The sequence below is a fragment of the Bidens hawaiensis genome, unplaced genomic scaffold (assembly GCF_021521415.1).
Source record: "Bidens hawaiensis isolate Kalapana, Puna unplaced genomic scaffold, B.hawaiensis_p1.1 tig00005663_1, whole genome shotgun sequence".
Lineage (NCBI taxonomy): Eukaryota > Viridiplantae > Streptophyta > Magnoliopsida > Asterales > Asteraceae > Bidens > Bidens hawaiensis.
In genome coordinates this window covers 1492686-1564774 of record NW_027491369.1, presented here as the reverse complement: position 1 = coordinate 1564774, position 72089 = coordinate 1492686, and the positions used below count along the sequence as shown (strand labels likewise).

At 37.7% G+C, this 72089-nt stretch overlaps 2 non-coding genes and 1 pseudogene across 3 annotated transcripts; all 3 read left to right on the top strand.

Moving 5' to 3' along the window:
* The first annotated feature begins 19388 nt into the window (after positions 1-19388).
* LOC143630468 (U-box domain-containing protein 45-like) lies at positions 19389-23512 on the top strand (annotated as a pseudogene). The gene is made up of 5 exons (XR_013153170.1): positions 19389-19622; positions 19786-19971; positions 20050-20157; positions 20419-21509; positions 22033-23512. The product of XR_013153170.1 is annotated as a U-box domain-containing protein 45-like (transcript).
* Positions 23513-38290: 14778 nt separating this feature from the next.
* TRNAK-CUU (transfer RNA lysine (anticodon CUU)) lies at positions 38291-38363 on the top strand. Its single transcript has one exon. It is a non-coding gene; the product is annotated as a tRNA-Lys (tRNA).
* Positions 38364-47385: 9022 nt separating this feature from the next.
* On the top strand, positions 47386-47454 carry TRNAK-CUU (transfer RNA lysine (anticodon CUU)). Its single transcript has one exon. It is a non-coding gene; the product is annotated as a tRNA-Lys (tRNA).
* Positions 47455-72089: the final 24635 nt, after the last annotated feature.

Genomic DNA, 72089 nt, shown 5'->3' with positions numbered 1-72089 from the left:
AGTGGGAGCAACTAAAAACAAAACTTGCCCTTATATAGATGACATTCTTCTGGCAATTATATGTTACATGAGTCAAAGCATTTTTCACACATACTTTGATATTATATATCTCAGAGATATTCCTTACACATGTAACAAACAGTATTGCTCTACTTTAGAGGATAATAAGATCACATAGATTATTTCCTTATGATTCATCAAGTAGAAGCCTTATATAAGTTCAAGTCTATACTCGTTTAGATATTACTCAAATTGAAACACACTAGATATATCTAGATTAATGTGAAACATTTAAAAGAGTATTGAAATATCTTTAAAAGAAACGAAAGACTATAATTTAGAAGAAGTGAGAAGTCAAACCGGTTGATTACTATAAAACTTTGCTATATTCAAATATAACATAATGTAATTTTCGGGATATATTCTTATGTCAACAGATAAATCTATCTCATGGAGGAGTCATAATGAACTGATAACAACAATCTAAATTTAATGGCATAATATGTTGGTTAAATCACAACGCAATTGTCAATAAATTTTGTTGAAAATTTATCATTGGACTCACAAGTTTTTAACTCCATATAAATTATATATTGAAGACTTATTGTGATAAAGTCAGCTACCCTGTTTTCTCAAACAGTAACAGTTCGAGAGGTGCTGCATTAAATTTCGATTTGAAATACATTAATCGTTTATAAACGAATTAAGGAAACTACATTTTCATATCAAATACATTCATGATATGCTTAAGGATCCTATAATCAAAGGTCTGTCACCCATAAGTCTTATGAAAGCGCTTATAATAAAGACGGGATTATTAATGACCATGTAACGGTATATCGTTAAATGAATGACTAATTATTAACTTTCCTCATCAATTTTGATTTTGTATGTCTCTTAATACGTTCTGCATGCGTAATGACATATAGACAAATTAGTATACAAATCAAATATTTGAAGGGCTTACTTATTAAATTTTGATCATAACTACTTAGGTTTTAAATAAGGACTGCAGTATGATTAATGGGGGTCTTGAGCTGATGTTCAATTCAATGACTGTATTTCTCTGCTCCAGTTTAAGTTTAAAGCTTAAATGAGTGTTAAAATCTGCAGACTAATCTAATGCTCATAATAAATGATTACTCAGCCAAGTGGGAGAATGTAAGAATAAATATATGGATATGTATATTTATATATGGCCATTATTATCATTTATATAATAATTAGATCAAAATATAAAATTATACCTTATAATTATATTAGCTAGGTAATTGTTGATGGACCAAATTACCCTTTCTTGCTAATCAAGGGTTTCCCCTTGGGTGTATATAAATATATGGAGAGAATAATTAACATCATATGACATAACCCTTAACCTAACACAAAATTCGTCACCCTCCCTCCCTCTATATTATTCGGTTTCTCAAGAACCCTAATCCCCATCACTAATATACATCCTAAAGGGGAACTCGACCAAGCTGACAATCTTGTCGTCTGGATCTGACTCATCAGCCATGGCTACTCTCTCTGTTGTAACAGGTATGTTTTTAGTCATAGGTTTATCATAATATTCATGTTTTCCATTACCGACACGAAGAACTGATCAACAATATTTATTTACTAACTGTCATATTTTTATGTGTTTCAAGTTATGCTAATAAAACATATAAAAGTATTGTATAACTTCATCATAAATTGGACACCACAATCAATCTTCGAGTACTCTATATGCATATAATTGTTCCGGTCGAAGTACTTTAGGCGAGTTTTTTTTTAATTGTGCTTTAGGCGAGTTAAGTAATGTTTGTTTCCCTAAAATATTATTGATAATTTAAATATCCGTGTATTTGTCGGTGCCTTTTATTATGTAAATATCTATAATCATTTTCACAATTTTGTAGTTGACCCTACAAATAAATAATAAATCTCTTCAATTAATAAGCGAACACAAAGGACAATGTTTTTAGATGAAGGAGAAACAACAATCAACAACAAAATAGCAAAAGTACATCAAAACATTTTGGTGTTTAATAAGACACCTACAAAAACTACAATAAAACATATAAACACACATCACCAACAATGTGTATAAGTATTTGATTCTTTCTTTTAGATATTATGTGTATATTACAATCTTTAAATTTGTCCACCCGTGACACCCCACGGGTCAATAACCTAGTAATTAAATAAATAAATAAATTATAACTCAAAATTTAATAAAAAAATGAAAAAAGTAAAAAAACAAAAAATGTCTTCACCGTCTTTCTCGTTCTCATAAAAAACAATGGTAAGTGAAAAAAGTCGTGTCCTTTTGTTTATTATTGTGTTTTGTGTTTATTTTCGTCATAGAATGTGTCTTTTATTCTTTATATTGTGTAATATTACTCAACATTTATTGTTCGGCATTGTGTTATATTTTGCGACTGGTCCTTGGCATCACAACATGGTGGTTGTGTGGTGGGCTTGGCGTCTATTGGTGATGATCATGCTAGTTGTTGGCGTCCTATTCTACCTCCACTATAGACAAACTAAGTGTTAACACTCAGATTGTGGGTATCGCTCGTGGGAGATGACGTGGCGCCAGCAACACCACCCCTCGCTAATTTTGATTGACTTGATATCCTCATGGGTATCTCCATTCAACGATGAGGGTTCAATTAAAAAATATTTATTATTGTCATTGTTCAACGAATTTTTGTAAATAATAATAATTATTGTTAATCCTAATTAACCCTATATGGAAAATACTCTATGCTATTTCACTAGTTTCACCCTAAAAAAAATCATATATTTAATCTTCTCATACACTCTCCTTGATCCGAACCAACCTGAAAACTTGCTTCAAGGCGAAGGGTACCGACTGCAATTCAAACTTCTGATTTGGATGCAAGTCTCACCATTTCAATATGTACGACTACCTGATTTGCAACCATTAGCAAAATGAACTTCTTCAGTAAGGTTCTAGTGATATTGAATGTGGTGGTGGCGGTGGTTGGAGGAGGATGGTGGGGTGGGTTCATTATTATTGTTATTGTTATTATTATTATTACTATTAAGGATAGTTTGGTTATTTTATAGAGACTTAATTACTGGAAAATTTGATGATGCTAATGGGTAAGGACCACTATAGTTACAAGATTCATATCTTGACCAGCTTAGTAATAAGTTTGCAATTATTAGAATCAAGTTTGTACTTAGTTAGGTTTGTGGATCAACATGCAATATTTGCAACCGCGAGGACCAATCATGCCTTTAACTCTGAAAGAAATGAAGGTTTTTTTTTAAATAAAAAGGATTAAAATTTGATATAACTTGTTGAGATGAAGGCTTACGGAGATTTGGAGCTCTTTGCTTTAAAGATTCTCTAATCCCACCAGTTTAACATTAAAAAGCTAAAATTGTCTCTAGTAAACCGTAAACGACGTTCTCAAAAGACCCTAACTGAATATTTAAGAAGATATGGTATACAAAACCAAAATCAGTTGTCGTGAAAGCGACCAATTGTTTTGTTCTATGTGTTTAATATCCTAAGAAGGCACATGCATGCACATGCGTAACATGTGACATGTCATTCACTGAATTTGCCAAAATTGGAATCTAAGCCAGATGCCTTCACTCGCCACAAGTAATAATGAACTTATTAACTCGTATTGTTTTATTCTGCAATGCCAATTTTATATGCATAAATTATGTTAACTAACTACATGATGAGCCTACATTTACTGTAATCATTCAACTATGCTTCATCATGTTAAACAATATGGATTCTGTTTTGAAAATTAAGTCTTGTAAATTAGTGTTCATTTGTTTAAATCTATTATAATCACAAGCTAACATTTTGACCCATAAAGTTGATATCCAATACCATTTGTACACTTTATGTTTGAAGCCAATCCACCAAATCAAGGGCTCAAGCCATCGTCACATGACCGCAATAGGTTAGCGACTCGATTTCTTTATCGGTATTTTAATTTGGGTTGATTGCATTAATGTTATCATTCAAGAATATTGTTCGAATAAATCATCCAATTATTGACCGGTCATTTATAACCAATCATTTTCAACATATATATGACATATTTTGACCAGTATTTTAACATTGTTTGTTAGGATTGTGAAGACATTAAAGCCGGATTTTGGTAGGATTTAGAAGACAAATAGGGACGATCCGTTTAATTAAGGATGAAGGCCCGTATATTGCTTTCTTGGTCACTATTAAATATAATTGTAACTCTATGTATTGTAGATTTTGTAATCTTTGTATGCCCATTGCGTTGGTGCTATAATCGATACCTTAACATTATTGACATATTTTGAGGTTTGTTGTTAAATATTTGAGGAAAATACTGGAAACAAAATGCTCCCGGGGTTTCATGGCAAACTAGATGGAATGCAAGTGTTTCAAAAAAAATTAATATTTTGTTTGAAGACTTTTTCTTAACAGACTTCCTACTCAGATAAAACTCTCAAATAATGGGTTAATGTGCGAGGGACATTGAAACCATGCACCACACTTTTACCTTTGGATCGTTACTATAAAAAAAAAAAAAAAAAATCAAACTTTCTTGGATCGAGTGGTTTCAAAACCTACTTCTCTTCATATAATTTTTTCTTTGATGTTTGGTTAGTTTTCTCTAACCATCTTCTTTATATAAAAATCTTTTTGCAGTCAAAAAAACATATTGAAAAAAAAAGGTTTGAATTCGTTATTGAAATTCCTATATTTTACTTTCTTTTGGACAACAATATTTCTAATGCGGATTTGTATATAACTACCAAGAGATCAAGTCAAAACCATTTCCATTTAGAAGGTCATAAATTTCTAATCCGTGGAATATTTTATAAAATTATTTAGAAAATTGTTGGAGGTTTAGCAACACCAGAAGATCTTGTGGATGTGCGAGGCTGGAATACCTCATGGGGTTCACACGTGCAAATGTATCATGGTTCGCATCATCATTGTGTTGTCTTAATTGTTTTTCAACTCATGTTTCCCCTGACCCAACATTAAACGTGCCCTCGTTATTTCGATTTTAGCAACTTTTATTTTATTATCTAACTTATCTTATATAATTTATTTCTTAAAAAAATGGAGTATAATGTAAATGTCTTTGGATTATCGTAATATAACCATATCATGGCTTGATAAATTTTTGGAATAATGAATACTCAATTATTGTGTTTTTTTTATCTTTTGCATTCAATAGTAATTGTGGTTGATCACTAGATCATAAGTTCTTCCCCTTTCCATTACTCATCCCCAAATAATTCAGGCTTTAATTGAAGTGACATGATGCACTTGTCTTGTGGAACCCATGGTTTAGCACTAACGACAAAGGTCTTTGCTCTGTAAAATTTTTTACATAGGTTATTAATACTCATACTTAGAGCATTCCTAACCCATTCTCTATATTATTATGAGGAGAGTTTGTAAATTATTGGGTGAGTTTCGAGTGGTTGTGAGTGTAAATTATAGGGTGGAGAGAGAAAATGTAGTGATTTTTTATAAATTTGGGGAAACTTTGTTTGTCCCTATTTATTTTTTAATATTTGTTGAATTGGTTGTGAGTAGAGGAGAGAGAAAACCGTAATGATAAATGTATAAAAGAATATTATTTAATTGAACAAGAAAGAGAAATGTAGTGTTTTGTAGTGTAATTATAAAGATGGGATGAAATTCCGGATGAGAATGCTCTTATTGGCTGATAATAATCCATAACATGATGCTTATAACTTTCAGTTTAGTTGCCAACGCAATGATTTGCACTTGAGTTACCCTAGATTTTGATTGTACGTTTCTACATTTCGTTCATAATTAACATTGTGAAAGAAATCGAGTAACAATTAAGTATAAATCTATGATGATTATGCTATTGATAACAAATTAAATTGAAAGTTGCGAGTATCATTAATCAAACTGTAAGTATGAATTAATATCGGTAATGAGTCATAGTTCATATTGTTAAAATCTGATTTACCTATAATTTATGATCGTTTTGCATAGAAAAAATATAAATGAAATTTACATATATATTCTCGTAACTGCTATCCCAAGTCTAAAATTATCATCACATCCTTTATGTTGCATTACCTTGGAAGAAAGTATTGCAAAAATGTTTATTACACGTGTTATTGTTCCTCATATTGCTAAGAGAATAAAACAAGGGAAAATATAGTGTCGGGTTTTTGAATGGTGTGGCCTCCTTGCTTTCAATTGTGCTTTTTTCGTTATGGAGGTTCTATTGTTCTCTCAAAACCTTCATAAATCAAAGGACTACAAAGACAAAATTCAATCAATCATTTTAACTTTCTTATCACACACTTGGTTGGTTCGCAGCGGGTTAGTTTCCAACAACAAGCACAACTTGATCTCGATAACATTGGACAATAAAGCTGAACACGTTTAATTGTCCTAGCTTCTTGCTAGTGTGCTTTGTTTTTGAAGAGATATGTACCCGCCTCAACACCGAGCAAGGCGGGTCAACCCACAAGATAAAGACATTATAAAGGCACAAAGCCAAAACCTATGCGCATGGCGCATACAAAACATGCTCAGGCATCATATGCCCAGGCACCACACATGCTCAGGCATCATATGCCCAGGCACACATATGCTCGCGCATCACATATGCGCGCGGCGCATCAGCGCGCGGCGCATATCACATGCTCGTGCATATCACATCTGCGCATGAAACATCTGCGCGTGAGAATAAAGAGAAGACCTCGCGCATCCTCAGGATTGGCGCATATCACACATGCACATAATCGACCTCGTCCTTATCCAAATCAGGATTAGGGCAACCTTGATTGTGCACGTCAGACAACCTTCCAGAAGGTATCTTTTTAAGGAGTAAGAATATGCTGATGTTGACAGCTGCCAAATGAAAGGTCGACAACTCAGCATGACACATGTGCTACCACGTGATTACAACCAACGAGAAAGCGCCAGGTGTCCCAGAGGACACGTGGCGCAGTGCGATTGGAGGAGGCCAACAAGGCTGAGCCCAATCAGTGGAAACCCTAGCACTATAAATACAGCATCAACTCCACTTTGATGGACACATTCATACTCAATCATTGACAGTTACAGGCAGTGATATCACATTCAATCATATTGAATTACATTCACTCACAGTCAGTTACATACAAACACACAGTCACACAATCATACAGTATTCAGCTATTAAGCAATACTCTCCAGATTCCCTTACTCTCACATTATTATCTTCTCCTACACATACTTATTCTCACGCCGGAGGGTTACCCCAAAGAGGACCCCTCTGTCCCTTTCTGAGGGGTAAGTTAACGGCGTTGTTCATTTTGTAGGCGGAAGAACACGGATCCAGAAGAACCATCGGTGAAATAGTACAATCAAAACCCGAGGAAAGTAGATCTGCTACCAGTGAGTAGATCCACGTTTCTTCATTGGCGCCATCCACTGTTACAAACGGCAATCAGATCTCATCAGATCTACATAAAAAAAATCAATCACCATGGTTTCTGGCGTTCGTAACGCTGATCAAGCTCTGGAGGATATTGAACGTGAGGGTGTCAATGAGGGACAGCAGTTTCTGAGGGTTCCGCGTGATTCTACGCGCGCCACCAGTAACCGTCCCTTCATCACAACCCCTCACGGCCAGACTGAAACTCCTCCAGACGATCTCACGTTACAAAATCTTGCCGGCGCGAACTGAAAGGACCAATGGGTCCAGAAGAAGAAAGAAATGATCCGAATGAATGGCTCATAAACGAGCAGCGGCGTCTAATGGAAAAGTACAATGAAATGGTCAAACAGAAAAAGCTAGCCGACCAAACACAAAGGCAAGCGTTTGATAAGCAGACTACAAAAAGGCCGCGCGCGCCGGAAGACGGACATTCTGTTCACACTGCACACACTGAGTTCAGTGATGAAGAAGTGCATAGCATGAGGAAGACGCGAGATACTCATGCAGGAGGCTCACAACTCCGCGCGCCTGTGAACATGGCGCCTGGAGCCAGAGCAGATCTGGATCTGCACATGCCGTACAGCCCGCCAGTGAGGGGGCAAGTGGACGTAACCACGCCGTACAGGCCGGCCATCTTAGTGAAGCACTCAAAATTTACTGAGCGCATCGCTAAGGCCCCCATCCAGCACAAGACCAAGATGCCAAGTGGTCTGGGCAAATATGATGGCACAACAGATCCAGATGACTTTTTGCAAGGTTTCTATAACACGGGAAACCTAGAGAGCTGGACGATGCCAACATGGTGTCACATGTTCGCCCGCTGCCTTACGGGCGCGGCGCGTGTCTGGTTCGAGAGCTTGCCGACTGGCCAAATTGATGGGTTCGAGGAACTATTGGAAAAGTTCCAAGCCCACTTCGTACAGCAGCGCAGACACACGCGCGATCCTGATGACATCATGCACTGCGTGCGCAGGAATGATGAAACGATTGAGGACTACATCACTCGTTTCAATCAGGAGTCTCTGGCAATCGGGGGTATAACTGAGCAACTCCTGCGCGTGGCTTTTATACAAGGCGCGCGCAGTGATCAACTCCGCCGAGCTCTCGTAAGCAGAGATGGCATGCCCACCACTTGGGCAAAACTAATGGAAGCATCGCGAGTCTTCGCGAGAAATGAAAAACAGATTGCCCAAGATAGGGCAAGAGAAAGAGCGCATCAGGCTGAATCACCGCGCAGCAAAGAGAAGAGGGCCAAACAGAACTCTGTATGGTCCAGGTTGCAACCAACAAGTTTTTCTTCCGCAGAAAAGCAAACGCAACCAAGCTCACCCCAGCCCCAAAAAGATGTTCGTAATCGCGGGGAGGGTGACAAGAGGGAGGGCGGCAGAGATCCTAGCAGACCTCTGCCAAGAATATGGACTCCCCTCACTAAAACACATTCACAGGTGTTAAGTACTGAGAATGTCCAATTCAAGCCCCCCAAGCAACTACACTACAAGGGACCGCAAAACAGTGGCAAATATTGTGAATTTCATAGGTCCCCGGGCCACAACACCGACGCATGCCATCATTTAAAGGATGCGATCGAGAAGGATGTAAAAGCAGGCAGGCTGGCTCACTTGGTGAAAAACCCAAGAATAGAAGATGAGCAACCGGAAGGAGCCTCTGCCAGCAAGAAATACAAAAGAATCTGTGTGGCTGAGGGGGGACGACAAGGGCAGACGTCAAAAAAGAGAAGCGCGCAAATCAGCGGAGATTGGGGCGAGCAGCAAGTTATCTTCCCAAGAATCAGGGGAGGCCCTTCAATCAGCAGCCCTCTCATCATCACCACACACATTGCTCATTACGAAGTGTCAAAAGTCCTGGTGGACACTGGAAGTGAATCTGACATTATGTATGAGCAGTGTTTCAGAAAGTTAGACCCGGCAGACCAAGCGCGGCTCGAAATTGTGAACGCACCAATCTGTGGTGTTTCAAATGAAATCATCCATCCCCTTGGTCAGATTCAGTTTGAACTAACTATGGGGGATGATGAGCACAAGCGAGCCGAAGTTGTCAACTTCTTGGTCTTGCCCACCACGTCATGCCACAATATGATCCTAGGTAGGGGAACGATTGCCCAATTTAATGCTGTACCGTCGCCAGCGCACGGCGCATTGGGGTTCCCTACACCTACAGGCGTAACATTTGTTTACCGCGATCATTTGTGCGCAGTGACAAGGGCGCCGCGGGAAGGGAGAATGAAACTTCCAATGGCGGACAATGCGCCAGAGAAGTGGATTTTAAACCCAAAATTCCCAGAGCAAACGGTCACAATTGGCGCTACCATTTCAGACGAAACGAGATTGAGAATGAAAAGGTTGCTCACAAAATACACGTCGGTCTTCGCGTGGCAACACTCCGATATGACTGGGGTCCCGCGAGACTTGGCGCAACATTCTCTTAACACGTTCAAGTCGGTGGAGCCAATTGCTCAGAAAAAGAGAATCATGGGGGATGAAAAGGCGAAGGCCATGAATGAGCAAGTCGAGGACCTGTTGTGCGCAAACATCATCCGCCCGATCCGATACCAGACGTGGGTAGCCAATCCTGTGATGGTAAAGAAAAGCAACGGGTCATGGAGGATGTGTATTGACTTCAAGGACCTCAACAAAGCATGTCCGAAAGACTGTTACCCCCTCCCAAACATCGACGCAAAGGTGGAATCCGTGGCGCCATTCAAGCTCAAATGTTTCCTGGATGCCTACAAAGGCTATCACCAGATTCAAATGGCACCACAAGACGAAGACAAGACTGCTTTCAGAACCGACAAGGGTGTTTTTTGTTACACAAAAATGCCCTTTGGTTTAAAGAATGCGGGCGCCACTTATCAGAGACTTATGGATTCGGTTTTCAGTGAACAAATCGGAAGAAATCTAGAGGTCTACGTTGATAATTTGGTGATCAAGAGCAGGGAGGAGAGACAAATGCTCAAAGACATCGAGGAAACTCTTCAGCGCTTAACGGAAGTCAACATGAAGCTCAACCCGAGCAAATGTACTTTCGGCGCGGAAGAGGGGAAATTTCTTGGTGTAATGGTCACTAAGGATGGTTTCAAGGTGAACCCTGAAAAGGTGGAAGCCATCCTTGACATGCCTTCACCATCCACCATGAAAGAGGTTCAGAAGCTGAATGGTAGATTGGTGTCAATCAACAGGTTCCTAGCGAACCACGCCAGCAAATCTACTCCATTCGTTAACACTTTGAGGAACTGCTTGAAGAAGAGCCAATTCAGGTGGACGCCTGAGGCTGAGCAAGCTTTCAGTGAGATAAAAGAATGTCTCATAAAGCTGCCCGCGCTCACAGCTCCACTTCCTGGCGAAACCCTTACATTGTACTTGTCAGCTGGAGACCGCGCCATCGGCGCAGTATTATTGGTGGATCGCAAGGGGATCCAAACGCCAATATACTATGTGAGTCGGGTGCTGACAGACCCTGAGACGCGCTATTCCATCATGGAAAAGTTAGTTTTGTCACTAACACACGCGTCGCGAAAGCTTCATAGATACTTCAATGGTCATCCTATTGAAGTTCTGACAGGTTACAACATCCAGCAAGTCTTGCAACGCCCCGCGCTCTCCGGAAGGCTGACAAAGTGGGCGCTGGAATTAGGTGAACACACGATCACCTATAAGCCCCGTCCAGCAATAAAGGGTCAAGTTTTAGCGGATTTCATCACGGAAATCCCAGAGGGAAAGATTGAAGAAGCTCAGCGCGAGGTAGACCCTCCGCGAGCAAATGATGAAGAAGATGTTTGGAGGCTATTCATTGATGGAGCCTCCAACAGCGAAGGGTCCGGCGCAGGCCTCAAATTGGTGGACCCTGATAATCATGAATATACTTATGCTATTAGGTTGGACTTCAAGAGTACCAACAATGAGGCTGAGTATGAAGCCCTGCTGGCTGGTCTGCGCATTGCGCGCAAGTTTGGAGTTAGAAGGCTAGAGGCCCATGTTGATTCTTACTTGGTAGCTGCACAGGTCAATGGCCTTTATGATGCCAAGGAGAACACCATGCCTCTATATCTAGAGCAGGCGAAAAAGCTCGTTGAGCAGTTTGACTTCTTCAAAATCATACACATCTCGCGCAGCGAAAACAAGGCCGCTGACGCGTTGAGTAAGATGGCATCAACTAATTTTGATCACTTCGGCAAAGATGTCAGGGTGGAAGTGATGAGCAACCCGTCAGTGCAAACGCAATCTGTCCTTGTAATTCATACAACCCCTTCATCCTGGATAACTCCAATAATGGAATTCCTGAAGGAGGGGAAGTTACCGGACGATCGCGCACAGGCGAGAAAGATAAGACACAAGGCGCAGAACTATGAACTACTTGATGGTACATTATATCGACGCTCTTATCTTGGACCGCTCATGAAATGCCTGGATGCTGAAGAAGCAAGCTATGTGATTAGGGAGATTCACGAAGGAATCTGCGGAATACACGCTGGCCCGCGCATGGTGGTTGCCAAGGCAATGAGCTCAGGCTACTATTGGCCAGGCATGTACTTGGATGCGCTAAAAGAAATCCAAAAATGCAGGGCATGTCAGAGCTACGCGCCAAACACCATGCGGCCAAAGAACAACCTGATTCCAGTGACCTCCGCATGGCCTTTCCACAAATGGGCCATTGATATTGTGGGGCCCCTGCCGCAAGCGCAAGGGCGAGTGAAATTTTTGGTAGTGGCGGTAGACTATTTCACAAAATGGGTTGAGGCCAAGCCACTAGCAAAAATCACAGCTGAGGCGATGAAGCAATTTATCTGGAGCCACATCATTTGCCGTTTTGGCCTTCCTATGGAAATTGTGAGCGACAATGGCAAACAATTCACTGACAGGAAGATATCCAGCTGGCTCAAAGAATTGCACATCAACCAAATCTTCACTTCGGTCTACCACCCTCAGGGGAATGGCCAAGTGGAGCGCGCGAATCAAAGTTTGTTAAATGGGCTGAAGAAAAGGTTGGAGGGAGAATCCCATTCTTGGGTCGAAGAGTTACCTAATGTCCTGTGGGCGCACAGGACATTAAGCAAAACTAGCAATGGCGAATCCCCGTTCAGCCTAACCTATGGGACAGAGGCTATGATCCCAGCAGAAATTGGATGCCCATCCCATAGGGTACTCATGATGAGCAAGACTGATAACGAGCGCGAAAGAAGATTGGACCTCAACTTGCTTGAAGGGCGCAGAGAAGCGGCTATCATCAATGAAGCCAAATACAAGAAAAAGCTGGAAAAATATTATAATCAGCGCGTTAAAGAATGCCACTTCAAGAAAAATGATTTTGTCCTTCGAAACAATGAAGCTAGCCGCGCAATACCCCCAGGAAAAATGTCCCCCAATTGGGAAGGACCTTATCAAATCTCAGAAGAATTGGGGAAAGGCGCGTACACTTTAAAAGATTTGAATGGAAAAAAGATACCGCGCGCGTGGAACGCAGCACAGCTTAGAAAATGCTTCATGTAAAAATTCAAATATGTAATCAAGGCTTTTAAGCCATCATGAATGATGATTCGCGCTATCTTTCAATATTTGTTCTATTACCTTTGCATACATGTTTCACACTTCCTTTATTAATTTGGAGCAATATGACAACACTATATTGACTTCAAAACAAAATAAAACGAAGTAAAACATACATGCGCGAGCCTTAGCTCAAACGCGTTAACGAGTCTTAACTCTAAAACGTCAGGGCCTTAGCCCAAACCTACGAGCCTTAGCTCAAACACGTTAACGAGTCTTAACTCTAAAAACGTCAGGGCCTTAGCCCAAAACAAAGAGCCTTAGCTCAAAACATTCACAAACATCCATCTTACATCCCGCGCAGCCTGATCATAAAAATCCCTAAACACAACTAAGGCAAAGTACATGCCAAATCATAGTTGTTAAGGTTTCAGGTCGAGGTCGCGCGCGGAATCATAATGGATATCTGAGTAACACATGCTGACATGTAATGGCTAAAACTCATAATTCCATATAAAAAACGCGCGACAACGACGCGCAAAAAAGGAATAGTGAAAAGTCATCGCGCGTGTCAGCATAAACAAGATACTGCGAAACCACTTACAAAATAGGACTATGGTTAAGTAAATAATTTCCTTACAACCTTGTTCTTATTTTAACGTGCAAGCATATCTTATATCTATACAAGCAAACATGAAGAGATGAATGGAAATGCGCAAGATGTGAAAAAGGGAAAACAAATTTCATTCCATAGCATTGAAATTTACAAGTGTGATGAGTTACAAATTACAAGCATAACAAAAAACAAAAAAAAATTAGAAAGATGAAGGGCTTCTCAAGTCTCCACGTCGACGTCAGCCACTTCATCACCCTCATCATCTCCCGCAGCATCTGGCGCGGCCCGCTCCTCATCTCCAAACTGACCATAGTCAAGTTCTTCCTCCTCAATGGAGTCTTCTATCACGACGGTGTCAGGAGCAGATTCTTTCGCCACGCCAGAGCCGCTGGCAGGGGCAACATCCCCCGCGCCACCATCATCGCCACCAGCCCCCTCGCATTCATCGAGCAACTTCTTTAGCGCGCCGAGGTCGGGCTGGTCAGCAAGCACAGCTATCTGCAAATCATTAGAAAAGTATTGAGTACAAAACACTTGGAAAATTAATCAAGAAAAACTCATCAAGGTCAAGGTACCTGCACAAGGATGGGGATGGGAGTATTCATATACTTCTCCCCCACCGCGGCCATGTCCGCGCAGGCCGCGTCGCTCTTGTAAGGGTACTCGGATGGGTTCTTCTTTAACATGCCATATTCATAGCCATCCGTGAACCCTTCAGCTCGACCCACCAGGCGCGCGGCAGCATTGCAGTCCATCACAAGGGCCTGAAACTCGCCAGAATATTTCATCGCCAAAGCGCAACGAGTCATGCCCTGTGACACCAGCCATTGGCGATCCTGCGCGAGGCCAGCAACAGACGTCTCGAGGGCAGGAACCTGGGAGTTTAATAACTCAACAGTTTCCTTGGTCTTTTTAGCTCCTCCTTATCAGACGCTGCTGCCGCCAAAAATTTTTCTTTCTCCGCCTGCGCAGCAACAAGTGCTTCCTGGCTAGACGCTGCCGTCGCCAGGGCCTCATCTCTATCGGCCTGCGCGGCCGCCAAATACTTCTTCAGGCGCGCAACCTCGCTCTCCAGTGATGATTTCTCAGTGATATTCTGGACGATAGCTTGGTCACGCGCCTCTGCCTCCAGTTCCAAGTCACGCACTCTCCGCGCGTACTTGGCAACTTCGGCCTCCGCCACCTGCTGCTTCTCCCGCGCAGCTTGGAGCTCATGCCCGCGCTTAATAAAGGCGGTGTTGGCACTTGCTCGGTTTTCACTGAGCTCCGCCTGGAGTTTCTCAGCTCGTGCGCGAGCATCAGAAAGGTTCCAGGCAGCCACCTTAGCCTCTTGCTGGGCTTCCACAAGAGTATCGTGTACTTTAATATAATCACGATGAAGCTCTTGGGAGGCAGCAAAGAAAGCCGACCCAGCGAAAATGTGATCGTTGAGCAAGTCAGCGCGGGTGCGCCCCTCCTGATACCTCCTTTCAGTAGGAGGCACGGCATGAGCCCAGAAGTCCTCGCATACACCCATGGATTGGAAGGAACTGTCTTCGTTAATATTCCATCTCGGGCGGTAAACGCGGTCACCTTCCTGCAAAACACAAGAAATGTTCTAAGTCATAAAAACATACTTATATGGAAGTACGCGCAGCGGAGCAATAAATTAAAACATACCTGCGGGGATGAAGCAGAAAAGTCAGCGCCAGCCCCACCAGAAGTATGCGCTGCGAAGTCTTGTGGCATCGCAGGGCTGGCACGGACTCCGAAGGAGTCTTCAGCTTGAGCACCCTCATCCTCCTCATCTTCTTCAATCGGCCTCTTCTCCTGCGACCTGGAGGGCCCCAAACCAGCCTCGCGGAGAGGGCTGCGCGTAGGAGGAGGCGAGGGAGGTCTCGACGCCGCCAGTTCGGCGCGTAATACGGCTTCCTGCTCCTTTGTAATCCCAATAAGGGGAGACTCAGCACTAGCAGGAGCAGGAGCAGAACCAGCGGCGCCGACAACGCCGCCAGGAGTGTCACCAGCAGCTGGTACGCCAGCTACAACTCCTATGAACAAATCAACAACAAAAAATGGTTTATGATTTGATCAAAACAAAAAATTCAGAAGACAATGGCGCAAAACATACCTTCGCGCAATTCTGTTCGCGCGGCGAACATTGCCATAAAGTTCATTCTACCCTTTTCTGAGGGTAGAACAGGGGACTTCGAAGCAGCCCCCGGCGCAGCCTCAGCACCTTGTTGCGCCTGCGGCTGATCTGCTACCGTCGCCGGTCCTGCAAACATTCAAAGGCGAAAAGATTTAATAATAATTCAATCAGAATCGCCCTCATTGAACCATTATGGGTAACCAAAGTATACCTTTCGCAGGCGCGACACTGCTTCTCTCTTCAGCCGCGCGAAGGGAGGAGGTCACGCCACCATACCTCAAGTTGATAGGAGGTCTGCCCACTTTCACAGGCAGGGAAGCTAAAGAAACCTTGGTGGTAAACACCTGGGTTTCCTCAGGTCCCTTCGTTTGAGCATGGGGATGAGCGACAGGGGTGTCATCTTTCTTCTGTCTCTTACTGCCCCCTGCGCCAGATTTCCCCTTAGCTTTGCGCTTTAGTAGGGGCGCCTCCTCCTCCTCCTCTTCCGCGAGCTCCAGCTCGTAGTTCTCCAGCGCATCTACAATACATGCAACACAAGTGTTAGCAAAATTTGGTATTCTAAAGGAATAAGCATAAGTGCGAAGGCTTACCAGGCGCGTCGCTTTCAAAGTCAAATTCCAGATCCACAGGGATGAACATGTCATCGAAGCGATCTGGGAAGCCCACCTCCCCAGCGCCCAGCGGGACGGAGCCACCCTCCACTTGATCGTCGTATGCGGCGTGGACAAACTCCTTGGTTACTGCGCAAAAACAAGACAAATAATATCAGCAAAGGAAAATTTTATTAGCGCGGAAATAAAGCAATGCGATAACTTACGCAAGCCGTCCACTTGGATGACAGGCTCCGCCGCGCTGTCGGCCCACAGCTTACTCATGCCGACCCCCACCAGCGCCTCCTCGCGAATTTTCTTGGCGGGGGATGGTTCGGCGGTCAGTTTCTTAACCCAGGCGCCGGTTGGGTTCTTAATAACATCCGCATCCGCGGGCGCAGAATCGACCGCGCGCATCGTCATGCGGATGGGGATTACACCAGCCCTGATGTAGAAGAACCTCTCAGACCAGTCATGAAGGCTCTTGAATGACACGGTGCTGCACTTAACCTTCTGACTGCGAGGAATAAAGGAGATCCAAGAATCTTGGATCTTGGGCTTGTAAAAAAATTGAAAGCGACGAGGGGTGGGCTCCTCGCGCTGTGATTTGCACATGAACTCGAAATGAGTCATGCGCACAAGTCCAAACGGATGGACTTGGGATATATGTATCCCAAAAAACCGTAACACCGCGCCTACAAACCTTGTCATCGGAAGACGAAGGTTGCAGTGGGTGAAAAAATGGGTGTACAGTGAAATATAGCCGGGAGGCGGGTCCGCCGCCGTTTGCCCGGCCACAGGCAACATGCAGCCAAACACAGGGAGAAAACCCTGTGACGAGATGAGGCTGTCGAGATCGGCCTGCCTTAGTTTGCAGGGGATTTCATTCCACCTTTTCGTGGCCTTGGTCCTCACTACTTCCTCCGATGTGGTCTCAACAACCCTCTTCCCCTTGCCCTTTTGCTTCAATGTCGACATCACCACAGATTTCACACGACGTCTTCGAGAGGCAATAGAGGTGATTGAGGGGTTAGAGGAGTCTGAGCTATCAGACATACAATAATAACAGCAACAGATAACAGGGTATTCGGAAGCAATAACCAGAAAATCTGAATGATAGAAGCTTTGGAGTACACAACAATGAAGATGAAGAAAAAATTTTTCCTAAGGGCCGGCTTTTATAGGCCCAGGAGAGAGAAAAGTGGCAACTGATCGGATTTCACGCGCCCCCACTCGCAGGTGTAAGCCAACGAGGGCGCGGCACGTGTCCCTAACACTGTTGAGGGGACATAAAAACGTAACGGAACTGCCACGGAGCAGACACGCGCCCCCACTCGCAGGTGCAAACCAATGCGAGCGCGACACGTGTTCCAGACAGCTGTGCGAGGGGACATGAAAGGCAACTGTAGCACCTCGAGCACACGAAACGTCTGACACGTTTACGGCGCACGTCACCACCAACCAACCACGTGTTTGGACCCTTCGTTTCAACCAAATGGATAGAACTTCGCGCAACGATGGAAACAACCAAGAAAACGACAAAACCCCATTAAAAAGACCAAATCAGTAAGTCTAATATCTATCTTAACGCGCTAGCGCGAGATAAGACACACATTAGACTGGGGGGGCTTGAAGAGATATGTACCCGCCTCAACACCGAGCAAGGCGGGTCAACCCACAAGATAAAGACATTATAAAGGCACAAAGCCAAAACCTATGCGCATGGCGCATACAAAACATGCTCAGGCATCATATGCCCAGGCACCACACATGCTCAGGCATCATATGCCCAGGCACACATATGCTCGCGCATCACATATGCGCGCGGCGCATATCACATGCTCGTGCATATCACATCTGCGCATGAAACATCTGCGCATGAGAATAAAGAGAAGACCTCGCGCATCCTCAGGATTGGCGCATATCACACATGCACATAATCGACCTCGTCCTTATCCAAATCAGGATTAGGGCAACCTTGATTGTGCACGTCAGACAACCTTCCAGAAGGTATCTTTTTAAGGAGTAAGAATATGCTGATGTTGACAGCTGCCAAATGAAAGGTCGACAACTCAGCATGACACATGTGCTACCACGTGATTACAACCAACGAGAAAGCGCCAGGTGTCCCAGAGGACACGTGGCGCAGTGCGATTGGAGGAGGCCAACAAGGCTGAGCCCAATCAGTGGAAACCCTAGCACTATAAATACAGCATCAACTCCACTTTGATGGACACATTCATACTCAATCATTGACAGTTACAGGCAGTGATATCACATTCAATCATATTGAATTACATTCACTCACAGTCAGTTACATACAAACACACAGTCACACAATCATACAGTATTCAGCTATTAAGCAATACTCTCCAGATTCCCTTACTCTCACATTATTATCTTCTCCTACACATACTTATTCTCACGCCGGAGGGTTACCCCAAAGAGGACCCCTCTGTCCCTTTCTGAGGGGTAAGTTAACGGCGTTGTTCATTTTGTAGGCGGAAGAACACGGATCCAGAAGAACCATCGGTGAAATAGTACAATCAAAACCCGAGGAAAGTAGATCTGCTACCAGTGAGTAGATCCACGTTTCTTCAGTTTTCAATACAATTTCCATTTAAATGAAAGAGAAGAAAACAAGAAAAGTGAAACTACCTAATACTTGTTTTACATGTTATGCTCTTTTTTTTATTATTTTTATTATTTTCTTTTACTTGTGACATAACATGAAAGTATGGTGGGTACGTACATTTGTTATGTACGGTTAGGGGAAGCCTCTTTTGAGTTGAGAAGTCATGTAAAAGAAAACAAAATGATTGGAAATGTTCCACCGGAGAATAATAATAATAATAATAAGTCCAAACATAGAGTGGTAACTTTGACTTTTCTGGTTCAATCATTCATTTATATTTAAGTTTATGTTGACAGATAATTAATTAGTCTAGCCAGCCGACACATTTTGAGGTCGGCAGCTGTCGGCCGGTGACCGGGGAGTTGAAACCGGGAAATCCCAATCCATAATAAGATAGAAATACATGTGGTACTCTTCATATATAATATAAACTAACAATAATATAAAAATAATAGTATCATTTAATAATATAATAATAACAATAACAATAATCACACCGGTTTCATTATTACACCATACCATATCTTGTCTTCTTCAATCTCATTTCAGTTTTCATTTCCAACTATTTTGGCCTTTATCTCCTTTTCATCCAAATATGCTACAAGATAATGAATTCACATGATTTTGCAATTATCTTCTAGTTAATGTAAATCATGGACCAAACAGAGATTGAAGAGCATTTGTTTACACTTGGTGAACCAAAGGTTTGTGGTACTTCTGTACTTGCACTTCATATCACATGGATATTAATAATTATGATAAATTCCTAGTTTGGTATATACAAAATATGTTACAAGATTTCCATTATTAGAAATATTTCATGTTTCATTAATGTGACCTTTTTTATGGTTCTGTTGCTAATTGTAGTTACATGGAGGAATGTGTACATCTCTTTGTTTGATCTATGCCAAAGTGTTAACTGTTTTTCCTGATCTAGAAGCCGCTAGGCCTCGGAGTACTTCGGGTATTCAGGCTTTATGTTCTTTGCATATAGCATTAGAAAAGACTAAAACTCTTCTTCAACATTGTGCAGAGTGTAGTAAACTTTACCTGGTATGTTTTATCTTTTAATCTTGTATAATGTAAATGCACAATATTGGGCATTTGTTGATATATATGAATCCTTTGCAGGCTATAACAGGCGATTCTGTTGTTCTTAAATTTGAAAAGGCAAAATCTGCTCTGGAAGATAGTCTTGTACGGGTTGAAGATATAGTCCCACAAAGTATCGGTTCTCAGGTAATAAAATAAATCATAATAACAAACGAATCGGATCTAATCTAAATTATTACCTAGTCAGGTCCAGCAGGTCATGCATAATAATGTTATATGACCCCAAATCCATGAATGTAGTTTTCAAAAGACTTAAGTCTTTTTTTTATTCAAAAAGGGCTAACGGCGCAGCCTGTCGCCTGAATGCATGTTTGCCTTCTATCTCAATGTGAAAGTTGATATTTTCGAACTAGATTCTGAACTAAATTTTAACTACCTTTTTTTCAGATTGCTGATATTTTAGTTGAACTCAAGGGTATAGAATTTGCACTAGATCCATTAGAAAAACAAGTAGGAGATGAGATAATCGGATTATTACAAGAAGGAAGAAATTTCAACAGCAGCTGCGAAAACAGTGAGTTAGAAACTTTCCACCAAGCTGCATCTAAACTCGGTATCACTTCTTCGCGTGGAGCTCTTCGAGAACGAAGAGCCTTAAAAAAACTCATAGAAAAATCTAGAGCGAGATGATAAAAGAAAAGAATCCATTGTGGCTTATCTTCTACATTTAATGAAAAAATATTCAAAATTATTCAGAAGTGATTTCTCAGATGACAATGATTCACAAGGTGGCTCAACCCCTTGTTCACCAACAGTTCATGGATCTTTTGAAAATGGGCTGGCCCATGTGTTTGACCGTCAGCTTTCGAAGATGAGTTCTTTTAACTTCAAACCGAACTTTAGAAGATCCGGGCAGATGTCGGTCCCACCAGAAGAGCTTAGGTGCCCGATACTGTTACAACTAATGTATGATCCAGTCATCATTGCATCCGGGCAGACGTATGAAAGGGTTTGTATTGAGAAATGGTTCGAAAACGGGCATAACACGTGCCCGAAGACACATCAAACCTTGGGTCATCTTGGTTTGACTCCTAATTACTCTGTAAGGGTTTAATTGCTAATTGGTGTGAGCAAAATGGAATCTTGGTTCCTGATGGTCCACCGGATGACAACTACTGGAACATATCTTTGACCGAGAACGTGTCAACTGTATCTAGATTTGCTGAAAGTGTTGGTTCTTGCAAGTATGAGAAAGAAAGTGATGAACTTGAGGTTGTGCATGCTGATGAAGGTAACATGTTTGAAACATATGAGGATTTGTTGACTAGTTTGACCATGGAAAATGAGAGGAGGATTAAAGCTGTGGAGAAAATTCGGCTTTTGTCAAAGGATGATGAAGAGGCCCGGATATTTATGGGCGCAAATGGTTTCGTTGAAGCATTGTTGCAGTTTTTTGAGTCCACTGTGCATGAAAGAAACCTTGTTGCTCAAGAAAGTGTAGCCATGGCTCTTTTCAACCTCTCTGTTAATAATAACAGGTATGTTATATATGTTCATGTTTTACTTGTTATATTTTATCAGTTTGAGCGAGTGACAGGTCATTAAAGTTGGCTAAACAGTAAACAAGTCGAAAGTTGCCCAAAATGTAATTTTAATCAATAAAACCTCTTAAATAACTTTATTCAACAAAATGGAAAATTAAACAAATAATGTTATGTCAGCCCATTCACTTATGAATGACTCAATTCAGATATGATCTATCTTTAACTGGTACAAAATCTAGCTTAAAAGGAATTGGGTCAAGCGGGCCTAACGTTTGCTCAAAATGCATTCTAATGCATGAAACCCTCCAAAATCAGTTTATCAAAGTATAGTTTTTTGTAATTTTGGAACACTAAATTTTTATACAACATATTGAGAAAAAAGTGTTTTGGACACTAAAGTACCTGTTTTGACCCGAACCCTTTATATCCCGTTGCTTGATCGTGCATTTTGCGACACATAGTTATATTGTATTTGATAGGGGCATTTTTCATGTTTTTGACCCGAATCCGTTTCCAGGAACAAAGAAACAATGTTAGCAGCGGGAGTACTTCCTTTGCTTGAGGAAATGATCAGAAACATGGGTTCACCGGGGGCAGTTGCAGCCCTCTACCTATATCTTTCCTGTTTAGAACAAGCCAAGCCCGTTATTGGTTCAAGTGAGGCGGTCCCTTTCTTGATCCGGGTTCTCAATGATACCGTGGACCCCACATGTAAATCGGATGCACTTATAACACTCTACCATCTTTCATCTTTACATTCTAACATCCCTCAGCTCGTGTCATTTAACATCCTCGATGCCCTTCAGTCACTCATAGAGGATGACACGTGGACCGAGAAAGTGTTGGCCATCTTGACCAACATGGCTAACTTAGCCCGAGACAAGATCATATCGACTCATGGTTTGGTGAGCGGGCTTGCATCCGCTCTAGGTATTAATGAGCCTTCGGTTCAGGAGCAAGCTGCAGCTTGCTTGTTGACTTTATGCACAGGAAATGAAAAGTGCATTCAGATGGTTCTTCAAGAAGGGGTTATACCTTCTCTAGTGTCGGTCTCGGCTAATGGGACGGTTAGAGGGAAACAAAAGGCTCAGAAGTTATTGTTGTTTAGAGAGCAACGGCATCAGGACCCACCTGCGGTTCAGGATAGTGGTCCACAGGAATATGAGAATAGTGACACTGGTGTCGGTCCGGTTAATGAAGAAGTGAGGACTTTAACCAAACAGGTCTCCAAGAGAAAATTGGGGAGGGGTTGGAGTTCTTTGTGGAGAAACAAGAGTTTCTTGGTGCGCCAGTGTTGACACGTTGAGTCTAATGGTTAGGTGAATCGGTGCACCACTTGATGACTTTGGCTTTTGTATAGGTTTAGTGGTGGTTTCAGGCTTTCAGCATTTGGTATAAATTGTTGTAAGTTGTAAATTCTTTTGATCTATGTCACCTTATTTTTATCTTCTGCTAATTTTGTTTTGTGTTAGTTATCAAGTCAAGTAGCAATATAATTTGAGCTAATGTGGCTACCTACTTAAAGCTTAATATCATGTATACCTGTATGCATGTTATTTTAAGTTAATTTTTGTTAACATGAATATATTACTTTTCTTGGAGTATTTGGTTTATGAAATTTCTTGTGAATTGATTTGTAACTGTCAAAATTTTTGGCATTCTGGGTAAGTCAAAAGAAATGTACATTGATGGGATGGTAACATGTTATGGAATTGTAACCATCCATACATTTAGTTAATATAATAATGTTCAGTTTGTAAATTTGTTAAAGAGATTGGGATGATGGTGATACCGCGATGGTGACACTCTGGTTGGTGCTATTAGGGTGGTGTCTACATCGACGGTAATGGCGACGAGGATGGTGGTCATGATGATGGTGAGGGAATGGAGGATTATAATTCCTTTTGATGGACAGCAAGTCAACAAGAAATGTTCAAATAACTTATTTTAATTCAGTTACAACTAAACATGAATTTGAAAGAAATTAAATGTGAATTTTGAAAATACTAGATGATGATTTTTTTTACATTAATTAGTGATAAAAAATATTTAAAATAAACCAAAAACTGTATCATATAAAAACTTTTAGCAGTTCATTTTGTCAAACTAAGTGACTGCTAACTATAGGGAAAGTCAAACTCATATCCTCTCAAGGTTCAACAGGTCACTCTTCATATCAAAAGGCCTTCGGATGTTTTTATGGGTTGATAACTAAAAATACTTGGTAAAACTAGAGTGCAAATTCCTGTTGCGACACCAATGCGACATGACAAAAATAATTAGGTTTTAGATTATCATGTCTATCCCGTTTAATATATAGCTTTTGTGAGTGGTAAACCTAGAAAATGTTTTCACTTGTGTCATAATTTTTCGGTATAGGTTGTTTGTTTATATAGAGATACTTTTACCGGTCCAATCAGCGAAAAGGGTCATCTTTAGATAATTTGATTTGTATTGGTTTTGAAAATGATTTAAACTTAAGGCTAAAGTTAACAAGTAACATGCATTATACTCTTATATGTTATAAACTAATAATCACACAATTATTCATATAAGTATTCAATACGTGACCTCTCACCAATGCCTCAAGCACATATGATATATATGCCAGTAACGCTTTCTTTATCCGTATTTTTGTTGTTATTATTATTATAAATAGTATGCTGTTATGATTCAATGAATTATTTTGGATAGTCTTGCAAGTAAAAGGCATGTGGATGCACACATATTTCAAACCAACTATACGTACATGTCTGCATTGTAGTATTATAAATATGCATGTGTGTAAGGAGTAAAAGATCATCCCTGCAATAAAATTTCTTTACTCTCTTTCTAATTATTTTCTATATTAATGTTAATCTTGTTATGATTTAGTGGAAGTATTATAACACGTTATCAGCACGAGCCGCTTATATCCTAACCAAGAAAGGTAATAGACACAAAGGTATCTACATAAGCATCATAAACACTTCTTTAATTATGTACATTAGATATATATCTATGCATATACATATACTAACTAATATACTGAGTAATAGCAATAATGTGTATAAACATTGTTATTAAAATTTGATAACTATTCTAACTTTTATTTATATATGCACACTAATATCTCATTTAGAAGTTAGATTTATTTACACTAACAATTCTATTCTTATTATTGTGCATACTAATTATATATATTTTATAAAATAAACTGTATTTAATATCTTATTTATTATCTTACTTTAAAATAATTAATATTATATATTATATATATACACACAAACGGTAATGTTACCGTTATAAACGGTAATATAACCGTTGTAAAAGGTTTTAAATTTTCACTATAAATAACCAATCATTAACCCCATTTCATTTACAACAAACATTCTTCTTATTAAATTTATCCAAGATAAAATTCTCAAAATGATTCACCCGGTTTTACTGTTGGTCACTATAATGCTTATACTACTTCTCATTCTAATTTTTAATCTCCCATCTGAAGATTTCGGCATTTTCTTTTTCTTTTATATGTTTATAGCTCTACCAATGTATTGTATCTCATTGTTGATTGATATATATCGATTCTAATATTTATCTTATTATGTTTAGCAACAAAATGTCAAATATAGCAAAAATCGAATTCCCTGCACTCAACATTTCTGGAGAAAATTATATGTCTTGGACAGCAAATGTCAAAAGACATTTAAAATCTATGGATGTGTTAGACGCAATCCAAGAATACAATGATTGCTCTGACCAGGATAAAGCAAGAGCTGATGTTTTCATCCATAAACATATTGATGAATTACTACAGCATGAGTATTTTAATTATGATAACCCATATATGATATGGGAAGATTTGAAAAGCAGATTCGGTCATCTAAAGGAAGTTTTACTTCCTACTTCTAGAGATGAATGGAACAGTCTTAGGTTCCAAGATTTTAAGAGGGTAAATGATTACACCTCTGCTTTATACCGAATTTGTTCAAAGCTAGAATTTTGTGGGTATCCCGTAACAAGGAAGAAAAGTTAGAGAAAACTTTCTCCACGTTTCATGCATCAAATATAAACTTGCAAACACATTATCGTTTGCAGAATTTTAAGAGATACTCTGATCTAAATGCATTACTCCTTGTAGCAGAGAAAAATAATGAATTACTGATGAAAAATCATCAATCTCGTCCACGGGTTCATTAGCAATACCAGAAGCACATGTTGCTCACAAAAGTTCTCATAAAAATTCTGATCATAAATGGGAACAAAGTCGAGGACGAGGCCGTGGACGTGGACGTGGTCATTTTGACAAAAGGCATTTTAATGATCGTAAGCATCCATTCAAATGGAACAATAACTCTTACGGTCGTGGTCGTGGCCGTGGTCGTGGTCGTAACCAGAGAGCCAATAATTATCATGTCCCACACAATACCAATTCCAACCACCAAAATAAATGGAATGAAGCTGGTAGGTCCGAAAACAATGGCACTTCATGTTTTAGATGTGGAAGTACAAACCACTGGGTAAAGGCTTGTCACACAGCTCCACATCTGTGTGAACTATACCAAGCCTCTCTAAAAGGAAAAGAGAAAGAAGTGAACCATGTTGATAACTTTAATAATATCAATGCTGAGCTGAGCGTTGAAGACTTTGGGGTAGAACTTTGAAACAAAGTTGCTTGACTACTATAATTAGATGCAGTTATTAAGTGTGTTCTCATTATCTTTAATTATGTAGTTCCTCTATCATGTACTACTTGTGTTTCAATTAAATAAAGTTCTTATAAAAATATCACATGTCTTCATTATACACTTATTTTTTTTCTTAATATTTTTCAAGATTTAAAATGAAAATCACCGGAGCACAAGATCAAACAAATAAAGAAGATATATGTATAGCGGATAGTGGAGCCACGCATACTATACTTAGATCTAAAAAATATTTTTATAAACTGAAACCAACAAAAGGGATCATCAATACAATATCAAGTCCTACAAACTTGATAGAAGGAGTGGGAAAAGCTAATTTAGCATTACCAAATGGTACAAAGCTCAAAATAGAAAATTCTTTATTTTCCCCAAAATCAACAAGAAATTTGTTGAGTTTCAGAAACATATATCATAATGGATATGATACTCAGTCAAGGACTGTTAGTAATGAAAAATATTTGCATATCTTAAGCAAAGATCAAATATTGGAAAAATTGCCAATGCTCCATTCTGGTTTGCATTATACATATATAAATGTGCCTTAAGCACATATGGCAGTCAAAGAAAATTGTTGCGATTCTGGTATCATAAACTTATGGCATGACAGATTAGGCCATCCAGGATCCACAATGATGAAAAGGATCATTGAAAGTACACATGGGCATCCACTGAAAGGTCAAAAGATCCACAAAATAGATAAAATGCCTCAATGTACATCTTGTTCTCTTGGAAAATTAATTACAAGGCCTTCGCCATTAAAAGTCGATAAAGAAACACCAATGTTTCTTGAAAGAATTCAAGGTGACATATGTGGACCAATTCATCCACCATGTGAACCATTTAGATACTTCATGGTCTTAATAGACGCATCCAGCAGATGGTCTAATATCTCTTTATTATCGACTCGTAATGTTGCTTTTGCAAAATTTCTTGCTCAAATTATCAAATTACGTGCACATTTTCCAGATTATACCATTAAAAGAGTAAGGCTTGATAATGCGGGAGAATTTACATCACATGCTTTTGATGATTATTGCATGTCTGTGGGGATTTTTGTAGAACACCCTGTTGCTCATGTACACACACAAAATGGCTTAGCCGAGTCGTTGATCAAACGCCTACAGCTAATAGCTAGACCATTAATAATGAGGACAAAACTCCCTGTTTCTATTTGGGGTCATGCAATTATGCATGCTGGATCATTAATCCGCGTAAGACCAAGTGCAAATCATAAATACTCTCCCACACAACTTGTTTCTGGAAATGAGCCAAATATCTCTCATCTTATAATTTTTGGTTGTGCTGTGTATGTTCTTATTGCACCACCACAACGCACAAAAATGGGTCCCCAAAGAAGGTTGGGAATATATGTTGGATATGAAACATCTTCCATCATAAGATACCTTGAACCTTTAACAGGTGATGTATTTACAGCACGTTTTGCTGATTGTCATTTTAACGAGACAATGTTCCCGACATTAGGGGGAGAAATGAAAAAGCAAGAAAGAGATATATCATGGTGTGTGCCATCATTGTTACACCTAGACTCAAGATCAAAACATAGTGAGACAGAGGTTCAAAAAATAATACATCTACAAGAAATTGCAAATCAGTTACCTGATGCATTTACTGATATAAACAGGGTCACTAAATCTCATATACCAGCTGCTAATGCTCCAGCTCGAGTTGAGATTCCAAGCAAGCAAAACCATAATAATGCACCTCATGAATCTCTAAAACGTTTAAAACGTGGAAGGCCAATCGGTTCAAAGGATAAAAATCCTCGAAAAAGAAAGGGTTCTGAGAAGGATACTGACCATAAGGAAGGAATGATTGACAAAACCTTCCCTCAGGAAAGAATAAATGATATAACATTTCCTCAGGAAGAAATAAATGATTCCAATAAAGAATTGTCAATAAACTATGGTAAATCACATATAATGTGGGATCGAGATGAAATGGAAAATATTGATGATATATTTTCTTATTCTGTGGCAAGCGATATCATGGAAGAAAATGATGACCCTGAACCAAAATCTGTAGATGATTGTAAAAATCGACAAGATTGGAACAAATAGAAAGATGCTATGCAAGCTGAATTAAACTCACTAAACAATCGAAAGGTTTTTGGACCTATTGTCATTACACCAAAGTCAATGAAACCTGTAGGATATAAATGGGTTTTTGTGAGAAAACGAAATGAGAAAAATGAAGTTACAAGATATAAAGCAAGACTTGTAGCTCAAGGTTTTTCTCAGAGGCCAGGAATTGACTATGAAGAAACGTATTCTCCTGTCATGGATGCTATTACGTTTAGATATTTAATCAGCTTAGCAGTCTCTAAAAATTTAGAGATGCGCCTTATGGATGTTGTCACAGCTTACTTGTATGGATCACTAGATAGTGTCATCTATATGAAAATTCCCGAAGGATTTAAACTCCCCGATGCAATAAGCTCAAAGCCTAAGGAAATGTATTCCATCAAATTACAAAGATCCTTGTATGGACTGAAACAATCTGGAAGGATGTGGTACAATCGTTTGAGTGATTATTTGATAAGCAAAGGATACACAAATAATCTTATTTGTCCATGTGTCTTCATCAAGAAGACAACATCAGGATATGTGATCATAGCTGTGTATGTTGACGATCTAAATTTAATTGGGACACAAAAAGAAATTAATGAAGCAATTGCTCTTTTAAAGAAAGAATTCGAAATGAAAGATCTTGGAAAAACCAAATATTGTCTTGGTTTACAAATTGAGCATTTGCATAATGGGATACTTGTGCATCAGTCAACTTATACTGAGAAACTTTTAAAACGTTTCAATGTGGACAAAACAAATCCTTTAAGCACACTGATGGTTGTTAGATCACTCAATGTTGACAATGATCCATTTCGTCCTTGCGAAGATAATGAAGAGATTCTTGGTCCCGAAGTACCATACCTCAGTGCAATTGGAGCACTTATGTATCTTACTAACTGTACAAGACCTGACATTTCTTTTGCAGTTAATTTATTGGCAAGATTCAGTTCATCCCCTACTAAAAGACATTGGAATGGCATTAAACATATTTTTCGGTATTTAAAAGGAACTGTTGATTTAGGTTTATTTTATCCTAACGATTCAAAAGAAGGGTTAGTTGGTTATGCAGATGCAGGTTATTTATCTGATCCCCATAAAGCAAAATCTCAAACTGGATATGTATTTAAGAATGGAGGAACTGCGATTTCATGGCGTTCTCAGAAACAAACACTCATTGCAACATCTTCAAATCATGCTGAAGTCATTGCATTGCATGAAGCTTCAAGAGAATGTGTATGGTTAAGATCTATGTCACGACACATATTGATTTCTTGTGGACTAGAGAAAGATCGAATTCCAACTCCTATCTATGAAGATAATGCAGCTTGTGTCTCGCAAATGAAGGAAGGATATATCAAAAGTGACAGAACAAAGCATATACCACCAAGATACTTTGAGTATACTCGAGACCTTATTAAAGACAATCAGGTTGAAATGAGATATGTCCAGTTCAGCAACAACTCAGCTGATCTTTTCACAAAAGCACTTCCCACAGCAACATTCAGGAAACATGTTCATGATATTGGCATGCGCCATGTACGAACAATGTAACGACCTGCAATTTGAGGGGGAGCTATATACTGCACTCTTTTTCCCTTAGCTAAAGTTTTTTCCCATTGGGTTTTCCTTTAGCAAGGTTTTTAATGAGGCAGTACTTCAAAACCCCGAAGTTTGAAAAGTGTCATCCAAGGGGGAGTGTTATGATTCAATGAATTATTTTGGATAGTCTTGCAAGTAAAAGGCATGTGGATGCACACATATTTCAAACCAACTATACGTACATGTCTGCATTGTAGTATTATAAATATGCATGTGTGTAAGGAGTAAAAGATCATCCCTGCAATAAAATTTCTTTACTCTCTTTCTAATTATTTTCTATATTAATGTTAATCTTGTTATGATTTAGTGGAAGTATTATAACATATGCTACATTTATGTTTCTTTTTAAATAATATAAGCTACAAGGGTAAAAGTAGAAAATAACTTAGTGTTTAAACTTAAAGTAATGAATATTTGTAGATTTACACTTTATGGATGGTATATTTGCGCCCAATGTTGTAAATCATAGAGAGAGAAATGAAGCATAATGTGAAATAGAGGTGTACAACTCAAACCGAACCGGTTTAGTCAACGGCTGGTCAAAACCGGTTTGACTCAAACCGGTTCGATTAATAAACCGGTTTAGAAACAAGATAGGCCGGCCCGGTCACGTCTGTTCAGTTCGGTTTATAAACCGGTTTTAAACCGGTTTTTCTCAAACCGGTTCGGTTTTAAAACCGGTTTGATATATCTAAAGGGTAACCAGTCTTGAAACAAGCGGTTTGGGTCGGTTTAGGAACCGGTTTGAGTGAAACCGGTTTTTTTTACACCTCTAATGTGAAATGGTGAACCTATTTTATGAAAGGTTAAGTTCCAACATTGGGCTATTGTAAACGAGTAGGCCCAAACATAAAATAAAGCCCAAAAAGAAAATAAATAAAAAAGGTCATTTAATAATTAAACGAAAAGCTCAATTACCGGTGAACCAAAGTGTCATTCTTAGAGCATCCACAACAACACTCTTTTACAAACCACCACATTAGCGCCATTTCATATTCCAAACTTTTCTTAAAAACCTCATTTTTTTTCCACAACAACAAACTTCCACATCATCTTCCTTTACTAGTTTATATTTAATTAGATTACTTTTTATAACAAATTTAGTTTTTATGTTTTGTATATATTTAATTGATACATTGAACATTTAAAATTTTTTTTATGCCAACGAATCCTCTAAACGGGCTATTGGCTAAATTCATTATATCGGGATACACTTGCCTTTCGATCAAGGGAAAACCCTCACATAATGCCAACGCTCATGAACACTCACTCGAATGCACGATAGTGCGTTGAGATAAAACATGTTCAGTTCAGTGATCCAACTAGTGAACATCACTTATTCGTCTAGTCTTTCACAAGCTCATTGGCTAACATTTAAAAAAAATGTAACTTTTGAAAAGAAAAACATTTTAAAAGAATATTTTTTAAAATAAATCAATTAAACAATAAAATACATTAACCAAAAAATAAATTATTAAATTCAAATGTTTCGATATTTTTAATACATTTTTTTTTCAATATGCCCCTAGGTTTATAAGTGGAGGGCCCACATGTTTCGTTTGTTGCAAGGTTGTGAATGCAACCTTTGAAATACAATCTATACCTCCACATCAATGGATTTGCTTCATTTGAGGTTCGTGAGTTGCTAACTAGATTTGGACACTGGGCTTTGAAGCCCGATGTGGTTGCTCTTATGTTTTCTTTGCGCAAATAATTTAGCCGCTTGATCAATTTGAAAAAGAAAGACTGGGTTTCTATAATATGTTCTAAAAGTGCGGCTCTATGTGAAATTTTAAAAGTAGTGTCGCTTAACATCATTCAATAAAAGTAGTTTTGTCTCTGGCTTGTGTTAAGTTGACATGCGCAATTAAAGTATCATGTTCAAGTTCGCATGTTTCACTCGTTTATACAGACACGTCCCATTGACTTGTCTAATTTAGACTAAAAGTAAAGAAAAGTTTTATTTCGTAAAGCTAATGTAAATACGACTTGTTTAACATATTTATTACATATAACTAGTTTACCATATTTATTAAAATATGACTGGTTTAATATATTTATTAGATACGACCGGTTTAACATATTCATCTGCTTACACATTTACAAACCACATCCATATACAAATGATCTAGTGTTTATTGAAAACTAATCCTGAAATGGTTCATCAAGAGAGTTGTCGGGTCGGTTTTGATAGTAAGTGAAAGTTGAAGTGTATTTCAAAAGAGTTTAATTTATTAGGATTCAATTAATAGTTTGAAAGTTTAAAATGATCTATTTAGTTTTGAAAATTTGGATTTAATAATCCCAACTTTCTTTAATCTCACCTGAAAATATTCTTGTCACCACTCCCACATTTTATACTATCTTTTCTCATTAAGCCTCCGTTAAAAAAATAAAAATAAAACAAATCAACTATGTTAAGTTTAATCCGAATTTCAAAGTAATGTTTAGGGCTTTTGAATTTTGATTGGAATGAGAATATGAAAAAGATTGATGTAAAACTTACGTCGAAACGAAAATACTTGTATGGTCTATTGTGCTAATTATCTTTATTTTTAACATTTTCTATTAATTTTATTGTTTATATGTTATCTTTTCCTAAAACTCGTGCAGTACACTAATAAAAACAACAAATATAGTAACTTATTGGTGTAATATCTATTTAGTTGTTTTAAACAATATTATACTACGTATCTCTCTTAACAATAACCATGTATGATAAATTTATTACTCTTCGAATTTTGTTTAATTATTAAATATAACTTTTTATCAATTAGCTGTGTAACATATAGATCTCAAGCTAGTATATTATATAGATAGACACCAGCTAATAGTTGATATATGTAGTAATATGATGATGCAATGACAACAAAACTAAATTATGATGATCGCTAAATTATTGTCTTTTCTCACGATTCATAATTAGGTTTACCTGCAGCCCATTTATTTCGCTGACCCATTTTGGTTTGCCAATGTTTCAAGTCAGACCCTTCAACAAATTGTTATCCACATTAATTGGTCCTTACAGTTTCATTGTTTTACGAATTCTCAAAAAACTTTATGCACCTATTTATTTAAAAAAAAAAAATTAAAAAGTTTTTGCACCATGTCAACGTGGGATGAGAGAACCTAGTGTTGGTGCTTCTTTATCTGATCACTTCATTAACGCAACTTAACCACATCTTGCACGACGTGCCGACATTGGTGCAAGATGATTGATCGATGACTATTTTTCTAAAAACTAAAGAAAGTGAAAGGTTAGATTGTCAATAAAGTCAATCAAAATGGTGAAATTGATTATTTCTGTTTTGAAAATTACGCTTTTAGTCTTTAATTTTTCATTTGATTTTAACATATATGGCCCTTAAATTGGCCAAATGTTTTGTTGATGATACCTGGCATTTTATCCTCCGCTTAGAATATATAAAAGGACTATAAATTACGGAAAGAAAAAAAAATCCAACACACCCTTTTTTTACCAGCTATATCCCTGCCACCAAGATACGCCTTTTTGCTAGCAGATTCGTCCAAAGTTATATCATCTTCTTGTATCATCTCTAACTTAACGTTCGTTTTAAAACCATTCTATTGATTGAATTTTATTAAATTAGTTAATCAACTCTAAAGAATTGTTTAGGATACAAATGAAAATATTAAACACGCCTCTAAAACAATAAAATGTTGATTTGTACAATTAACCAACCAACCATTCTCTTGTCAAAGATTATAAAGGTAGTTAACACCTCCAACAAAAGTGAAATATATGTCAAGAGGGTGTTGTGTAACTAGTAACAAGTCTAGGGTGCTGTTTGTATTGAAAGATTCAAATTCCTTTTAAGTAGCTGTGCTACTAAACTATCCAAATTCTGTTGCCATCTGAGAAGAGTTAATGCACTTTGGTATCACCATAAAAGTCATTCTGTTCAAAGACACACACAACACACCCACCTTATATATATATGGAGAGGGAGAGAGAGATTCATAAGTATACATGACTATACATACGTAGGGTTGTTCACTAGCCCTATCAAACCGTGTGAGGATTTCCTCGTGTTTGGCTTGTTTGCAAATTTAATCAACTTGATCAACCCGAGGCAGACTTGAACTACCATTTTCGAGCATTGCTAGGCAGTATAGGCTTGCTTTAAAACCAAGCCAAAATCAAATGAGCATTCTCAATCCAACATCAATTAGCGAGTTTTGGAGCGTTTTTGATCTATTTTTTCACTTTAAAAAACTATATAAGAAAAAAGTTTGAAATTGGATATAATTAATGTACTTAAAAACAAATTAGTAGTTTTTGGATCAGCGTAACTTGTTGTCCGTTTGCCTTCTATTTCGATGCAAAAGAATATGTAATCATTATAACTTGGCTTTTGAACAAACTTCTAGAAGCTTGCAAATTTTATAAGAAACAAACTTGAAGTTGGATATAATGTAATAGCCTTTAAAGTGACCAAATGAAAGTATGAAAGTGACATATAGAAGGAAATTTTCAAATGGTTTATAAAATTGTGTGTAACATAATATATAAAAACAAATTGGGCGGGATCTGGTTCAAAAAAAATTAGCGTACTAAACATACATATAAGATACTAGAGTATTTGCAGCTTTGAACTAGTATAATAATAATTACTCTAATTAATGTTAACATAATTACTCTAGCTAGTTATTTGTATATTTCTCATGATAAAATTAAGTTATTTGTCTTTAATCTAAACCCTAAAAATATAATTTGTGCACCAAACCAAGCCGATCGGCTCATTTACAAACCAGTTCAAAATCAAACGAGCAATTTTTGAGCAATCATCAAGCGTCGAATAGTTTGGACAGCCTTACACATACGTATGCATGTATGTGTGTGTGTGTATATATATAGAGAGAGAGAGAGAGTAAGAGAGAGAGAGAGATGTTGATGTATCAGGGAGAGTAAATTGCAATCCTTAACATGCAGCAGCTGGTACTCAATTTAATGTGGTTGAATTCTCTGAGATGTATACAACACCTTCTGTCCTTTCCCTCCATACTTAAAATTTTTAACTTCTCTCTCTCTCTCTTTCCACATCTCTTTCAATGAGGATCAAGAAGATGGTGATGTTGGTTATAATATTGATAGTTGTACTCATAGATACAGCTTCAACTGCAGAGGGTACTAGAAAGAAGCTCATGGGAAGATCATCATCATCATCACTCAACAATATCAACCACACCACCAATGCCATTGCAAAAATCATCAACTTCTTCAAGTTTAATGATCAAGATAGAGTTGTACCTACTGGCCCTAATCCCTTGCATAATAGGTAGTACAATTTTCATTAATTAATTCTAGATAATTTATATCTTATCATCCACCATGCATGAATATCATTATTGTTTATATTTAAGAGTACTTATGAATCAGTGTTCTTTTGAGTTTTCAGTAACTCGGTTCCTACGTATATATATTTTTCTTTCTTGTCAATCAAGTGTTTGTTAACAGCTTTAGGTCCATAACATTAAAATTATAAATTTATATAATGCTAACTTAGATGTTGCATTACCTTGTGAAGTGGAATTTAAGTGTTTTTAGTTTTTACTATGTCACTTGAAATATGTGATGAGTTGAGTAAATAGAACTATATAATGTAATTTAGAAACAAATATACATAAAATTAAAAAAATAAGTAGTCAATGAACAAAACATGGTATATATTATATATACCACCAATTTGAGTTACTGGAATATGATTTTGGTGTTTTTATTTATATTTTCTATACCAATTCACATCACACATTACACACTCTTCAACACATGTGATGTTTTTAATTTCAACTTCTAAATAGCTATACGAGTTCAGTTGAGATAAATTAATTTTATATCTAGCATGCAAACGAATGATAAAGGAAAAGGCTAAATTCGTCCTAAATTTGTTTTCAAGCTTGAATTTTATAAAACTAATGTACTAAAATATAGTAGATCAACTGATCAAGTATATTGTTCTTATAATATATGTTTTTTTAACGGCTAATATTCTTTGGGTCAGGCTAAACGTACCCCCCATCCCTTGCTATTCATACACCTCCTGAACTTTCATTTCCCCTTAACATTTGTAATTACATGTTAGTCCCTCTTATTTTATTTTATATTTATCTCAAAATATCAAACAAAAAACTATTAAGTTTTTATTGTACAGTTTTTTATATATTTTTGTTATTAATTTTATTATTTTATTATTTAAGATCTTATTAAAGTTTCTTTATTTTTTTACATGTATTAAAAAGTTTTGTGTGTTTTCTCTAGCTAGTTTATTTTTTATTCTTTTTTATAAAATGTATTCAAAACAATTTTGTTAGGTTTGGATACATGCGATTAATGTTATATGAGAAAATAGTCACTTTTTTGTATCAAGTTGTATGTTATTTAACTTTTTTGTTTATAAAAAATAATACGATTTTATATAAAAGAATGTAAACTATCTCTTAATTAAAAAAAAAGGCTCTCCAAAAAGATTAAAACAAGTATAGGAACCAAAACACATTTTTAAAACAAGAAAAACAATGTTTTTTAGATAAGAAAAAAAAACATTTTCTAAGTAAGAAAAAATACATTTTTATTAAAGGTTTTTATACATAAAAATATAAATAGAAAAAAAATTGTTAAATAAAAATAGAAAAAAAATGCTTTTATAAAAATAACAATGATAATAAAAGATAACAAAATGATAAAAGAAACAAATAAAAGGTCTAAATTATGTTAATGTAAAACTTAAAGAAGAGAGCATGCTTAGTAAAAATGAATGAGAGGGGGATACGTTTATTCTCTCTCTCAACTAAAAATAGAACCCGTAAATTCTAGATTTCTATAATATACATATTTTATCAAAATTAAAAAACCATTAATTGTCTAACCCCAAACCATGTTTTCCTTATTAAATTATTACCTATCATCTCATTTATGTGACGCTTAGCAATAAATTCTATCAAATAAATAAGGCAAATAAGGCAAATGAATAAACTTAAATTCCTTATAAAAGTGAATGAATTTATGCAAATATATCAAATAAAGCAAACGAATAAATTCAATTTCCTTTATAAAAGTGAATGAAAATTCATTGCGAGCACACTCGTTTTTTAGATATATAAAGAGAATTCTTAAAATTGAGGCTTTTCTCATTAAAAAACATTTGTTTTCGCTTAAGATATTGAGACAAGAAAATGTGACAACACATATTTGTGAATACGATTCCTAAAAGACACACAATCACACATATTATAGTTGTATATAGTATACACGAAGACATAACATGTCGAAGTTTCTGATCACCGACCATTCAATAATAGACCATTACCCACTAATGATGAGCAATCGGTCAATCATTTTCTCGGTTATAAACAATCAAATGACTAACCAATATCCCAAACTCATCTTAGTTTGTAAATTTAATCAGATTTTGTCAAATGAACAATTCTGTTAATTTACATAAAGAAAAACAATGGGGAGGGATCTAATATATTATTTATATATGGTTGCAATATAACTTTTTTCCAACATTCATATACTAGTTATAAAAGTAATTAAAGAACACTAAGGTTTGGTTTTAATAGCAAACCGATTCGGCTATTTATATTCATATAATCATAATCAAATCAATGAATCATCAATGGCTTAATTGGTTAAATTGTTTCGGTTATAGTTTGATTATTGAGGATTTTGCTCACTCTACTGTCCATCTCTTCACCCTCTACATATACTAAGTTAATCAATATCTTAACGTCTTTTAACTTCATATTCATCATCGAGATATATTCAATCGCAAGGGGTATATAACCATGTGAAACATGTAGTAGACATATAATCAAAAACCATATGCGTGCGCAAATGTTGATAGAATAACCATATTAGCAAATCACAACCCTTATACGTAATTTCTAATTGAAATACACACATGTGTGTGCAATGATATGAAACCGTCTTCTTCTACACGTATCGTCCATTTGACTAAAAAGCATTTTCAACATAAGTCATATCCTACATTAACATTCAAGCATTTTTTTTTCCTAAAGATATCACGTATTTTAAGTTTAGTTATTAATATTGGATGCCACCAATATCATTTTTAGCTTTGTTCATCTTTCAAAATAGCATAATTGCGTTATGAACGTGTAGCAATATTTACCCAAATGTGTAGAATAAATTTTTTGTTGGCTTGAAAGACATTAAATGTATATATTTGTGTTTTTATCACCTCCTACATTTTTATATGTGAAAATATTTATCGTAATAGTTTTTTTTTTATCATATTTTATATTTTAAACTATTTATAAAATTATGTAAGTAACACGACCATGGTAATCAACCTAAAAATAATACGAATGTGAATATTCAATATATTATAAGATGAAATCAAATGAATACCAACAAGTCCGTCTAGCTCAGTTGGTAGAGCGCAAGGCTCTTAACCTTGTGGTTGTTTGTTCGAGTCTCACGGTGGGCGTTTTCTATGATCTCTACTATTTTTTACTTTATGTTCAACTTGATTTCGAAACAATTCAAAACTCAAAAGTAACGAAGTTAGTCCTTGAAAGTTAGAATCTTATAGAGGCAAAACTTTTAGAACTCGTATATAAATTCTAACCTTGAAGAAGTTCAATGTTGAATCATATTCAAACCATCTTTTATACAACTTCATTACACACACACATACTAATAGGAAATCCACTTGATGCGGCGTCGACGTCAATTTATAATGCTTTACTTGTATTGCGTTAGTTTGTCAATCCTTTCGTGATATATTGTATAGTATTTATGCTAGTTTTCTTATCCGTAGCGTCATGGTTGTAGTCAATTTATGTTAAATCTCTTGTTCATAGCATCTATGTTGTTAATACATATATAAATAAGCTAGATGATGAGTCGTCTGCTAATGATGATGAGCTAGATGAAAAATTGTAATTGTCAGTTATGAACATTTGCCTACAGTTAGTCACTGTATCTAAAAGTGTACTCACGTGTTTTTTCTTTATGCAAGTTGTAAGACTATCCACAATGTTACACGCGTCTACACTGCATTCTCGGGTTTAAAATACAAGAAAAAGAAATGATAAGATTTGATAGGGGAACAAATGAAAAGAAATTATATACTTAAAAGGAATTCTCGAGTTAAAATAAAAGAAAAGAAAAAAAAGTGTTAATTACATTCTTAAGTTAGGTCGGAAGGAAAGGATTGAGAAAATAATTGTAACTTTATAATTATGTCCTCATAGCAACATGAAAAAGAGAATTGAGATAAGATAAATTAGTAATATTGTAATGAGCTATAAACTTTCCTTCACAATCATGTCATATTTGACAAGAAAGTGTTCAAGGAAAAAAGACCTAAATTTTCTTTTCAATCTCTTTCTTTTCTTTTAATGAAAACACTCAAAAATGAAAAAAGAAAAAAATTTTTATCTTTTCTTTTCAAATCCTTTAAACAAAAACTCAAGAATGCAGTGTAAGAGTCCTTAGGTACCACATCATCTGTCACATCATATGCTTAAAAATCCTAAAAAAACCATATTTCATATCCAATGCTAAATAAGTCCTTACACGCCCTTAGCTGCCCCATCACTACCACATCATATCTTTACAAATCATAAAAAAAACCCCTCAATTTCACATCCAACCCTACAAACATTCTTATATTTTTCACATCATCTCATATTTTTTACTTTTAGTTTAACTAGTTAAAATTTTAAAATATATTTAATTTAATTAGTTAACTTGATAATTTAACACACAAAAAATGAATTAATGCTATAATATAAATTAAAACGTAACTTCATTAAATAAATAAAAAAAGTCAACACCCGTATTAAAACTCGTTCATAAATTTACGTTATTCATTATTTGTGTTATATAAATTGATGTATGTAACCAGTAGCTCTAAGTCAAATAAGGTACATTTAAAATTTTTAATAAGACAGAATTATAAAAATTATTCTTTATGGTTGTACCAAATATCACTAATTATCTTTTAATTTTAAAATTGACGGGGTTTGTACTTTATATTTTCAAATGTTACATGGTTTGTCCTAGGGGTGTTAAGGAAAACCGAAATCCGAATAAATCCGAACCGAAACCGAAATCCGATTTAAATCCTTATTCGGATAGTTCGGATCGGATTGATCTGAATATCCGAATAACTAATTCGGATTCGGATCTGATTCGGATATGGATTTTAAAAAGTTTCGGATAGTTCGGATTATTCGTATATCCGAATAATCCGATTAAAATCACCATTTATTTTTATTAGTTTTTTGTATAACCCAGCCCAACCCAGCCCAAAGCCCACTAATATTAAGTATTAACAAAAACCCTAGCACATCTTCTCAGTTCTCACCTTCATTTCAAAATAACCTAGATCTTCCTCACTCTCTCAGCTGTCCAGCCCACCACCCTCTCAGCCGTCTACCGGCCACCGCCAGAGAGCCGTCCACCCCTCTCTCAGCCGTCCACCGCTGTACTCTAACCACTATCTTCCACCCGCCGCCCGCCTATCCGTCGTAGTGGTAATCGGTCCACATTTGTCGTGCAATGTTGATGTGAAGTGCTTTTTGGAAGACACAGGCTTTTGGTTTGAAGTTTAACATTTGTCGTGCAATGTTTTAGTTTTCTTAATTATGATGGATTTAGACTTTATTCATGTATTGTTTTTATTTTCTGAATTGTGATGTTGTGATGGATTTAGACTTTGTTTGGGCACTATATTATTAGTGGTTTTTCAGTTTGTAGGTCTGATTAGTTTGAATATTATTTGTATGTTTGTTACACAGGTTTATTCGGGTCATTTCGGATAATCCGGATTATCCGAATCCGATCCGAATTTGATCCAAAGTAATTCGGATCGGATTCGGATAGAAAAGGTCCCAATTCAGATCAGATCGGATTTCGGATAGGCTTCTAAAATTTAAATATCCGAACAATCCGAATAACCTGTTATCCGATCCGATGAACACCCCTAGTTTGTCCTTTAACACTAACACCTTTAACTTTAGTCATTAAATGATTGCATCTCTCAATCCTTGGGCTACACTTGATGGTTTAAGCTTAATCTATTTGGGCTGAATTGTAACACCGAAATCTCTTGATTTCGGTGGGTTTATTATATGGACTTGGGCTTAGGGTGTTTGGTACACTATATATACTTTGTAACTAGGTATTTTATGGTGGGTCATTGGTAGAACAGTGAGACGAGAACTTTTTCATTCATATCGTATTGTAATCATTGTTAAGGGCTTAATGTAACGATTCCGACGAAACCCGGTATACCCTAAACGGTAGACGATAGTTACGTCATATTTAATGTCGGGTACATGAATTACCATAGTAATTATACGAGAATACATGGTTCACTGTATTGATCGTACGTGAATATATAATTCATCGTATTGAATATGCGATTAATCGATCGATAGTTATTGAAACCCGAACGAATCGAGGGTTCAATTATAGACGAGATATATGATATTTAGTGATGTTTACGAAGTATTAAAGCTTCGGGATAAGTGAATTAAAGCACAGAAAAAGAATTTCGATTTAATGGTACGTCGGTACATTAAACGAAACCTTTAATACCAAACCGAGCAAGAGACAATCGATCAAGCCGAAAAAGATGCGCAATTATTAATAACATGGTATTTTAAGTTAATGGAAGTCATGGTTTAAGTTTTTAAAGTGGTTTTATATAAATTTCATTTTTAGCCGAAAAACGACCGTTTTAGCCTCGTTTTAAGCCAAATTAAACATTTAACCGAAAAACGAACTGAACCAGATTATTCAAAACATTATCCGGATATCCGAAATCCAAACATGTGGCTAAGAATGAAGAGGTGGGTCCCACCCCACCCCCTCACTACTTCCGATCGGACTCCCTCTTACACCCCATTCATCCTCATTTTTTTTTACAACCAATTCCACAAGATCATCAATTCTCTCAACAATTTCATCCAAAAACCGAGAGTTCTAGCAAGAAAAACAAGGTAATGATCGATTTATTCACGTGTTCATCTTCGTTTCTTGAGTTTGTTTGCAAGAAAATGAGGTTTCAAAGATGAAAACCGATTCCTGCATGATCAAGTGATGTATACGGGTTATACAAGGGATCTTGGTCCAAGAAAGGAGTTAAACGAATCAAAAACGAATTTTTACGGTTAAATCTTTGTTTTGGAATCATAACCGAAACCATGAAAGAAATGGCTTGATCGTGAGTGTAACTTGCTTGTTATTGTGGTATGTTGTTTGTAGGCTCTGTGTTTAGTGGTAGATAAGGCGGAAAGACGAGTTTGTAGCTTGTAGTGGCGGAAAACGAAAGGTATATTCGGTTTATGTTCAGTGTATGTGTTTTGGGACAGATTGTTGATGGTTTAGAGTTAGGTCATGAAATTTTACAGGGATGTTCTACACATGAAAATAAGAGTTCTGTGAATATTTGGTAATTTTTGGATAAAGGATGAATATTTGGTGAATTTAATGCTCGATTTTGGCTAAAAATGGTGAAAAATAGTTAAATATCATGAAAAATTCTAGAAAATTTTAGATAATCTTTTTATATCATGTATAAGTCACACAAAAAATTTTAGGTCAGTTGGAGAAGTCTAAGTAGGCTTTTTGGTTAAACGAGTTCTAGGGTTTTCTAGCTCGGTTTTAGTGAAAATGGCATGTAAAAGAAGATTTTGGTTCTGGAAAAATTACAGAGGACTATGTGGATGGCAGGGGACATCCAGGAGAAATTTGGGATTTTTCTAAGATCGTTTGGTATTTACGACATATTTAGTGTTTAAATGGTGTTTAAAAATAGATAAATAAATTTTAAATATAAGAATTAATTCTGGAAATATTTTTATAAAATTCCCCACTGTTAAAAAGTGATTTTTGCAAAATTTCAAGATCCGAGATTAAACGGATAATTATTTGTGCTAATTATCAAACTTTTAAAGTTAAAACGCGTAAACCGGTGAAGTTCGCTTAAGCGAGCTGACTGGTGTATAAAAACCCTAAAAATGAACTATTTTCATATAATTGAGTTAAACAAGTAAAAATAAATCATCCGAACATAATTCGGATGATTTGAGTAATTTTAACCTATTTTAACAGTTTCCGGTACGCCAAAGACGGAAACGAGTCCCGCGGCCAATCGGGACGTCTAAACCGAGCTCTAATTTCACATCTTTAATTAAATTATCAGTCAACCACTACTCTCCGGTCGTGTGTGACCAAACTCATTTTTGAAACATAAAAACGGGTAACCGTGTTAGGCACGCAAAACGGGGAAAACAAGCTATTAGAAAATTTGACTGTTGAACTCTAAACGACATCACAATCTGAGTCCAGAGAAGTGTTTCTGGGTTAACCTTGCCCCCAGAACGGGTACAGTGCTGGGTTAACAGTGTCCCCAGATGTACCGGTTAACTTGGTTAAAGCTATATTAATAATGAGTGTATAGTAACGATCGTAAGGATCATATTACAGATTGGACGTGTTAACTGATAATGATTGTTGTTACCTGCTTGCATGTGCTAAGGTGAGTTTCACGAGCCCCTTTTTCTGAATTGTTTTCAAATATTTTCCCGGGGCGGAAGCATGTTACTATTGAAATGTTTAAGTACATACTGAACGCATGGATTTGCGTGGATTTATAAATATTTGATTGTACGGGAATAGTAATTACTCTAATTAATGTTAACATAATTACTCTAGCTAGTTATTTGTATATTTCTCATGATAAAATTAAGTTATTTGTCTTTAATCTAAACCCTAAAAATATAATTTGTGCACCAAACCAAGCCGATCGGCTCATTTACAAACCAGTTCAAAATCAAACGAGCAATTTTTGAGCAATCATCAAGCGTCGAATAGTTTGGACAGCCTTACACATACGTATGCATGTATGTGTGTGTGTATATATATATATAGAGAGAGAGAGAGTAAGAGAGAGAGAGAGAGAGAGATGTTGATGTATCAGGGAGAGTAAATTGCAATCCTTAACATGCAGCAGCTGGTACTCAATTTAATGTGGTTGAATTCTCTGAGATGTATACAACACCTTCTGTCCTTTCCCTCCATACTTAAAATTTTTAACTTCTCTCTCTCTCTCTTTCCACATCTCTTTCATTGAGGATCAAGAAGATGGTGATGTTGGTTATAATATTGATAGTTGTACTCATAGATACAGCTTCAACTGCAGAGGGTACTAGAAAGAAGCTCATGGGAAGATCATCATCATCATCACTCAACAATATCAACCACACCACCAATGCCATTGCAAAAATCATCAACTTCTTCAAGTTTAATGATCAAGATAGAGTTGTACCTACTGGCCCTAATCCCTTGCATAATAGGTAGTACAATTTTCATTAATTAATTCTAGATAATTTATATCTTATCATCCACCATGCATGAATATCATTATTGTTTATATTTAAGAGTACTTATGAATCAGTGTTCTTTTGAGTTTTCAGTAACTCGGTTCCTACGTATATATATTTTTCTTTCTTGTCAATCAAGTGTTTGTTAACAGCTTTAGGTCCATAACATTAAAATTATAAATTTATATAATGCTAACTTAGATGTTGCATTACCTTGTGAAGTGGAATTTAAGTGTTTTTAGTTTTTACTATGTCACTTGAAATATGTGATGAGTTGAGTAAATAGAACTATATAATGTAATTTAGAAACAAATATACATAAAATTAAAAAAATAAGTAGTCAATGAACAAAACATGGTATATATTATATATACCACCAATTTGAGTTACTGGAATATGATTTTGGTGTTTTTATTTATATTTTCTATACCAATTCACATCACACATTACACACTCTTCAACTCATGTGATGTTTTTAATTTCAACTTCTAAATAGCTATACGAGTTCAGTTGAGATAAATTAATTTTATATCTAGCATGCAAACGAATGATAAAGGAAAAGGCTAAATTCGTCCTAAATTTGTTTTCAAGCTTGAATTTTATAAAACTAATGTACTAAAATATAGTAGATCAACTGATCAAGTATATTGTTCTTATAATATATGTTTTTTTAACGGCTAATATTCTTTGGGTCAGGCTAAACGTACCCCCCATCCCTTGCTATTCATACACCTCTTGAACTTTCATTTCCCCTTAACATTTGTAATTACATGTTAGTCCCTCTTATTTTATTTTATATTTATCTCAAAATATCAAACAAAAAACTATTAAGTTTTTATTGTACAGTTTTTTATATATTTTTGTTATTAATTTTATTATTTTATTATTTAAGATCTTATTAAAGTTTCTTTATTTTTTTACATGTATTAAAAAGTTTTGTGTGTTTTCTCTAGCTAGTTTATTTTTTATTCTTTTTTATAAAATGTATTCAAAACAATTTTGTTAGGTTTGGATACATGCGATTAATGTTATATGAGAAAATAGTCACTTTTTTGTATCAAGTTGTATGTTATTTAACTTTTTTGTTTATAAAAAATAATACGATTTTATATAAAAGAATGTAAACTATCTCTTAATTAAAAAAAAGGCTCTCCAAAAAGATTAAAACAAGTATAGGAACCAAAACACATTTTTAAAACAAGAAAAACAATGTTTTTTAGATAAGAAAAAAAAACATTTTCTAAGTAAGAAAAAATACATTTTTATTAAAGGTTTTTATACATAAAAATATAAATAGAAAAAAAATTGTTAAATAAAAATAGAAAAAAAATGCTTTTATAAAAATAACAATGATAATAAAAGATAACAAAATGATAAAAGAAACAAATAAAAGGTCTAAATTATGTTAATGTAAAACTTAAAGAAGAGAGTATGGTTAGTAAAAATGAATGAGAGGGGGATACGTTTATTCTCTCTCTCAACTAAAAATAGAACCCGTAAATTCTAGATTTCTATAATATACATATTTTATCAAAATTAAAAAACCATTAATTGTCTAACCCCAAACCATGTTTTCCTTATTAAATTATTACCTATCATCTCATTTATGTGACGCTTAGCAATAAATTCTATCAAATAAATAAGGCAAATAAGGCAAATGAATAAACTTAAATTCCTTATAAAAGTGAATGAATTTATGCAAATATATCAAATAAAGCAAACGAATAAATTCAATTTCCTTTATAAAAGTGAATGAAAATTCATTGCGAGCACACTCGTTTTTTAGATATATAAAGAGAATTCTTAAAATTGAGGCTTTTCTCATTAAAAAACATTTGTTTTCGCTTAAGATATTGAGACAAGAAAATGTGACAACACATATTTGTGAATACGATTCCTAAAAGACACACAATCACACATATTATAATTGTATATAGTATACACGAAGACATAACATGTCGAAGTTTCTGATCACCGACCATTCAATAATAGACCATTGCCCACTAATGATGAGCAATCGGTCAATCATTTTCTTCGGTTATAAACAATCAAATGACTAACCAATATCCCAAACTCATCTTAGTTTGTAAATTTAATCAGATTTTTGTCAAATGAACAATTCTGTTAATTTACAAAAAGAAAAATAATGGGGAGGAATCTAATATATTATTTATATATGGTTGCAATATAACTTTTTTCCAACATTCATATACTAGTTATAAAAGTAATTAAAGGCTTTTATTTTCAAAAAAAATAAAAGTAATTAAAGAACACTAAGGTTTGGTTTTAATAGCAAACCGATTCGGCTATTTATATTCATATAATCATAATCAAATCAATGAATCATCAATGGCTTAATTGGTTAAATTGTTTCGGTTATAGTTTGATTATTGAGGATTTTGCTCACTCTACTGTCCATCTCTTCACCCTCTACATATACTAAGTTAATCAATATCTTAACGTCTTTTAACTTCATATTCATCATCGAGATATATTCAATCGCAAGGGGTATATAACCATGTGAAACATGTAGTAGACATATAATCAGAAACCATATGCGTGCGCAAATGTTGATAGAATAACCATATTAGCAAATCACAACCCTTATACGTAATTTCTAATTGAAATACACACATGTGTGTGCAATGATATGAAACCGTCTTCTTCTACACGTATCGTCCATTTGACTAAAAAGCATTTTCAACATAAGTCATATCCTACATTAACATTCAAGCATTTTTTTTCCTAAAAAGATCACGTATTTTAAGTTTAGTTATTAATATTGGATGCCACCGATATCATTTTTAGCTTTGTTCATCTTTCAAAATAGCATAATTGCGTTATGAACGTGTAGCAATATTTACCCAAGTGTGTAGAATAAATTTTTTGTTGGCTTGAAAGACATTAAATGTATATATTTGTGTTTTTATCACCTCCTACATTTTTATATGTGAAAATATTTATCGTAATAGTTTTTTTTATCATATTTAATATTTTAAACTGTTTATAAAATTATGTAAGTAACACGACCATGGTAATCAACCTAAAAATAATACGAATGTGAATATTCAATATATTATAAGATGAAATCAAATGAATACAAACAAGCCCGTCTAGCTCAGTTGGTAGGGCGCAAGGCTCTTAACCTTGTGGTTGTGTGTTCGAGCCCCACGGTGACCATTTTTCTATGGTCTCTACTATTTTTTACTTTTTGTACAACTTGATTTCGAAACAATTCAAAACTCAAAAGTAACGAAGTTAGTCCTTGAAAGTTAGAATCTTATAGAGGCAAAACTTTTAGAACTCGTATATAAATTCTAACCTTGAAGAAGTTCAATGTTGAATCATATTCAAACCAACATATAATATGTTTGACACGAACCTGATTTAAATGTAGGTTTGCATTGTAGATTGGTTCCATAACTAATTGAAGAGGTAGGTCCCAGCAGAGCCCAGTTGGACCCGCAAGACTCACCTCAAAAAGGGATGTCTGTGCAGTTGAACCCGCAAGACTCACCTTCAACAGGGACGTCTGCGCTAAGGCTAAACTCGCAACCCCTTGAAGAGGGACGTCTGCGTAGAAACCAACTGGGCCCGCAGGACCCACCATGCTCAGAGACGTGACGTCCTTACGCGCAGTACGCAAGTTGTTCCCGCAGGAAAAGCCTCCCAATGGTGAAGTACTCCGCCTGTTCCCGCAGCTGCGGATACAAGCCATCAGGGAAGGCTACCTGCGCAGCAAAGCTACACGCACAAGGCACTTAACTCTTAAATAATTCAGTAATGTCACCTGAAGAAGGAGTGAGCAAGCTGGGAACACTCCCGCACAAAGCCGGGAGAACTCCCGCCCAAATGAGCCAGTCCGTACGATACTGGAGGATCTTTTGTACTGTACCTGACGAGGTATGGACAAAAGATCTGACCAAGGATACAACAGCTCACTGACAACAGTATGACGAGCAGCACGCTCTTGTACTGTATGTCACTATTAGCCGCTGCCTACTCACCAACCTGTCGGAGGACGTGCATGGCCTGCAGTTGGTGGAACAGGAATAGTACACAGCCGGCCTGGTCACTATCAGCCGCTGCCTATCCACCAGCCACCAGCATGGCATGTGCGTAGCCCACAGTTGGCAGAACAGGAACACTATTCAGCCGGCTGTACCTGCTTGGAAACCTACCTTCGGCTATAAATACTCCAACACCTTGGAATGGTATCATCTCATCTTATCTCATATCTCATATCTTGATATATTACCTGATATCTGCTCTAGTCATTCTCTTAATATACACTTATATTCAAGAGCAATCTAGTCTGATTCTCACGCCGGAGGGTGGTCACAAGGAGGTACCCCCCCCTTCTCAGTGACGAGCTCACGGTGTCTGTTTTGCAGGTTATCAGAAGAACCATCTTCGCCGGATCTAACCCCTCGTGGGAAACATCTATTTAACCCCCAGATTATCCGTAATCTGCCCGGGGTCGATTAGTGTTTCTTCATTGGCGCCATCCGTGCATAAAAGCTAGAACTACTTTTTCAGTTTTTTCAAACTTCTGGAAAGATGGTTAAGGTTACTCCGTTGCCAAGGCCAACGAGTGACCAAGAAACACCGGTAACCACAACCCCAGCTACTGGGGGGAATACCGGCGACTACACAGTTTTTACGAACACTACCCTGGTTACCCAAGCCGGGGCAAGTGCAGTAAATTTTACGTACACTACCCCAGTTACCCGAGCTGGGGCAAGTGCAGTAAATAATCTTTCACTGGGATTCACCGATACCCAGTTAGAGAGACAACGAACGAGGCTCCCCCGCCAAACACTCGATGAAGTTAAAGCGTGGGCGGAAGCATGTCAAAAAGAATTCCAAGCTGAGTTGGATGAACGCTTACGTTCACTCCAACAGGCTGATGAATTCGGAGAGTACTTGGACGATGATTCGGAGGAATCCGATAGTGACGCAAACCCTCGTCATAGGGCGAAAGGGAAGCGTAAGGAAACGGACTCCCAACCGAGAAGGCATTTTGGAGAAACCTTCAAACCAAAAAACGCGGGTGAAAACCCACGTGACTTCTCTAAAACATTTAGACCAGCTGCAAATGCGGGAACGTCCAAATTTGCAAGGAACATTGCGGAAGCAATCGCCCCGAAAAGTGCAAACAGATGTCCAACATCGGCACTTACGATGGTATATCTGATCCAGACGATCATTTGAACAGATTCATAGCGGGGGCAACCGTCAGTAGTTGGACGGAACCTACGTGGTGTTACATGTTCCAAATGACGCTTGCTGGGGCAGCTAGAGCGTGGTTCTATCGTCTACCAGTCCACCACATCTACGATTGGGCAGACTTCCAGCAGAAGTTCAGCCAACACTTCAGCCAACAAAGAAAGTATACCGAAGAGCAATGGACAATCCTCAACTGCATCCGAGAGGAAGATGAGTCTTTACTAGACTTCATCACTCGCTTCAATTCAAAGAAGCTAAGTCTGGGCACTATTAGCGAAGATCTTGTTCGCGCTGCTTTCATCCAGGGCGCGAAAGACCCAGAGCTCATCCGCACCTTAACGGGTAAAGATGGCATGCCGTCCACATGGGATGCCATCATGACAGCAGCTAAACGCTTTGCGAAAACGGAGAAGCAACTGGGTAGAGATCTCCCCCAGAGCACAAACCTCTACACCCAGAAAACAAGAGAAGACAACGTCCTTACCGCCCGACTAAACAAAAAGCGGAAGCTAGGCATTTGGCAGTCAAGGGTAAACTTTGACACCTCATCCGGCTTGCAACATCGGTTAGGCGGAAGGGATAACTTACAGTCGAACCAGAACTCCAGATGGACGCCACTCACCAAAAGCGTCACCGAGATATTCGCCACTGAGAAGCTCCCATGGCCAAAGGCTCCAATAATCCGACATCGTCACAATGCTGATCGGAGCAAATACTGTGACTTTCACAGGACAAAAGGCCACAACACTGAAGAATGCACAGACGTGAAGGACATCGTCGAAGCATTTGTCAGAGATGGGACGCTCGCGCACCTCGTGGCGTAACGAACGCTGAGCAGGCTGATGCGTGTAGAACCCCAGTAGGGAAAACACGAATAAAACTGCAGCTTCAATGTTGGAGACTACATACTGCGTAAACAACGAGATTCCGAACCAAGTGCATATCGGCTCGAAAGGCTCGATGACACTCCCAAGAACATGGAAGGGAGCTCAATTACACAGTCTGCATGTAGATCAATTCCAAACTTGTAAAAGAAAAGGCCCAGAGCCACTTCTAATGGAAATGATTCTCCTTGTCACATTGACGCTGATGGTTTTACATTTATACTTATAAACTTTCCACACTGATGCCGGTCTTCACCACATGCATAAGTGGGGAAAGAAGTCGTTGCGTGTGGAAGGCGGCAAAACCCGCATAAACACAAAACGGCAAACCTTCACGCAGGTCAGTCATAGGTAAAGTTCGGTCATCCCACTAAATGAAAGTGCCGGTCTTAGCCGCACAAATCATGATAGAGGAAACCGAACTAACCTATTGATAACCGCGCATCGAACGGTTAATTTATTCAAAACACTGATGCCGGTTTTCACCGCATAAATGTGTAAAGAAATCGTTGCGTGTGGACGGCGGCAAAACCCGCGTAAGCACAAAAAACAGATGAAGACAATCTTCACGCAGGTCAGTTATAGGTAAAGTTTGGTGATCCCACTAAATGAAAGTGCCGGTCCTAACCGCACAAATCAGGATAGAGGAAACCGAACTAACCTATTGACGACCGCGCTTCGAACGGTTAACTTATAAAACACTTAGAAAATTTCTAACGAAAAGATGAGGAAAACCTCCACGCACGTGAGATATAGGTAAAGTTTTGCCATCCTACTAAGTGCAAGTGACGGTCTTACCCGCCCAATCACGAAGGAGGAAGCAAAACTTCAACCTATTATCTACCACGTTCAAAGGTTAACTTATTCTAAACACTTAGAAAATTTCTAAGATAAGGAAAACCTCCACGCAGGTGAGATATAGGTAAAGTTTAGCCATCCTACTAAGTGCAAATGACGGTCTTACCCGCACAATCACGAAGGAGGAAGCAAAACTTCAAACCTATTATCTACCACGTTCAAAGGTTAACTTATTCAGAACACTTGGAAAGTTGCTAAGTTAAACTACAGTATGCACAAGTGAATCATACATTGTTTATGCGGCAAAACAAGTGCCAAATTAAACTATATGCATGAGCAAGTCGTACAACGTTTATAAAGCAAGAGTAGCGGTCCTACCCGCACAAAGATTTATATTCCATAATAATTCAAGTATTACAAGAATGGCCGGGTATCTACCCGGCCTACAAGAATATAAATCTATACAATGTAAACCTATCCTAACAGTGGGAAGGGATCTAAAGGTTCAAACTTCAGGACCACTTCCTCCAAACCCACTTGTACCCGCACCATCACTTGGCTGTGGCGGTTCAAGGAAGGTCTTGAGAATGGTTAACCCATCATCAGCAGCAGCAACTTCGTTCACCTTCTCCACCACCGGATACGGGAAGGCGGCATACTGGTTCACTGCTTGGTCATATACAGCTTCAGTATCCACATCATATAAAGGGAAGTTGGAAGGCGGGATGCCCTTCTCAACGAACCCTAGACCAAGCAGGAAGCCGGCCTTTTCCCCATCCTCATGAGAAGCGTTGAGGGCTGCGCTCATGGCATCGTCATATGATGTGTCCGTGAAGACTCGATGCACAACCTACAAGAAAAAATACAAGTATCAAAACCTTTTCTATGTACAAAGAAAAGCGTAAAGATATTATGAAATTACGCATACCTGAGACAACGCTTCTCGAAGAAGCCATTCCTTGGCAACCAGAGCCTCCTGGAGGGCAGCTCGAGCTTGGTTACGGGCGCGTTCGGCTTCACTTTTGTTAAGGTTGGCGAGCAACACTTCCTTAGCAGCAGCCTCTTCAACGCCCTTTAGCTTCCGCTCAGTGTGGTCAAGCACGCCCCTCTGGTCCAAGATCTCTTGGAGCTTCTTGGCGTCTTCCATAGCCAAGGCATCATGAGCCTGCTGGAGCCTCTCTAGCTTGGCTTTAAGCTCCTCATTCTCAATGCGTAGAGGCTCAGCAACAGCTTCAGCCTTGGTGGCCCTCTCAGTTGCTTTCCGTGCAGTTTCCTTAGCCAGCCGAAGCTGTTCGTTAACAGCTTGGGCAGCCTTCGAACGGGCCTCGAGACGGGCCTGAACTTCAACTTCATGGGCCTGGAAGGCCTTCTCCTTTTCCGCAGCCACTGCGGCAAGCCTCTTGTTCTCCTCCCGGATGGCCCGCGCCTGAGCCACTTCCAGGCTACGCGCCGTCTTTAACTTGTCGTTTTCACGACAAAGTAACTCGGCGCGCGGCTGCATCCGGGCAAGGAGAATCCGCAATTCATTCGACAGCCTACCCTCCTGGTAGCTGGACATGGCTTCCCCCAGCGCACCAGCGGGGGCGGCGTGGCGCGCCCATTCGACGCATTCTACAGGCGTCCGAAGGGTTGTTCCTCGGCGGATGTTCCATCGTGGAACATACACTTCATTGGAATCCGACACTGCAAAAGCAAAAAGCAGTTAGGAAAAGATGATATATAAAAAACATATATAAAATAAAATAATAAAAAGGCCAAAATAACCCTACGCACCTGTAGGGTCGACGACAGGCCTGTAGCCGCCAAACCCATCACCCGAACCTAACGGATATCCATCCAAGAGGTCAGGCAGATGGGAAGGAGGCAGAGATTGGCTTGACGCCCCAACCCCGGACATACCTGAAGGACCGGCCGTAGTCGCCGGCGCCGGAGGAGGCATAGCGGAGGCCGCCGCGGTAGAAACCAGCGGAGGTGAACTCACCGGAGGTGAACTCACAACCGCGGCCGCGGCTGCGGAAGAATCCACAGTAACATTCACCGCCGGCTCAGTGAAGGAATCAGTGAATATGGCACTGACAGCCGGCGGAGATGTCATCATAGTTGGAACAGTTGGCTCAACCGGGTGAGCAACTGAACCAACAACTGAAGCAGGCGCAGACGCCTGGGTCATCGCCTCAGGTAGGTTGACCAAACCTACCGTCATGGGTCCGGAGGTGCTCCTCCCCGCTCCGCCCTGGAATGCGGTAGCATTCACGCCTGCACGAAGACAAGAGATATTAGTATAATGGCGGAAAGCTATGCAGTAAAAGTAAAGGAAGATTATACTTACGGGTTTTCTTGAGCCTAAAGGTGCGAACAGGCGGGGACGAACCCGATGGAGCCGGCCTCTTCATACCGCTCACCGTCGTCGTCCTGGGCTGCTCGGAGGTGACAGTCGTCTCAGCCTCCGGAGCAGAGGTCTCAACACCACCTGGGTTCCCCGCCGCCTCCTCGCTCTCGGTCTCCGAGTTTGACCGGTTCCCCTGATCGGCGGTGGAGGCAACCTTCGCCTTGCCCTTTCCGCCAGCAGTCTTCTTCTTCCGCGTGAAGAAAGGACCGTCTGCGGATTCCTCATCAGAAGATGACAGAATTAGAGGAATTCCAGCAGAGGTTTCAGCATTGAGAGGTCGAGGGTTGAATAACTCCTTACCTGGCCGCGTGGCGCTCAGAATTGGGTGGCCTGGCGGGTAGACCTCCACAAACCGATCCCTCGTTTGCTCCAGGATAGGCAACTCGTTCTCATCAAGAGCACGAGTACCCATCCGAGCGGGACCATCAGCCTCCCGCGGATGCAGGAGCGACTGCAAGTCATTCCCCTCTGAAATTAAAAAAAGAAACAGTTAGAAGAAAAACCTATATCAACAAAGAAGACAGAGCATACCGTAAGGGACAGAGTTCAAACCATATTCGAGGACGATGGGAATCTGTGACGCCTCCTTCCACACCCGGCTCATCCCGAGCATCACCATCCCGGACTCCGCAAAGCGGTACACCGGAGTCTGGATCCGGGGAGATCTTGGCGAACCACTCCGCCTCCTGGTGGTTGAGGGCGTGAAGGGCGGGGAGTGCTCTCCCATTCTTAAACGTCATCGCAAGGGGGACGACGCGAGCGGAGATATAAAAAAACTCCCGCTTCCACGACCGAAGACTGCGCTCGGTAGCGCAGATCTTCAAACCCTTGATCCGATTGACCAAGGTGTACCACCCCTGGATGCACCTCCAGGAGTAGAAGGTCATCAACCGATCAACGTGGGGCTCCACGCCCAGAATGAGGCACACCCACTCAAAGCGGCGGATCTTGGCGATCGCCATCGGGTGTACCTCCGTCAGATGCACACCGTGCCTCTCCAAGACACGGTATACAAACTTCGTCAATGGGAACCTGAGATTCCCATAAACGAAGAATGCAGCGTACACCCCTATCTTGCCCTTGGGGGCATCGTACACCGTCTGGTGTGGCTCCGGAAACTCAGGCTCGAACGGCTCGAGCATGAACTTCCGGACGACGTACTGATAGAGGTCGGCCGGAAGAGCACACTGGCACTCGCCAGCAGTACTCTTGTCATCCTTATCGGAAGTGGACGACGGATTCTCGACGAACACGTCAGACTCCTCGGCAGTAGCCTCAACATCATGGGAAGAAGACATTCTGGAAGGATGAAAGGCAACGATTTCAGAAAGAATATTCGCCGGAAATCGCTTAGAAGGAGAAGATAGAAGTGAAAGTGTGGATTACAAAGGACCCTCTCCCCCTTTATATACTCATCGCAATGAATGCGATGAATTTAATGCGGAGGAGAGAGAAAAGAGCTGGTGCAATGAAACTATGACACGTGGAAAAAGCAAGCTGGCAACAGCTGTTGACGGGACGCGCGCCGTAAAATCCGCACCCACGCGCCCAAAAAATCGCGCCCACGCGCCTGAAAAAGCGTCTGGAATGACCATGTACTGTCACGTCGCCATAACTTCCTGCACGTCCTGACACTGTCAGAAGAAACCGTCGGACAACGTTTCAACAGTTTGGACTGTTCTTATCCTTTCACCAACTCTTAGAATTTCAAAAAGATTCAAAAGTAAGCGGGAATATACCCCTTACCTTGGCAACTAACTAACTATAAGACAGGTGCGAGTACAGTGTTAAGGCAAAACCCTTCACATACTTAGCACCTGCAGGGAATTGAAGCCAAGAATACCTCGGCAACCAAGTAACCATAAGACGGGTGCGAGTACAGTGTCAAGGCAAAACCCTTCACATACTAAGCACCCGCAGGGAATTGAAGCCAGGAATACCTTGGAAGTAAAGTAACTATAAGACGAGTGCGGGTACAGTGTCAAGGCGAAACCCTTCACATACCTAGCACTCCGCAGGGAATTGAAACCAAGAAGGATCTTCCGGGCCATGCTTGCGGAAAGGGGAATAACATCCCCGCATAGCGGGAACGTCGAGAACTAGATTGTTTGAAGCTCCAAGATGGAATTGGTTGTTTAAACATAATTGATCACTATGTTCAAAACTACAAAAACCTCATGGAGAATCTACACAAGTGGAACTCAACGCTCCTGACTTGCGAGGAGGTTACAGACCTACCCGCATCATACCCAAAGATCAAGCAGGAAAGTCGGGAATTTCTGCACGTGACATTAGGACTTCCGCGGGAAGAATCCCCATGGAAAACCTTAAAACTAAACCCTTTTCAAAACCCTTTGCTTAAGTCCAAAAGTTCACCTCACTTATTAACAATTCATGAGAAGAACATTGGACTGGGGGGACTTGAAGAGGTAGGTCCCAGCAGAGCCCAGTTGGACCCGCAAGACTCACCTCAAAGAGGGATGTCTGCGCAGTTGAACCCGCAAGACTCACCTTCAACAGGGACGTCTTCGCTAAGGCTAAACTCGCAACCCCTTGAAGAGGGACGTCTGCGTAGAAACCAACTGGGCCCGCAAGACCCACCATGCTCAGAGACGTGACGTCCTTACGCGCAGTACGCAAGCTGTTCCCGCAGGAAAAGCCTCCCAATGGTGAAGTACTCCGCCTGTTCCCGCAGCTGCGGATACAAGCCATCAGGGAAGGCTACCTGCGCAGCAAAGCTACACGCACAAGGCACTTAACTCTTAAATAATTCAGTAATGTCACCTGAAGAAGGAGTGAGCAAGCCGGGAACACTCCCGCACAAAGCCGGGAGAACTCCCGCCCAAATGAGCCAGTCCGTACGATACTGGAGGATCTTTTGTACTGTACCTGACGAGGTATGGACAAAAGATCTGACCAAGGATACGACAGCTCACTGACAACAGTATGACGAGCAGCACGCTCTTGTACTGTATGTCACTATTAGCCGCTGCCTACTCACCAACCTGTCGGAGGACGTGCATGACCTGCAGTTGGTGGAACAGGAATAGTACACAGCCGGCCTGGTCACTATCAGCCGCTGCCTATCCACCAGCCACCAGCATGGCATGTGCGTAGCCCACAGTTGGCAGAACAGGAACACTATTCAGCCGGCTGTACCTGCTTGGAAACCTACCTTCGGCTATAAATACTCCAACACCTCGGAATGGTATCATCTCATCTTATCTCATATCTCATATCTTTATACAACTTCATTACACACACACATACTAATAGGAAATCCACTTGATGCGGCGTCGACGTCAATTTATAATGCTTTACTTGTATTGCGTTAGTTTGTCAATCCTTTCGTGATATATTGTATAGTATTTATGCTAGTTTTCTTATCCGTAGCGTCATGGTTGTAGTCAATTTATGTTAAATCTCTTGTTCATAGCATCTATGTTGTTAATACATATATAAATAAGCTAGATGATGAGTCGTCTGCTAATGATGATGAGCTAGATGAAAAATTGTAATTGTCAGTTATGAACATTTGCCTACAGTTAGTCACTGTATCTAAAAGTGTACTCACGTGTTTTTTCTTTATGCAAGTTGTAAGACTATCCACAATGTTACACGCGTCTACACTGCATTCTCGGGTTTAAAATACAAGAAAAAGAAATGATAAGATTTGATAGGGGAACAAATGAAAAGAAATTATATACTTAAAAGGAATTCTCGAGTTAAAATAAAAGAAAAGAAAAAAAAGTGTTAATTACATTCTTAAGTTAGGTCGGAAGGAAAGGATTGAGAAAATAATTGTAACTTTATAATTATGTCCTCATAGCAACATGAAAAAGAGAATTGAGATAAGATAAATTAGTAATATTGTAATGAGCTATAAACTTTCCTTCACAATCATGTCATATTTGACAAGAAAGTGTTGAAGGAAAAAAGACCAAAATTTTCTTTTCAATCTCTTTCTTTTCTTTTAATGAAAACACTCAAAAATGAAAAAAGAAAAAAAATTTTATCTTTTCTTTTCAAATCCTTTAAACAAAAACTCAAGAATGCAGTGTAAGAGTCCTTAGGTACCACATCATCTGTCACATCATATGCTTAAAAATCCTAAAAAAACCATATTTCATATCCAATGCTAAATAAGTCCTTACACGCCCTTAGCTGCCCCGTCACCACCACATCATATCTTTACAAATCATAAAAAAACCCCTCAATTTCACATCCAACCCTACAAACATTCTTATATTTTTCACATCATCTCATATTTTTTACTTTTAGTTTAACTAGTTAAAATTTTAAAATATATTTAATTTAATTAGTTAAGTTGATAATTTAACACACAAAAAATGAATTAATGCTATAATATAAATTAAAACGTAACTTCATTAAATAAATAATAAAAGTCAACACCCGTATTAAAACTCGTTCATAAATTTACGTTATTCATTATTTGTGTTATATAAATTGATGTATGTAACCAGTAGCTCTAAGTCAAATAAGGTACATTTAAAATTTTTAATAAGACAGAATTATAAAAATTATTCTTTATGGTTGTACCAAATATCACTAATTATCTTTTAATTTTAAAATTGACGGGGTTTGTACTTTATATTTTCAAATGTTACATGGTTTGTCCTAGGGGTGTTAAGGAAAACCGAAATCCGAATAAATCCGAACCGAAACCGAAATCCGATTTAAATCCTTATTCGGATAGTTCGGATCGGATTGATCCGAATATCCGAATAACTAATTCGGATTCGGATCTGATTCGGATCTGATTTTAAAAAGTTTCGGATAGTTCGGATTATTCGTATATCCGAATAATCCGATTAAAATCACCATTTATTTTTATTAGTTTTTTGTATAACCCAGCCCAACCCAGCCCAAAGCCCACAAATATTAAGTATTAACAAAAACCCTAGCACATCTTCTCAGTTCTCACCTTCATTTCAAAATAACCTAGATCTTCCTCACTCTCTCAGCCGTCCAGCCCACCACCCTCTCAGCCGTCTACCGGCCACCGCCAGAGAGCCGTCCACCCCTCTCTCAGCCGTCCACCGCTGTACTCTAACCACTATCTTCCACCCGCCGCCCGCCTATCCGTCGTAGAGGTAATCGGTCCACATTTGTCGTGCAATGTTGATGTGAAGTGCTTTTTGGAAGACACAGGCTTTTGGTTTGAAGTTTAACATTTGTCGTGCAATGTTTTAGTTTTCTTAATTATGATGGATTTAGACTTTATTCATGTATTGTTTTTATTTTCTGAATTGTGATGTTGTGATGGATTTAGACTTTGTTTGGGCACTATATTATTAGTGGTTTTTCAGTTTGTAGGTCTGATTAGTTTGAATATTATTTGTATGTTTGTTACACAGGTTTATTCGGGTCATTTCGGATAATCCGGATTATCCGAATCCGATCCGAATTTGATCCAAAGTAATTCGGATCGGATAGAAAAGGTCCCAATTCGGATCAGATCGGATTTCGGACAGGCTTCTAAAATTTAAATATCCGAACAATCCGAATCGAATAAACCGAATAACCTGTTATCCGATCCGATAAACACCCCTAGTTTGTCCTTTAACACTAACACCTTTAACTTTAGTCATTAAATGATTGCATCTCTCAATCCTTGGGCTACACTTGATGGTTTAAGCTTAATCTATTTGGGCTGAATTGTAACACCGAAATCTCTTGATTTCGGTGGGTTTATTATATGGACTTGGGCTTAGGGTGTTTGGTACACTATATATACTTTGTAACTAGGTATTTTATGGTGGGTCGTTGGTAGAACAGTGAGACGAGAACTTTTTCATTCATATCGTATTGTAATCATTGTTAAGGGCTTAATGTAACGATTCCGACGAAACCCGGTATACCCTAACCGGTAGACGATAGTTACGTCATATTTAATGTCGGGTACATGAATTACCATAGTAATTATACGAGAATACATGGTTCACTGTATTGATCGTACGTGAATATATAATTCATCGTATTGAATATGCGATTAATCGATCGATAGTTATTGAAACCCGAACGAATCGAGGGTTCAATTATAGACGAGATATATGATATTTAGTGATGTTTACGAAGTATTAAAGCTTCGGGATAAGTGAATTAAAGCACAGAAAAAGAATTTCGATTTAATGGTACGTCGGTACATTAAACGAAACCTTTAATACCAAACCGAGCAAGAGACAATCGATCAAGCCGAAAAAGATGCGCAATTATTAATAACATGGTATTTTAAGTTAATGGAAGTCATGGTTTAAGTTTTTAAAGTGATTTTATATAAATTTCATTTTTAGCCAAAAAACGACCGTTTTAGCCTCGTTTTAAGCCAAATTAAACATTTAACCGAAAAACGAACTGAACCAGATTATCCAAAACATTATCCGGATATCCGAAATCCAAACATGTGGCTAAGAATGAAGAGGTAGGCCCCACCCCACCCCCTCACTACTTCCGATCAGACTCCCTCTTACACCCCATTCATCCTCATTTTTTTTTACAACCAATTCCACAAGATCATCAATTCTCTCAACAATTTCATCCAAAAACCGAGAGTTCTAGCAAGAAAAACAAGGTAATGATCGAATTATTCACGTGTTCATCTTCGTTTCTTGAGTTTGTTTGCAAGAAAATGAGGTTTCAAAGATGAAAACCGATTCTTGCATGATCAAGTGATGTATACGGGTTATACAAGGGATCTTGGTCCAAGAAAGGAGTTAAACGAATCAAAAACGAATTTTTACGGTTAAATCTTTGTTTTGGAATCATAACCGAAACCATGAAAGAAATGGCTTGATCGTGAGTGTAACTTGCTTGGTATTGTGGTATGTTGTTTGTAGGCTCTGTGTTTAGTGGTAGATAAGGCGGAAAGACGAGTTTGTAGCTTGTAGTGGCGGAAAACGAAAGGTATATTCGATTTATGTTCGGTGTATGTGTTTTGTGACAGATTGTTGATGGTTTAGAGTTAGGTCATGAAATTTTACAGGGATATTCTACACATGAAAATAAGAGTTCTGTGAATATTTGTTAAGTTTTGGATAAAGGATGAATATTTGGTGAATTTAATGCTCGGTTTTGGCTAAAAATGGTGAAAATAGTTAAATATCATGAAAAATTCTAGAAAATTGCAGATAAGCTTTTTATATCATGTATAAGTCACACACAAAATTTTAGGTCAGTTGGAGAAGTCTAAGTAGGCTTTTCGGTTAAACGAGTTCTAGGGTTTTCTAGCTCGGTTTTAGTGAAAATGGCATGTAAAAGAAGATTTTGGTTCTGGAAAAATTACAGGGGACTATGTGGATGCCAGGGGACATCCAGGAGAAATTTGGGATTTTTCTAAGATCGTTTGGTATTTACGACATATTTAGTGTTTAAATGGTGTTTAAAAATAGATAAATAAATTTTAAATATAAGAATTAATTCTGGAAATATTTTTATTAAATTCCCCACTGTTAAAAAGTGATTTGTGCAAAATTTCAAGATCCGAGATTAAACGGTTATTTGTGCTAATTATCAAACTTTTAAAGTTAAAACGCGTAAACCGGTGAAGTTCGCTTAAGCGAGCTGACTGGTGTATAAAAACCCTAAAAATGAACTATTTTCATATAATTGAGTTAAACAAGTAAAAATAAATCATCCGAACATAATTCGGATGATATGAGTAATTTTAACCTATTTTAACAGTTTCCGGTACGCCAAAGACGGAAACGAGTCCCGCGGCCAATCGGGACGTCTAAACCGAGCTCTAATTTCACATCTTTAATTAAATTATCAGTCAACCACTACTCTCGGGTCGTGTGTGACCAAATTCATTTTTGAAACATAAAAACGGGTAACCGTGCTAGGCACGCAAAACGGGGAAAACAAGCTATTAGAAAATTTGACTGTTGAACTCTAAACGACATCACAATCTGAGTCCGGAGAAGTGTTTCTGGGTTAACCTTGCCCCCAGAACGGGTACAGTGCTGGGTTAACAGTGTCCCCAGATGTACCGGTTAACTTGGTTAAAGCTATATTAATAATGAGTGTATAGTAACGATCGTAGGGATCATATTACAGATTGGACGTGTTAACTGATAATGATTGTTGTTACCTGCTTGCATGTGCTAAGGTGAGTTTCACGAGCCCCTTTTTCTGAATTGTTTTCAAATATTTTCCCGGGGCGGAAGCATGTTACTATTGAAATGTTTAAGTACATACTGAACGCATGGATTTGCGTGGATTTATAAATATTTGATTGTACGGGAATAGTATGGAATGGGTACAGTACTGGGTTAACAGTGGCCCCAGATGTCCCTAGCAGTGTTTCTGGGTTAACTTTGCCCCCGGAATGAGTACAGTACTGGGTTAACCGTGTCCCCAGATGTCCCTAACAGTGTTTCTGGGTTAACTTTGCCCTCGGAATGAGTACAGTACTGGGTTAACCGTGTCCCTAGATGTCCCTAGAAGTGTTTCTGGGTTAACGTTGCCCCCGGAATGGATACAGTACTGGGTTAACAGTGTCCCCAGATAATATTATATTATGATATTGATTTTATCAAGGTTTACTCAAATTGTGAAACTCACCAACTATTCGTAGTTGACCCGTTTTCTCACATGCTTTTCAGGTACAACTAAGATGAAGTGATTGCTTACGTGCTAAGTGCTTGATGTGTGTAAGATTTGCGTGCGGGATGTTAGGATACATTATAATAAATAGAATTATGTATCGTATTATATGATGTGTGTATCACCTAGACGGTAACGAAATACGAGATAATGTAATTTTGAAGTATATTAATGTATTCAGTTTTCTTTATAAGCAATGTGGTTGATATCAGAGGTGTCTGTTGCATCCCGTTTACGTTTCCGCTGCGGTTGCGGGGTGTTACACTTAAGCACCGGACGTTGAATATAGCGTGTGTTTTAAAGCCATTATGTGTGTTTACTGAGTTTGTTCGTATTTATATTGAATCAAATCGTTGTTAGATTCCGCTTAACATCGGGTTTAAGTGATATCACATTGAGAGATCCTTCATTGGGACTTACAGGTAGAGATTATATCTTGGTCCGATGTGAGATGGTCCGAAGCATGGGTATATAAAGGTTCGAATCATGGACAAGCATATATGTCAAACGCGGTTTATCAATTGGTAAGTTTTTAGTTGATTAACGCACCGGTTATGTCAAATTCAATATACAAGCCTCGAACCAACTGGAGTACGAAGCGTTGTTCGTTGACCAATTCATAGACATCATTCAATTGGTTTGCTAATTCCTTGAGGTTTTAACCTTAGAAAGTTTGAGATTGTTGAACTGAGTTTCAAAAGCCGCAAACGTTATTTAGAAACAGGTTCTTCAACCAGTTTCATGCCTCAAAACTGGTAGATTTGGGTTCAATAATCAATACCAAATACTCATCGGATATAGATATGTAGATTCATTGTAGCACAATAACATCAATTTTCATCCACTAATTATATGACAGATCACTCTTGGTGGGAGGAACGGAGCCATCGATGTGATCGAGTACTTCATAACCACGTGCTTGGAGTTGGAACCATTTTCCCTAGTTTGAATAAGATATCTTGCATCTGTCGAGCAGACAGACTTTCTTCTAAATTTCATGACATGCGTATACATGGTGCAAAGTTGTCGGTTTTGATGTTTCCGATTTGTCGCCGATTGTTTCGTAAAACAAATGTGATAACAGGAAGAAAATGGGCTAGCCGGTGGTGGCTTTAATACCAAGTAATTTGGTATCGTTCAATAAATTTATAATTATATTAACCAATACAAAATACATGGTATAATTTTGGTAATAGTTGCACCTAAAAAAAGGAGGAATCAATTACATTTTATATACAATATTTAATAACAATAAACATGATGTTACTTAGCAAACATGTCATCTATCTCGTTGGAGGACATGAGAACATTGTAAACACAAGGAACATAATGAAAATAATAAAAAAGAATAGCTCTTGTCAAACATTGTTAAAGATAATATAGATAACACCAAGCTCATATTACACGCCTTTTGGCCTTGTGATCTAATGACATATATGTAAGAATAATATATAATAATATATATTTATATATGGTCATTCTAATAATTTATATTATATTAGATTAAAATATTAATTATATCTTATTATATATTAGTTTGGTAATTGTTGATGGGCCATATTACCTATAATTAATAAAGGGTTTCCCCTTGGGTGTATATATAGAGAGAATAAATTAACATCATAACATAATCATACACACATAACAATTTGTGTGCCTCATCTCTTCTAAAACCGGGTTCCTCGCAAGAACCTTAACTCCATCCTTAACTATACATCCTAAAGGGGAACTCGACCAAGCTGACAACCGTGTCGTCTACATCCTTCTCTGTTGCGGTTACTACTCTCCATGCTGTAACATGTTCACAGGTTTAATATTTATCATGTTTTCTATTACTTACATGAAGAACTGATCAACATGTGACATCAGAGTGATGTTGTTTAATCGGTTCTTCATGTTTTCCCTAAATTCAGAATTAAAGTTGAAAAACTGTTTTGATTAAAATTCTGATTCAAATTCATATAGAAAATTGATTATAAGCTTTAGTGTTTTCGTTCAAATTCACATAAAAAAAATCTTTTCATCAAAGTTTTCCGACCTGTTCCATCATAAATATTGATGCTAATTAGTTTTGGATGCATGTGATCTATTTTCTAAAATTGTGTAATGTCGACTAAATTTGATTATTTATTTATTTATTCTTTAAATTTTGAAAATAGATAACATATTTAGAAATTAGATTTTAAATCCCTTTATACTAGGATTTGATTATATTTCCTAAAAGTGTGTATCTTTATATTAAGTTTCGATGATGATGATGATGATGATGATGATGATGATGATGATGATGATGATCGAATTATAAACTTAGATAGATACACAATATTTTATGAAAATATAATCAAAATCTTTTATAACTAGTTGCATCAATCTTATCGGATTAGGTTCATGGTTTCATGGTTTTGTTTACGCATTATCTATTGTTTATGAGTTAATTAAATTTACGGGTTTTCCAATTAGTTTACGGGATTCTAATTATTTACGAGCTAAAGCGTAAACCTTACTAAACCGTAAATTGGTTACTAAATGCTTTATAAACATCTTTTAAAATTTTACAAAACATAAAAATGCTTAACTTGAATGAATTTTTTGATGTATCAATTCTGCCCAAAGGTGATGTGTTACATCTACCCTATCATTCAAGTCTAACTAAACCTTTTGTTAGTTTTGCCAAACATGATCAAAATGTTTCACTTCTGCCCAAAGGTGATGTGTTACATTTTAATCTAGCAAAACTAGCACGTGCATAATTGAAATAATTGTCTCACTTCTATCCAAAGTTGATGTGTTACAATTGTTTTACACATATACTTAAATAAATTTTAATTCTGTCCAAAGATGATTTATTTTTTGTTTAAGTAGAATTTTTTAATTATAGTCTGTTAATTTGATGTTAATAATAGACATATCACATCTTCAATAAAATATAATGATCCTTACATTAATGATCCTTCATTAATATAATAATCATTAATTTTAATATATATTATTTTAATATCCAATAACATTATTCACTATAATTTTCTTCTATAAATAACTATCTCATTCAGATCATCCACTCTAATCTCAAACCCAAATATCTTTTGCTTCATGAAGAGTTTCATCAACTTTTAGCTCTTTTTTTTATTATCCTCAAGACATGATCATCTCGTTGCTCCTTCTAATAATAGTAATAAAGAAGAAACTTAGAGCATGAAAAATGGGATGAGTCAAACATAATGTCTCTTATGATAATCAATAAACTCATGCTATCAAATAGAGTTATCTGGATTTAGTTTTTTCTAAAACAAATTTAATATCTATTAAATAATTAAAGTAACTCCTAAGATGCAATATTAACCCAAAACTCAAACTTTTACCCAATTATGTTCCATCTCCAATCCGCAGGGACTAGAAATGCAAATACTATATACATTAATTAATTATAATAATCCAGATCCATATACTCTTTTACCCAGTTGATCCAAACCTGTATTTAACCCGTAACCACAACCCGATTGTATCTTGAGCATTAATCTTCGCTTTATACATGGAATTGATTAAGGGGAATCGATTGTATTTCCTAAACGATCATAACCGACACTATAATTATTGAATCAGATAAAATAACGATCTCATATAAATATAATATTATACACAATCCCGTCAATATTAAAATTGGGGTTATACAATTTCAGATCTTATCAACGCAATTAACCCTACTGCACAATCCTTAAGCCGTCGCCTACTGTAACCCAACAATGAATTATATTATCATTGATGTTTGATGCTTCAACTGAACCTCGTTCTAGCCGGCCTTTCATCGAACTGTTTAACCCTTGTAAAATCATCGTTAAAGGTAATTATGTACATGTTTCTGATCATCGTGTTTCGTTGTACATTAACCCTAAGGTTAATTGAATCAACATGTAACGAATTAACGGATTTATGATCCTAGGGCTTGTAGTTGATCTGCGCAGTTAACTATCTGTTTATTTTAATTTGGATTTATGTCATAGCCAACTAGCACCTTTGCCCAGTTGGCTAGGGTGGTGTTGTTAGAGTCTGCCGGCCATCCCCTCAAGTTCGAGTCCCGACGGCTGCGTTATTTTTTGGTATTATTTTGGCAAATTACACTAATTAATAATTTAATTACCTTTAAACCTTTAAAATACATTATAACGATATAAATATAATATTTAATCCGTAAATCGACACTTTAACGAGTTGTTTTCCGAACTTTGGTTAAATCATGTATATATATGTATTAGTTGTTAAATTGTTAAAGTTTATATGATAAATGTTTTTTTAATATATATATTTAGAATATCCCGTTTTTTGACATATTGTATAAATCCCAGTTATTTATAAAAAGATTATAATTTACATAAATATTATTAGTTATTAGTTATTATTTATTCTTATCTAAAAGAAATTTTTATTAACAATATATATATATAAATACATTTGACGTATTTATTGATTAAACAAACAATCTTTTTATATAATTTATCCAACAATTTTATAAATATTTATTCAAGTATTTTTTTATGTATTTTATATAATTAAATCATTTTATTTACGATAAAACTTGATAATGAAATTTATAATAAAATAATGAAATAAATAGCCTTTGTAAGAATACCCGATCATCATCAAATCCCGAACCTCTATTTTAGTTTTAGACTCATTATTCAATTCGTATCTATTCCACAACTATTGTTATTTAGGATTTTTTGTCGATAACTTCCGAAGAGCGTGACTCTTGCTTACTACCGTTCTTACCGCATTTGTTTATCTTTTGCTTATTTCTAAGGTGAGTACCACATTCCCCTATTTTACTTCTTATTCCATGTTTTGGGGATATATGTGTTGTAACATCACGTAAATATCGAGACAAAAATGTTAAGTTTCCAAAGTCAAGGGACCAATTCTGCCAATTTTCAAACTCCAGGGACTAAATTGAAAAATCTGTTTTCTTGACCCATCGCGCTACGCGACAGGTCAAATGAGACACCCATCGCGTACCGCGATGGGGTGTCTGATAGACAGTGACACATGTGCCACGTGGCACACGGTGGCAACGCCTGCCGCCATGTGTCACCACGTGGCAACACGTCCGCCACGTGTCGCCACGTGGCTCGGCGCCTGCCACGTGTTGACACGTGGCAAGTCTAGTGATGTTTAGTGAAACACACTTACTTTCCGTATCATTTTTATCATGTTTTAATTGTTTTTAGTATAATTATTAAGGTTTATGGTTTGTTTATGCTTGATATTACAAAGATAATTGTTTACTTGTAGGTTGTGAAGTTTGGTGGAAAAAAGAGTTAAATTGAAGAGTTTAGGGGCTTAATTGTGCAACTTTCAAACTTATAAGTCAAGGCCCGACCCAAGCCCACTTCTTAAAAGCCTTTTATATTATTATATTTAATGAATAACAAGAGTTTCCAGCCATAATTAATCCACTAATCCCGAAATCACACAAAAGAACCCTAAAACCCTAGAGTTCCGATCGCAAGTCAGCCGGAAAAGAAAGAAAGAAAAAAAAGAAAAAAACAAGGCGGCTGAGGGCTGTTGGCGGCTGGAGAAGGAAGAGGAACATCGGGGCAGAAGCTAGGGGCTTCAAACAAGCAAAGATCTCAGCCATACTTCATAGTAAAACATCCATAAACTTTACTTTTTGTTCAAGAACCCTAACTTTGTTGATTGATCTTTTGTTTTGAATTGTTTTGCAATTGATTGATTGTTTGACTTGTTATTGATATTGTTTGGATCTTGAATGAGTTTTATAATGTTTATGATGATGTTTATGGTGTTTTTCTTAAGTATGCATGGCTGTCCAAAATTAATGAGTAGCTAAACTTGCTTGTTCTACCTAGGATAGATGATTGTTGAATGGTTTTAACTTGTTTAATGGATTGTTAATGTTCAAGACTTAAATTATTGATGTAAAGTTTAACTAAACCATAAATTAGATTGTGTGTGATGGCTGTGTTTTACTTGTTATTACTTATAATCCTCTTGCATTAGTTAATTGAATTGGTTTTGATTAATTGATTGCTCGTTAAACTCTTTACTTGGTGTTTTGGGTTTATTTGCGGGAAGTACAACCGTAGGGATAAGTGGGTAATATAATCATCTAAAATCAATTAAAATACACCTTCTTTAAGACCGAGAGGTGATAAGAAGTAATATTGTCTCGTTGCTTTTACTTGTTAGAATTAAGACCGCGCGAGAGCGGATTTTTTTCTTGTCAAGTTTGAGTGTTTATGTGCAATTAGTTGGTTTAATTTGGGTTAAGTTAAATTGTTCCTCTATCCTTGGTTGCGTAGTATTCCTTTCCATTAGGCTAGTGTGTCGGTGAGACCGAGAAGTGAGTCGGTATTAGAACACGTTAATAATTGTTTTTCCGGTTTATTCTTTAAAATCAACTAAAATAAGTTAGAGATTGTTAGAGAGACTGAGAGGTAATTTGACTTTCTTAAACAAGTTTTAGTTGTGTCATCTTTTATAACCGGTGTTTTGAATATTTTCAATCCGTTGTCTTGTTATTTCTCTCAACATGATTCATTCCTAGGTAGACGTTTTTATCACTGCAGTCAAAGTTTTCAAAGAGTTTTGTTAAAAGTTTTCGTTTAATTAAGTTAAGTAGTTTAATCAAATTTAAATATTAAAAATCATTTAAATATTATTTTGGTGAGTCTTAGTTAGAGTTTAGTAATAAAAACGTTTTCACGTGTCTTCGAGTTCGATATCCGGATTTTCCTTATCTGTGCTATACGCGATCGGTACACTTGCCGTTTGTGTGAACTAGGATAGATTGTTTGGCTTTTAAAGCTTAGTTGCGACTTGTGTTTTATTTATATATATATTTTCGCACATCATCTAGGCACTGAATTAGCAAGCCTACATTGCGGTACGCGATAGGCTTGCCAAGTGACCCATCGCGTACTGCGATAGGGTCCAAAGTCAGCCCTATAAATAGCAGCTACGGGTTCATGCCATTCTCACTCCAAAACACACACATTACTCTCACTACTCTCTCTCTTCACCTCGTAAAACGTGCCATCGATCCGTCTCGAAAACCGTGCCCGCTATCTCGTTTTCTGTTCCATTATCCCGATAAACGTGCCATACCCCGACGACGTTCCAAACTAGAAGAAGGTGCTGCCCTGACATCCCGACGACTACCTCGAAGTACGTGCTATAAGGTGTTGGTGTCTCGACAAACGTGTCAAGGGTTGATCAAGCGTGTGTTGATATGAAGGATAGAGTTGAAGTGCTGCCCGATTGTGAAGGGTATTTCTAAGCCAAACAAGGTAGGCATAATGCCCGACCAAAATAATAATAAAATATTATAAAGGCTTAATACTCAAAGTCAATATTATTCTGATAAACAAAGAAATATATAACAAAGAAAATAAAGAAAGAAGAATAAAATATATATAAGAGTATATATATGTATATGATTATTCTTTGTTATAAAATATATATTATTTAAGTATAATGAGTATAATTAAATAATAAAGAAAAGAATACGTTTCTTAAAGAAGAAGAAACGTCGGGTTTTATGAATAAACTAAAGGTTATAAATTACTATTAAAACTAAAGGTTTTAAAGTAAAAAGAGATTATGAACTAAAGGTTCATCGAGATAAATAAGACTAAAGGTCTTAAGCCGGATCATGTATCTGACTAATAAAAGTTATACTTGTACTATAGGTGCGAGATAGCAAGAGAAGAACTCACGGACGGTGTTGGAAACCGATCCCTATCAAAAGGTGAATACGCCCCACTTTTATAAACTTGTTTTCAAAAAAACAAACGTGTTATGTGTAAAACTTTACATAAGACTAAGTGTCTCTAAAAACATTGTAAATAAGAGTATGAGCCTGGCCCTCAGGCTGTGGTATACGTTTGTCTGGATCCTTACATATGTGGTATGCGGTGGGTACATCGCACCACGCCTGGTCACGATCTTCAGTCACGATGGGCCGAACCAAAGTATGTTCGAGTGAGAATGACCTTGTGTATATTTATGGTACCTAAGTATGTCGAAACGCTACGGTATTTTGCTGAGGTGACCTAGTGTAGAGACTCGAGTTTATAATGATTGTTTAACTTAATTATTCCTAAGCCAAGATGGGCCGAGACTTACGTGGTCTCGAGGGGTAGTTAAGTAAAGAAAATATTTTTGCGTCAGCATATTCACCAGCATTCGTTGCTGACGTATTTTAATAACATTTTGCAGGTAATCAAGATTAGGGCTTGTGAAGATGAAGAAGCTCAATAATCCGATGGCTCGGATAATTTTGTTTAAATAATAAAATATAATCTTTTTGTGAAACATATAAACAAGTAAATACTAAACGAGACTTTCGTCTCGTCTTTTGTAATATAAATATTTATAAATATCGATCCTTGTGTTTATAAAGTCTTCCGCATTAACCCGCAACTCTAATATATTTACAAACATGGTACCAACTATTGATCATACTCCTAGGCCTAGAATGGGGGTGTGACAGGTTGGTATCAGAGTCATCGATCTTAGCGAATTGGGTATCATAAAACAATACCCAAGCTTCGATTCAAGCATATGAAATATTTACTTGTTTATATGAATAGGGATAAGATTGGTTGGTAACCCTTTCTTTCTCTCTCCTCAACCTAAACTACCTATCAAGATGTCTTATGAGAAGTTAATGGAATACTATGATAATGAAGTGAGAAGAGCAAGGAAGTATTACAAATTTCCGAAGGGCATCATGAGCAAAGACTACTTTGAATCATTCTTCAATGAAGAACATAATCCAAACCCCAATCCAAGTCCAATTTACCATCTAGATAACACTCCGCATCAAACATACCAACCCCCAAGGCATTCATGCTATCATCCAACTAGTTTACCAATGTACCAACCATCCGAGATTCCAACATATTATCCTTCCGAGATCCCGACTTATCAACCAACTGAAATCCCACCATATTACCCATCCGGAGGTCAAACACACTTACCACCGAATCCTCATCCTTCGTATGCTTTCCTCTCCAAATTACCAATCAAGGAGGAACCAAAATCTTCTTCATCCGACTGGATGCAATGCCACTCCGATCAACGAAGGTGGCATACCGGCACATCAACTATGGATTCCGCCAGCTCACAACACAACAATAAAGGGCCATCTCACAAGCCCAAGATGAGAGTGACGATGCCATACGAGAAGATTCACATGCCAGCAATGACTGAAGAAGAACGAGAAGAGGAACCGGAAGAGGAAACCGACCCCGAGAAAGAATACTCGGACAATCCAAATGAGGTAACCACACTGGAGGAAGAACAACATTCAACCCCAAGCTACGGATCTGTTGACCCATATATGCAATTCCTCCGTGAACTCAAGGGTAAGGCGTCAACAAGCCTCTTGCCATACCAAGGTGAAATTCCGTCCATTGAAGAACATGCCAATGAGATCCGCGAGCAAAATGAAGCAGCCGATGCATTCTTCAATTATCCCTCCGATGTGACAACATCTCCGTTTACAAACCCGAAGAACCATTATGACATTGTGATGATGGGTTACAGAGTCCCACCTCCAAGATACGGATATCCTACTGACATACCCCAATCCCAGGAGGAGCATTTGGATCGAGCCCTACAAGAGACAGATGAGTTAAGAAAGAAGATTGATATTGAAGGAAAGAAGAAGAAGAAGATAGGAGACAAGCTTCTTCGAAAATGCAACAAACTGACGAAAGTGGTGAAGAAATTTGTGAAATACCAAGTGGATGATGATGACGTGTTCAAGAATGAAGTTTATGTGTGTAAAATAGTTTGTATGTTATGTGTGATATATGTATCATATATAATAAGGATAGGAATTATATATCGCTTAAAAACGATATATAAGT